Raw genomic sequence first — 72089 nt, 5'->3', positions numbered from 1 at the left:
GGGCGTTCACCTTCTCTTACTCCACCCTGTATAGGCTGCCCAGTACTCTATGCTGTCTATCATCCCCTTCACTGCTGTGCATACCCTGCCCTAAGAACACATAATCTGTCACTTCTGCCTGCCCTGCACCACCCTTTGTCCATGGCCTACTGTCAAGGCGTGCTATCATGTGCAGGCCACAGAGTATATGTTACAATTCTCTTTTACACCTTCCAGTTTTCTCAGACAGAATCATTTTGTGCATGGATTCAAAAAGCTGGGTTTTACCGGAGAGTATTGTGAGATTTTGCTTCTATTGACTCCTTTATGTCCTTTGATGATGGTGCTAGTTGATGCCACCTTGTGGCAAAAACCTGCAGTGCAGCTTGAATGCGCAGAGCAGAAAAGTGGGAGGGAAGAGCTGTAATCCACCTCCATGTCCCTCAGACAGCTTTCTGAAAAGTACATTCCACTCGGGGTACAAGGATGCTGAGGGACCCATACAGAAACTGTAGCCTCCTATGCTGAAGAAAAACAGCTATGTGAATGGAAGTAAAAGATCATTTTCTTGACCCATGAATTGACAAATTAATAAAACAGTAGAAACTGTGACATTAGCCCATTATATTTAAAAGTTTAGAATGTGATTAAAGCAGCATTTCAAATCAGTGGAGATATGATTGGCTGTTTATGAAGTGGTATTCAGATAGATAATGTAAGATTAGAAAGGTAAGACAGGATCCATTTCTCCATTTCACAGCATGATAAATTCCACGCAAGTGTGAATCAAATGTAAAAAAAAAATCCATAGTAAAAAAATATAGGTGATTTCATCTATAATCTCCTATCTCCTCCCCTATCCTCCTTTCCCTCTCATAATCACCATACTGTTCTCTGTGAAGATACCGTATCTTAACTATTAGATTGGCAAAGATTTAAAGGTTGTTAACACAATCAGAAGATGAGGTGTGCAAAAACATGTCTTTTTACACTTTGCCACAAGAGTGCAAAATGATATTACTATAATAGGCTTAATAGTGGTCTCCAAAGATATGTGTCCTAATCTCTGGAACATGTAAATATTACCTTATATGGGAAAGGGTCATTGCAAAAAGGATTAAATTAAGGCTCCTATGAGGAGATTATCCTGGATTATCCAGATGGGCCCTAAATGCAAACCTAAGTGTCCTTATAAAAGAAACACAGAGTGTGAGTTGACAAAGACAGAAGAGAAGAAGACAGTGTGACCAAAGAGGCAGAGGCTGGAGTGACAGAGCCAGAAGCCAAGGAATGTCAGCAGTCACCAAAAATTTGAAGAGATAAAGAGGTTGGACTAACGATGTTCAGCATCTTTTTATGTGCTTATTTGATATATATATATATATATATATATATATATATATATATACATACACATACATACACTTTCTTTGGTCTTCTCTTCCTTCTTTCCCTCCTTCCCTCCCTCCCTCCCTTCCTCTTCCTCCTTCCTTCTTTCTTTCTTTCTTTCTTTCTTTCTTTCTTTCTTTCTTTCTTTCTTTCTCTCTTCTTCTTCTTCTTCCTCTTCCCCTTCCCCTTCCCCTTCCCCTTCCCCTTCTCCTTCTTCTTTCAGGAAAGCAGTAGTTGCTTATCGTATGTGCCTTGACCGGGCAAGCCCAGGGTTTAGAACCAGTCACCTCAACATAACAGTTCAATGCTCTCTATCCACTGAGACACCACACATGTCAGGCATTGGTGAATTGTCTATTCAAATCTTTTGCCCACTTATTTATTGAAATATTTTCTTCTTATTGGGTTTTGTGAGATTTTTTCATTCTGGACACCAAGTCCTTAATCAGAGTTATGATTTATAAATATTTTCTTATACTCAGTGGTTTATCTTTTTATTCTGTCAAAGTGTCTTTGGAAGAGCAGAAATTTAACTTCAAGAAACTCAAATTTATTGATTTGTTCAATTATGGATTGTGCTTGTGGTGTTACATCTATGAAGTCTTTATGTAAGCTAAGATCACAAGGATTTCTCCTGTACTTCTTTTCATATGAGTTTTAGGTTTTATATTTAGGTCTATGATTAATTTTCAGTTGACTTTTGTATATAGTACAATACACAAGTCAAAGTTTATATTTATACACACGGATATTTATTTTTCCCAGTCTATTTGTTGAAAAACTATTTATTCTCTACTGAATTGCCTTTGCAACTCTGTTAATAACCAGTTATCCGTATAGGTGTGGGCCTATTTCTGGACTCTTTTCTGTTCCATTGATCTACTTTTCTACCTTGATGCCAATATCACACTTTCATGATTACTGAAGGTTTGTAATGACTCTAAAATCAGGAGTGTTGATCCTCCAACACAGTTCTTTTTCAGAGTTGTTTTTCATACTCCAGGTCCTTTGTATTTCAACATGAATTTTAGAATCAACCTGTCATTTTCTAAAAACAAATGTCTGCTTGGATTTTTGTTATAATTACAATGAATCTATATATCAGTTTGAGGAGAAGAGACATCTCAACAATACTGTATTCTGATGCATGAAGATGACATGTCCCTCCATTTATTTAGATCTTCTTTTGATATGTCAGAAATATTTTGTAATGTGCAATATACAGACCTTACATATATGTGTAGAGATTAATTCTGAGTATTTCATACTTTTCAGTGTTCTCATGAATGACAGTGTTTTTACATTGAAATTTCCATAGATTATATTTTCTTTTTAAAATTTATTGATTTTTACAAAAAGAAAAAGATAGAAAATAATCAACTTGTTGTTCCACTTATATGCTTTCACTGGTTAATTCTTGTATGCGCCAAGATTGGGGATCAAACTGACAACTTTGGTATATCAGGACAACACTCTAATCAACTGTGTTACACAGCCAGGGCCCACACATTATATTTTCATTAAACTGTCAGCAGCCAAATGTCAAAATATAACCATTCAACATCCCCCTCAAATGAGAGAGGGGGAATGCATTCAGGGAGACACTAGAATCTATGTAAACACAATAAATTAAAATCAATAAAAATTACATATACACACACACACACACACACACACACACACACATATATATATATATATGGCAATTGAGGGAACTTTTTGGATGAAAGGTCAGGCTCTGGGAAAGACACTTGATGTATAACATGCATTTGCTTATATTTCTGTATCAGCTTTTAGAAGTTATTGGCAGCGTATTGGCTGGTGACAAATGTCCCAGAGAAAATTCTACCATTCATCTCCTGAAAAATCCATCATTAAAATAGTTTAGTAGTTTTCAACTTATGTGTTTTTTAAATTGAATCTGTTGAATTGTTGTGTTTCTTTTTCAACACTCCCCCCCCCAGCTATTTCACCACAAGGAATTCCTGGGATCTTAAGTTGGGAGAGGAAGAGAGAAAAAGATCATGGATGTATGTGGGTGTGTATGTATGGAAGCACAGAATTTGCCGGTTCGATCCCCAGTCAGGGCACATACAGGAACAGCTTGATGTTCTTGTCTTTCTTTCTCTTTTTCCCTGCTGCTCTCTAATAAATAAATAAATGTTTAAAAATTCGGTCCCCATTCAGAGTGATAGCTCTGATATTAATATAATAGCATGACAACCAGAGGGAGCACTTGGAAATGTAACAGCAAGCAGAGATCAGCCCACATTTCCATGGTGTGTGAGCTTCGATGTCACTTTGTCTACTCCATTCTAGACCCACCCATGAGGGCAGGGTAAAATGTCTCCATAAGGGCAGCTTGCCCCAAGAGCTGTGATGGGAGAGGACACGGACTGTGCAACCCTTATCCTTTCAGCCTCACTAATCAGGTAAATGACTCTCTAAATAGACGAGGTGCCATATAGAGAGGTTAGATATGTTTGGTTGTGGATGTCCCTCCACTTGGAAGAAAATATGGGGAATGGAGGATCAGAATTCCCCAGAAAAAAAGCAATGTCCAGTTCAATTGACAAAGTTTCCACCCCACTAAAGAAAAAATATTTTAGGATTGTCTCCCTGAAATAATAGAGTTTTTACATTACATTTTTTTGTGTATGTATATAGATTTTCCTGTTACATAATCATAGATGGTCCCTAAGTTTTCTGCCACAGACAACGAACTGCTTAGGATGACGTGTGATTTTATACATTCACCCTCTCAGGCCTGACCAGGCAGTGGGGCAGTGGATAAAGCATTGCCATGGGATGCTGAGGACCCAGGTTCGAAACTCTGAGGTCGCTGGCTTGAGTGCAGGCTCATCCGGCTTGAGCATAGGCTCACCGGCTTGACTGTGGAATCATAGACATGACCCTGTGGTCACTGGCTTGAGCCCAAAGGTCACTGGCTTGAACAAGGGGGTCGCTGGCTTGAGCCCAAGGTCGCTGGCTTGAGCAAGGGGTCACTCACTCTGCTGTAGCCCCCTGGTCAAGGCACATATGAGAAAACAATCAATGAACAACTAAGATGCCGCAACTGTGAGCTGATGCTTTTCATCATTCTCCTTTCCTGTCTGTCTGTGCTTGTCTGTCCTTCTGTCTCTCTCTAAAACAAAAAACAAAAACAAAACACATTCACTCCCCTAGTCTAGACCATCTCTAGGTACCCTAGGTTACATATTTGAGCCTCTGTACTGATGTCTTAATAATATTCAATATGGGGACAATGAGGCCTTTTTAAAGGAGATAGACCTGTTTTGGCCAAAAAACAGGTTTCACCTTTTCGTATCTGGGGCACAGCTGAGGGAATGGGTTTCTGCAGTGGGAGATGAATCGCCCTGGGATGTGGGGAGCAGGGGTCCAGATTCAAATAACGTCTTTCCCGCCTTGGAGTTCGGTGCACCGGTGGTCTTGTAGGTAAAACGATTGTGGTCTTTCAGGCTCCAGTGAGTGTGGTGTCTCACTCCAGGGTGCCCTGGAGCTACTTTTCTGCTAAAGGCAGGAGGAACAGACAGAGGGCAATGGCAGAGCCCTGGATCCAGGCTCAAGCCCACCACACTGTCCATGTGTTGAGAGCATGTCTCCTGAACCAACTCAATTCTGTGTCACACAGAGGCATTTAACATGACTTAGCAGCATTACTAAAGTAAAGGCCATGCTCAAACTCTCCAGTTGTCCCAACAATGTTCACAGCCATTTTTGTTTCCTGTTCAAGATCCAATAAATGGTCATGCTTTGTGTTGAGGGGAGAACTCAGCCTGACACTCCCCACCCTCGTTCCTTCCTGTGGAATCCACAGTAAAGACTCCTTTGAGTCCTGACCCACCTGGTACCTCCCATGTGGCCCCACAGCATGATGTGGTCCCCCCTTTTGGGGACTGTGAGTAAATTGTCATTTAAATGGCAGTCATCTTCTAATCTGTTGGCCTCTCCACACCTGAATAATAGGACAATTTATATTTCAAACCAAATGCAATTAATATGTTTGGTCCCCAGAACCTCACATGCAAAATAAAGCATAGAATGTTCATTCTTTTAAAGCATTTGTGAAACACTAACAAAAACTGACCACCTAGTAGGCCACAAAACAGCCTTGGTAAATTTCAAAGAATCAGTACAATACAGATTGTGCATTCTGACTATAACATAGTAATATTAGAGATTGGTAATAAGTGGATGATTTTCAAAAATAATTTCACATGTCTGTGGGTAGTGGCTCGCAGCAGCATGGTGACTTCAAACTTTCGATTGTTAATATTTTCTTTTGTGTGTGTGGCAGACAGAGAGACAGAGAGAGGGAGAGATAGGAACAAACAGACAGGAACGGAGAGAGATGAGAAGCATCAACCATCAGTTTCTCGTTGCGCGTTGTGACTTCTTAGTTGTTCATTGATTGCTTTCTCACATGTGCCTTGACCGCGGGCCTTCAGCAGACCGAGTAACCCCCTGCTGGAGCCAGCGACCTTGGGTCTAAGCTGGTGAGCTCTTTGCTCAAGCCAAATGAGCCCGTGCTCAAGCTGGCGGCCTCGAGGTCTCGAACCTGGGTCCTTCTGCATCCCAGTCCGACGCTCTATCCATGGTTTGAGCGAGGCTCACGAGCTTGGACCCAAGGTCGCTGGCTCCAGCAAGGGGTTGCTCGTTCTGCTGAAGGCCCACGGTCAAGGCACAACTAAGGTGTTGCAACGCGCAATGAAAAACTAATGATTGATGCTTCTCATCTCTCTCTGTTCCTGTCTGTCCCTGTCTATCCCTCTCTCTGACTCACTCTCTGTCTCTGTAAAAAAATAAATTAATTAATTAAATTAAAAAAAAGAACTTGAACAAGCATATAACTTTGAACCAGTGGGTGTGGAATTTACATATAACAGGTAGTGCTTTCAATGACTCTTCTGCAAATGTGTCCTTTTTCTTTTTAGTAAGAGAGAGCAAGAGAGAGACACACAGGGACAGAGAAGGGAGAGAGATGAAAAGCATCAGCTCATAGCTGCAGCACCTTAGTTGTTCATTGATTGCACTCTCATATGTACCTTGACCAGGGGGGCTACAGCAGAGTAAGTGACCCCTTGCTCAAGCCAGCGACCTTTGAGCTCAAGCCAGCGACCATGGGGTCATGTCTATGATCCCACACTCAAGCCAGGGACCCTGCACTCAGGCCAGATGAGCTCACACTCAAGCTGGCAACCTCAGGGTTTCAAAGCTGGGTCCTCCGTGTCCCAGGCCAACACTCTATCCACTGGACCACTGTATGGTAGTTATGTCTTCATTCTTCATTGTGGTTGTCTTCTCCTCCATCAGCCCCTTGACCTCAGTGGTGCAGAAAGAAGATGCTGGTCAAAGTGTTTGTGCTGAGAGGTTTTCACTGAGCTCCATACACCACTTTGAGTGATGTATGATTGCAGCTTATTGTCAGAATTTTTTAAAATATTTTTTTAGAGAGAGAAAGAAAGAAAGCATGTGCATAAGAGAGAAAGAGAAAGGTGGGGGAGGAGCAGGAAGTATCGACTCAAAGTACAGTGGTACCTTGAGATATAAATGTAATTCATTCTGTAACCAATCTCCTAAGTCAGTCAACTCATATATCAAACTGCCGATACTGGACCCGTGCGCCAACGCGCCAACTAGCGGCAGCTTCCTGAATCACAACTTGTATCTCATAATTTCACTCAGATCTCGAACAAAAAAATATTGACCGAGTACCAATTCGTATCTTAAAAACAAAACAAAACAAAACAAAAAACATATGTTGGTCTGTTCGTATCTCAAGGTACCACTGTAGTTGCTTCTCGTATGTGCCTTGAGCAGGCAAGCCCAAGATTTACAATAGCCACCCTCAGCATTCCAGGTCAGTGTTTTACACACTGCTCCACCACAGGTCAGGCTGTCTCACAGATTTAAGGTATAAAGTCACAAATATTTACTTCTTTATTCTTCTTTGGACCTTAAGTCCTTGGTTCATGATACACTGTGACCATTACCTTTCTTTATTATGTCATGAGCATGGCAACCCTGCCAACCAGCCTTACCCATCCTTTTGCCACCATTGACTCGGATCTTATGTTTACTTCTCCCTTGCTATTTATTTATTTGATTTTATTTATTGATTTTTGGAGAGAAGGGGGGCGAGAAGCAGGAAGTATCTACTCATAGTAGTTGCTTCCTGTATGTGCCTTGACTGGGCAAGCATAGGGATTAGAACCAGGGACCTCAGCATTTCAGGTCAACATTTTATCTACTGCGCCACCACACGTCAGGCTCTCTCTTGCTTTAAAAAAAATGTTATGTGGGCCCTGGCCGGTTGGCTCAGCAGTAGAGCGTCGGCCTAGCGTGCAGAGGACCCGGGTTCAATTCCCGGCCAGCGCACACAGGAGAAGCGCCCATTTGCTTCTCCACCCCTCCGCCGCACTTTCCTCTCTGTCTCTCTCTTCCCCTCCCGCAGCCAAGGCTCCATTGGAGCAAAGATGGCCCGGGCGCTGGGGATGGCTCTGTGGCCTCTGCCTCAGGCGCTAGAGTGGCTCTGGTCGCAACATGGCGATGCCCAGGATGGGCAGAGCATCGCCCCCTGGTGGGCAGAGCATCGCCCCTGGTGGGCGTGCCGGGTGGATCCCGGTCGGGCGCATGCGGGAGTCTGTCTGACTGTCCCTGTTTCCAGATTCAGAAAAATGAAAAAAAAATGTTATGTGTCTGAAAACACACACACAGGGAAAATGTTATTTTTAACTGTCTGAACTTGCATCTGTGGTTTCTAGAACATTATGTCACAGCCTTCTCTGTGCTGTGTTGTGTGACTTGTGGGTTCATGCTCTGTCAGCTGTGCAGTCCGTGGGCGTTTCCCTATCTCCTGTCTTGGTCATGCACTTGTTGTTGCTCTTGAGGGCGCTGTTGTGAAGGAGCGAGTCACAAAAGGAGCATACATGCTGAGTCAAAACGTAATCCTTTGTTTTGTTGTCATCACAAAATGTAGCTTATTTTATTTGTAAAAATTAATTCAAAAAAGAAACAAACTTTCTCAGCAGCTTTTTATCAGCTATTCTGTATTTTCATCATGTTTTAAGGGGAGTTTGACCTGTGATCCATTCAAGGAACTGTTCAATAAATAAAGCCAGTGTTACACAGGTAGATGTTTGTTTTCTCTTTAGATTGAGCCCATGTAAACACAAAGCTTTTTTTAAGCTTTTTTTTGAGGGGTGGCATAATTTTTTTCTGAAATAAAAAGCTATAAAGGGCCAAACTAAGCCTGCCACCAAGGCGAGGTGGGCAGGTGCCTAGGACACCTTTGTAGCAGGGACAAGTCATCTGGCTGAGTATTATGGGGGTTGTGAGGAGTTGTGACTGTGCCTGGAAAATAGGCCTGCCATCAGAGAAGACCTTAGTACAGGGGACTTGTCCTTCTTGTTTATTGTCATGCTCGCAAGAACAAATTCAGCCAAGAGACAAAATGCAGTGTTCAAGCAAAGCAAGCAGTTTATTAGAGGCATATACTTGTCATAAAGCACAAGTGTGAAGCAAAGACTAGCTGGGTTGCCCCGCCTGTGGTGGTTTTAGGGATTATATACTGTTAAGTGCAAGCTTCAAGTCTTCCTTCCCTTCCCTGATATCAGGACTAATAGGGCTTTAAAGGGTCCCCTCTCCGGATATCAGAATCAGCACACAGTCTCAAGGCTGCCCTTTTGTGTCATTGTACTTTTTCTGGTAACTATCGGGACATCTGGTGATTTTGTTCTGGCAAATTTTTAATTAAGACTGCTGACTTCTTCATTCAGTGGGTAAAATAAACCCCATTGTTTTCTCTTCCCCTTCTCTTGCCTTAATAACTGTCTATCTTCCCTAACATTCCCTTCTCAAGTGATACCATCCGAATGCATTTGGGGTGTTGAAGGTCAACAATCAGTCTTCCTATCTACTTCCTGCTGATTAAGGACATAGAGCTGGTTCTGGGATGGTGTCACTTATTCCCTGTCTGGGCAGGTAAGAGGCAGTGTTCTGTATGAAATTTATCAGCAGCCTGTTCTAGGGGTTGAGGGTTATGTTTACATATCCTGGCTGGACGGGACGGCCACTATTTCTAGCCTGAAAGATACAAAACAGACAAGGGTATTATGAATACAGAGTCTAAAAAGGAGCAAGAGAAGCAGGAAAGCCAGGAGACCTAGAAGGGACAGTAGCCAAGGGCTTCATGACCAGACACTGGACCAGAAACTACATCCCTGTTCAGCCTGGGCTTGGAGGTGCCTGGGCTTGTCTAAAAAATGCGGGATATGGTTTTAAACTTGGCCCACTTGATTGACCTCCAAAACTGCACCTTTCTTGAAGCATGGCACAGACACGTCCCTGGGCAGCAGCTAACTGATCTAAATCTCATCTATTGTTGAGGATGACCACTGCCAAGGAGTTGATTTGAGCCTGGAGGGTGGAGAGAGAGGCTACAATCTAGGAGTTAAGCTGAGCCATCTCAGAAGAGAGACTGACATAGATATTGTTTGTTGAGACTACTCCAGTAGTCCTTGTGATGGCTCCTGCTACTCCAACCAATGTGCTGATTCCTATTAGAATGTGAATTAGGGACCCTCCACTTTTAGAGATCCTGCAAGTGGTGCTTAAAGGGATAAGTATAGAAGCTGTAGCTTTGGCAACAGATATATAGCTGTAGCTTTGGCAACCTTAAACATAATTCTAAGGTGCAAAGTCCCATCCAGTTAGTGGGTAGGCATTGATAAGCGGAGTCTCCAAGGTGAAATATAATCCTTTTGGGGGAGGCATCCTGACATATGAAATATACTGAATTCAATTTTATTGAATATGGTGCTGCCATGAGTTCTGCTAGAAGCATATTTACAAAAGTTATTTACTGGCAAAAGCTGCTGCAATTAAAGGCTAAAACAAGCAGTGTTATTGTGGGAAGCATTGCTCATTTTGTCCTCCCAAAACATCACAGTTCAGGTGGTGTTAATAAAAGCGTCTCCAGGAAGTGTTACGAATGAATGAGCAGTTATCTATTCCTGTTTCCCCAATAGGAGTTGGCTTTTACAATAAAGTTATAAGGTGTATTACTCAGAGATTCTACAGGGTGCCTCTCATCAAACCCAGAGGAATGGAGACAGAGGGGGCTTTGAATTTTGAGTTTGACTCTAGTATAGATAGGCCCCACAACAGCGTAAGCGAGACCACTTTTGGCAGTTGATACATATAAACCCTGGTGTTCAGAAGGAGTTGAAAAGTACACAAACCCCATTGTTTGGGCTTAGAGTTGTAGAGGAGCCAGCTGTGCCTCTCCAAACTGGCCTAGAGCTTGTAAACCTATCCAACAAGAGTGGTAGTTTATAGGTAGTTAACTGCAGCCTGTAGGGGCTTAATAGATGGAGACGTATGAATTAGGAGTACAGGTTTGAGACAGCAGTAGGGAAAGTGTAAAGATTTTGATCAGGAGTCTCTAGAACAAGGGCAATTTTAAGGCCTCATTATCAAATTACTTATCTGGTATTTTTAAAGAGTAGTCACAGGTCATCTATGGGTTCATAGGTCCAGTTATTGTCTTCTGGTTTGTATTTATTGTTCAGCTGGATGATAAGACTTCACTCTAGAATGGTGGCTACAACTGGCTATTCCTGGAACTCTAGTTGCCATGGGAATAGAGTATGATTGTGTAAGGTCCCTTCCAACTTGGGGTGAAGTGGGAAGCCAGGGACCCCTCTTCCCAGGTTTTTATTCAAGCCTGAGATCCAGGTTCACATAAAGGGGTTGTGGTGGTTGAAGAAACTGTATTTACTCTAATTTATTGAATGGACTTTTGGAAGTTTGCTAATGAAGTGACCTATCTAATGGCATGATTGAGTGCCTCTTCAAATAGGAGGTTCATGTAAAGAAAAAACCTTCCATATAAAGCTTCAAATGGACTTAAGACCTAAATACAAAGTTAAGCTTACACACATTCTTAGAAGAACAATGGGTAGTATTAGGAACCAGTTCTAATGAGTTTCCTGGCATAATTTAGCCAATGTTCTTCTCAAGGTCTGATATGCCCTATAGACTTCTCTGATGACTGAGGTCTCCAGGCTGAGTGAAGATGCCATATGATGCCTAAGGTTTTTCTTTTGAGTTATTTGTGAACTAAATGCAGGACCATTATCACTTTGTAAAGACCAAGGAAGTCCAAATCATGGGATTAGTTCTTTCAGTAATATTTCTCTTACTTCTGATGCCCATTCTGTCCTAGTAGGAAATGCCTCAATCCATTCTGTAAAAGTGTCTGTTAGAAGCAATACATATTGATGTCCCTGACAAGAGGGCATTTGGGTAAATTCTAACTGCCAGTCCTCCTACAGATAGGGTCCCCTCTTTTCTGTACCAGCTCTACCAATGGAGGGGGTGATATTGAGCCTTGAGGATTATTTAGAGTGCAGAGAGGGCAGTTTTGTCTTGTCTGATAGTCTTTTGCAACCCCTGGCTGGTAGAGGCGTGTACAGATTCAGGTTGAATTATCTTTCCCAAAGTGACAGGAACCGTGTAAGCCCCTGACTCCCTTCCATTGTATATTTTGGGGAAGGTGGATAAGGCCCTCTTTTGATACCATCTTGCTCTATTTTTAGTATATTTGCACTGGTTAACCCATTCACTCTCCTCCCTTATGTACTGAGGTATAAATTCACTTGTTGTGGGTATTAGAGCCCTGACTACTGGTTCTCTTGCTGATCCAGGGTCCTTTAGCCTTCAGAGCAGTCCCTCTTCCAATGGCTGAACTTTTGGAATAAGGAGCAAGGTTTTCAAGGGGGCCTTGTATGGTGAATGGGACCTGGACTCTTACCATTTCCAGTAAGGGAAAGAGCCAAGGGGGTATCGTCTTAAATGGTGGTCTGTATCCTTTTTAGCCTTAGTTATCCCATTTCTTCCATGGTCTACAGACTACATATGGTGGTGTTGACCTGGGGCCAAGGGGGTCACTGGCTCCTGTGGTGCCAAAGATAGGGGCACAAGGTCCATATCCCCAAGGTCAGGTTCCTTTTTACTCATAATCAAGAGGGTGAGATCTACCCTACAGTTTTATAGAACCCAAGGTTATTTCTTAGTGCCATAAAGGCCTGGACATATGGCACCTCTGTCCATTTTCCTTGATCCAGTTGTAAGATAGTGTTATAATTTGAACTACCATTTTTAGGCAAAACCTCATCTCCTAATTTATAGTGAGGGCATGCTGTATTGCAGAATATCAATCTTTTTTTTTTTCTTTAAGGTCTGTGGGTCAAATTTATTCCAATTTTTAAACATGCATTCCAAAGGTGTATCTTGTGGTATTGAGCATTGATTTCCCATCTGAAAGAGAATAGAGGAGATCAGGGGAGAGACTGGGTTTCCCCTGCTTCTCTTCCCATATTTTATATACTGTCTAGAGAGGGCATCGAACATGGTTTTCTAGAATTAGCTAGCCTTACTGGGTAAACCTTAATCCCAGCCCAGCACTTCCTGGGCTTCCCTTATGTCTTTATTCTTACAATAGATATCTACCTCTTTGACCTCCATTTCTTGCTTCCCTATGGAGGGCCTTTAGGAGGAATTTTAACTCCTTCAGGATATACCCCAGTCTTAAGCAAATGACAGCCGCACCATGGTTAACTCTTGTTTCCTGCAAGATTCCTTGTTGAAATAAGAATTGCAATAATTCTATTCCTGCCAATCGTTGCAAGGAGGGGACTGACTGTGTTTCTTGCATTATCTTCATTCCTTCCAGAAAGTTTGCTATCCAATATTGGTGTCCACTAGAATGCCTAAACACCTGCCATCTTCTTTTATATTCCCAGTCCCGTGGGTCTTGGGGCTGCATACACAATAAGTGCCTGAACAGTATTGGTAGTCCTTCCTTTGTCCATACCCATAAAGGCAAGTTCCCAATATTTCCCAAGTTTTGGTAAGGTCTTTCAGGGCAAAGCCAGCACCTGCTAGAGAGGTGATCAGCTTTCTCAAGATACATAACAAATTGTCGATGAGTCTGAAAATTTGGCATCATGGCTCGAAGTAAATACATGAAGAAGGTCCCCTCATCCCATTTGTTCCACAACTGTTGCGGGACCATCTTCCCATTTAATGGGGTGGAATATAGAGTTCTGAATAGCCGGGTAAACAATTTGAGAATTTTTGCTTCGACTTGCCCCACCAGCGTGCCCTTTGGGTGTCGCTGGCCACATAAGATCAGTAGTTGTCGGTTAATGGCCTCTGCCCAATGTTTGTTCTGACAGTGTAGATATAGGCAAGCCAAAGGGGGAATCTCTTCATCCAAACTTGGGTAATATCTTAGAAATATTTGTGGTCCCCTCTGGGGCCTCTTTTTCGCAGCCTCGCAAATGCAACAACATCCTTCCTTACACATCTTACAGGGTGGATATAAATGCAAATAAAGCTGCCAAAAGCCAACCGGGGAGGAGAGGTGCAGCAATTCAGTAGCCGATTTATGGCTCAAACTGATTATGTTGGAGGCCATGCTTACACACAGAAAAACTAAGGTTTTGGTGTAGGATAAGTGAGTGTGCTGCCTGTGAGCTGGGTTCTCAGGGGCTGTTACCCTTCTGGTCACCCCTTGCTCTCTTCTACCTCTTCGTTTCTCTCCTGTATGTTTAAAACATCCAGGAGGGCTCAGAGCACTGGATGATCAGTCTTTATATGTGTCCCGGGATGAGCCAAAGAAGTTAATTACAATTGAAGTGGAAGTCCCTATGAGACCCCTGTACTTCTTGGTATTAATTGCAGACACTTCTAGGTTCTCACTCGGGTGAGAACATCCAGAGCCTGGATCAGAGGGAGGAAATGCCTCTTCAATCTTCAGAGCCCGAGCAAACTCAAGCACTCACTGTGAATTATGATTTTTGTCTGCAAGCATAGTCCTTTATATACACATTATCTAATTGAGTTAATATAACTGTACTACTCCTCTCATTCATAAAAACACAACACACAGAAGCAGAAAATTCCCTGAAAGGGACTAAACTCACTGCAGTTCATTAGCTGGAATCAAAGACGACCAAGCGGCAATCCAAGTCAGGGTACCAGGAAAGATGTCAGCTCATCTGAGTCGCCCTACCTTTTGGGAGTTTTAGGAGTTATATACTCTTAGCTATAAGCTTCAAGACTTCCTTTCTCTGCTTTGGCCAGTGGCTCAGAGCGTTGTCCCAGAGCACCAAGACTCTTGGTTCAATCCTAGGGTTGCCGGCTCAATCCGGAGGTCAACGGCTTGATCCCGGGGTTGCTGGCTGAATCCCAAGGACACTGATTCAATCTTGAGGGTGCTGGGTTGATCCTGAGGTTGCCAGATGGAGCCTTCGTCAGAGCATCTATAAGAAGCAATCAGTGGGGGCACAACTAAGTGGGATGAGTTGGTGCTTCTTTCTCTTCCTCTCTCTCAAAATCAATGGAGGAAAAAGGACTTCCCTTGCCTGATACCCAGACTAACAGACAGGGTTTCCAGGCTCCCTTCTCCATACACTGGAATCAGTACACAGGGTCTCAAGACTTCCCAATTGCGTTATTGTAGTTCTTCCTGTAACTGTTGGGATGTCTGGTTATCTGTTTTGGCTGGCCTCAGGACTGCTGACTTTCTCATTCAGTGTGAGATAAATTCTATTGTTTCCCCTTCTCCTTCTTCTGCCCTAGAAACTGTCTATCCTGCCTAATGGGCCCTTTTAGAAGCTGTTGTCCCAATTGGGGGGGAATATGGTTGTGAAAGTTTTATAACCAGGAAAATGACGAAATGTTCTTATTGTGAGACTGGAACTTGATGTTTTAGGTTAGATCTTTTCAAAGACTTAAGATTATGGCCATTTTTGTCAGCCAGTGTAAGGTGATGTCTATAACGTCTTAGGTGATGCTGCATGTGAAGGTGGGAGAATGAGCTGTCCTGTTTTTGCTCTCAGCCTAACTTTCTTAACTCTGTTCAATAAAGCTCAGAGGGTAACAGAAGAACCACTTCCGGTTGCCGCCTCCTGGTATCACTAGAAGAACTTCCCTGCTGACTGGTTGTTGCTTGGCCTTTGTGGGCCTATTATGGTGTGTTTGTCCTCCCACTGCTCAGCACTGTCTGACGTCTGCCTAACACTGTGCTCCACTTCAAATACAGGAAATTCAAACCCAGCAAGTGAAAGAGAAGGAATTTTTCACTCCACTGTTCAGCGAAAAACAGAAGTTGACCACTAGAAGAATTCTGAGTGGCAACTGCTGCTGCCTCCTGGAACTGGGAAGACAGTGACAATAACAGAGGCTATGTTACAGGGGACAACAGCGACATGGTCAACAGTAAACCTAGCTCTGTGGTATGTTCATCTCTACAGGAATTCTGCGTTTGATTAAATTATACAATCAGAAAGGTGGGAAAAACTTGAAAATTCCAGTTCCTGTTGACAAATGTCAAGTGTTTAGGTCAGGATTGCTCCAAGAGTGGTCCTCAGACTAGTTCATCGAAATTGTCAGGGAGTGCTTGTTAAAATAGCAGATTCATGGGCCCACCTATGGTTTCTGTATCCAAAACAGGGTGGTGGGGTCATAGGTCATACATTTTGAACAGTTTCTTCAGGTGGTTATGGTATTCATCCAAGTGTAAAAAGCATCACTATGGATTTGCAACAAGGTGTTCTTACAATTTTGAACATTTTAATATCTAATATTGGTACCTATTTCTCCTGCATCTTAGCTTTAAATATATGTGTCTGCTCCTACTAGGTCAAACAGGTATCAATTCTTTCTTTTCAGCAGTATTATTCAGTGATTTCTATGTGAGGGACTGCACCCATTTCCCAAGGCTGCCATAACGGAGTATCACAAGCTGGATGGCTTTAAACAATAGAAATTTACTGTTTCATAGTTCTGGAGGCTAGAAGCCCGAAGTCCAGGTGTTGCTAGGGGTGCACACCCTTTGACACCTGTCAGGGACTGTCGCTGTGCTATTTTCAGGCTTCTGGTGGTTTGCTGACAGTCTCTGCATTTCTCACATGCAGCTGTGTAACTCAATCCTCTGCCTTGGCATCACATGGCACTACCCCTGCTTTTCTGTCTTCAGGTGGCTGTCTTCTTGTATGGATACCAGTCATATGAGTTCAGGGTCCCATCCTACTCCTGGATGACCTCAGCATAACTAATTAGATCTGCGACAACTAGAGTTCCAAGTAAAGGTACGTTCTGAAGTTCTGCGGTTATGACATCAATGTATCCTTTCTGAGGAGACACAATTCAACCCATAACAGCTGCTGAACTAGTCAGCCAATATAATCTACATTAAAATAAAAATGGCCTTCAAATCTCAAGTGATCCATTGTAATGTGATATGATTATAAGAATAGTTAATACTTCCTCCTACCTCAATGCCCCACTCATATTTCAGGCTGCAACCTACTCCTAATTTAGAGCTCTCTTTCCCCCTTTTTCCAACTTCTATTATGCATTTACCGTTGCCACTCAGCTTAGTGTATCCCAAGGTTCTCTTTACCAAGCCACAGTCACAGAGCTCCAGGGAAAACAACCTGGTCTCATCTCTCCAGGCAGAGGAGAACAGAAATTTCATGTGCACAGATGCTGTAGATGGCTTTTCCAGTCTACCTGAATCATTACCAGCTAGAAGCAGTGGTCATTGGGACTTGGACACAAGCTGCAAAGTATAAAAATGTGACAACAATTCCAGTGCCATGCAAAATTTTCCTGGATGTGGACTTTTTCTGGAATCCTGTTCCTTGTGACAGCTACTAATGGACTGAACTGGGGTTGGGTTACATTTGAAGGGATTTGGAATGGTGTTGGTACCAACTTGGACTTGGTGAACATGTCAAGGACATTACTCTTTTATGGATTCTTGCTGTATTGGCCAAGAGTTTGCTTAAAGGCCTTAATCACTATAAAAAAATAGAAGACTGTATAAAGAAGATGTGGCACATATACACTATGGAATACTACTAAGCCATAAGAAATGACGACACTGGATCATTTACAACAAAATGGTGGAATCCTGATAACATTATACAGAGTGAAATAAGTAAATCAGAAAAAAACAAGAACTGCATGATTCCATACATTGGTGGAACATAAAAAAAGAGACCAAGAGAGATGGACAAGAGTGTGGTGGTAACGGGGGGGGGGGAGGGAGAGGGGGAGAGGCACAAAGAAAACTAGATAGAAGGTGATGGAGGACAATCTGACTTTGGGAGATGGGTATGCAACATAATTGAATGACAAGATAACCTGGACATGTTTTCTTTGAATATATGTACCCTGATTTATTGATGTCACCCCATTAAAATTAATAAAAATTAAAAAAAGAATAGTTAATATTTGTTGCTCACTTCCCCAGGGTCTGATATTGTTGTGCATACCAAACTTATACTTGATGACGTAACCCTCACCACAGCCTAGTAGGAGGAGCTATAGCTGCCTGACTTTATCCATCAGAAAACAGAAGCACAGTGAAGGAAGGGCTAGCCCTGTCACAAGCCTAAGATGTGAGCAGATTCTGTGTGGCCACTAAGCTTCCATATATAGCCAGTGTACACTACTGTTTCTCATCCAATAGGATCATCAGCCTTCCTGTCCATAGGGTACATCAGAATAAAACTAAGGTCCCATGTTTTTTTCTCACTTCACTATGCAAAAATTTAAACTTCTGATCTTCTGAGTGTAGTTTGAAATGTGGGGACCTGTGTCCTGTTAGGCTGTAACAGTACTCTGCCATCACCGTGTCTCCTTCCCTGGGCCTCAGGGAGGTTCCCATTCCAAAGTGAATAACTTTCCTGTGGTCAGAACAGAAAATACTTCTATGTCATAGTCATTTAAATATTTTGTGTAATTGCAAGAGCAATAGGTGTCTATTACAGTTAAAAATACTCGCTGTAATAAGGAAAACAATACCTCCTAGCCCACCAGCCAAAGGAAAGCTCTCTTAATGTTTTTATCTGCATTATTCTTTCAGAAGTATTCTTATGCAAGCATTTATGTATTTATGCATGTACAGATACATTTATTTATATGTTTATATACAAATGTAAAGTCTCATCTGACATTAAATTTTGTAACTTGCTTGTCTTACTGTAGTGGATTAAATTTTGTATGTACCCTAACCAAAATATTTCCAAATACTAAAGCCCTATTTCTTATTTGGAAATATGGTCTCTGCTCATATAATTAAATTAAAGTCTCGAGAAGAGATCATCTCGGATGATTCCTAAATTGAGGATGTAGGATGGTCCCTAAATGCAAGCACTGCTGTCCTCAGACCAGAAAGGAGAGGGAGACCGCACACACAGGGAAGAAGGCCATGTGAAGACAGGCAGAAACTAGAGTTGAGCTGCCACAAAGCAGGGAAGTCAGTAGCTAGCTGAAGCAGGAAGAAATAAGGAAGCTATTGGTAAGGCAGCATGGGCCTGCCGATACTTGGATTTCAGATTTCTGATGTCTACAATGATGAGAAAAAACATATATATTGTTCTAAGCCACAGAGCTCCCGGTAATTAGGTATGACAGTCCTAGGAAACTCATAAACACACTAGCACATACCCCACGTCACTGATTGTAAGTAGACATCAGTCTGCATCCTATTTTTTCATGCCTGTGCAGATAGTAATGCCAATGAATATATATAAGTAAAATAAATATATTGTTGTTCAAATAAGTTTGTAAATATGATGTATATGTTTGCTAGCTTGTGGTTTGCATTGGGGGCTGGGCAATGCCAGATATAGTGGTCTGTGAGGTTGCAGGTCGCCTTCTTGCTTGGGAGGGGCCATTGTCTTGCTAATGTTTACTGGAAGAGAGTTTCTTCCCCACCACCGAGAGGTGCAGGACGATTTCTTTTTCTTTCTTCCCTGATCCCTTGCCCTCCATGGGAAAAACAGGTTTCTGCTTTTCCCTTGGCTTTTCTTGTGACTTGCCTGTCTTGGTGAAACACCAATAACAGAATGGCCCACCATCCTCCGACTCCTCTGTTTCTTCACCGTCTGCCCAAATTCAATGGGAACCTGCCTGAGAATGGCCACAATGGTGGCCCCTGGTTATACATATACCTAGTATTTTTTTTACATGGCAATGATATTTTGGTATTGATTCCTTTCAAGCTTATAGCTCTTGTAAGATACATACTGTTGCTAATCCCCCCCTTTTTTTTTACAGAGACAGAGAGTAAGTCAGAGAGAGGGACAGACAGACAAGAACGGAGAGAGATGAGAAGCATCAATCATTAGTTTTTCATTGCGTGTTGCAACACCCTAGTTGTTCATTGATTGCTTTCTCATATGTGCCTTGACCATGGACCTTCAGCAGACTGAGTAACCCCTTGCTGGAGCCAGCGCCCTTGGGTTCAAACTGGTGGGATTTTGCTCGAACCAGATGAGCCCGCGCTCAAGCTGGCGACCTCGGGGTCTCGAACCTGGGTCCTCTGCATCCCAGTCCGACGCTCTATCCACTGCGCCACCGCCTGGTCAGGCCTAATCCCCATTTTAAAGAAGAAAAGCTAAGAGACAGGGAGAAGAAGGTCTTGGGCCAAGACTGAACAGTGAGAGGGCAGGATAGCTTGGGTTTGTACCCAGCACCTCATGCTCCAAAGGCTATGAACCTGTCAGAGATTTGTTGTTAATTGTCAGAAGCAGTCTGCACAACAAGCATGCATATTTTACAAGGTCATTAGAAGTAATATTTATATATAATATGTTTTATGAATAGCCGGACCTAGTGACAAAAGAGGTGACTGACATTGGGACACTAGGCTGATTGCAATCAATGGGACAGAATTGACAGTGCACTAAGATAAGGAGTCAGTGGGAGGTGAAGAATGTTAAGAATGTAGAAAACTCTTCAACTTTGATGCGGGAACAGAGGAGGTATTTAAAAAAACTTTAAATGCTTGAAACGTGAGCCAGTTTTAACCTTCATGTGAAGGAGTATTCTCATCTAGGATTTAACACCTGAATTTCCCTTATTGTTTTCCTTCTGACCCTTGTAGAGGATGCAAAATGATTTCTCTTCTACGCTTGAAAGTTCTTCTGGCTGATCTAATAATCAAATTGACATGAAAGAAATTAACAGGAAAAAATTACCACATTTATTGTGCCTATTCATATGGGGCTTCTGGAGCAATATGGGGCCTGAAAAAATATGGGGCAGTTGAGACTTATATGCCATCTTGAGCTTAAAGAAAGGGGGTAAGGCAATTTACAGGTGGATTAGGAGCAACCATTAGGTAAACAAAATGTTGTCATCAGTCATCCAGAATCAAGGGATCATACAGGGGAATGTAACTGACACACCTGGCAGGCTCCTCTCAGTCTGCCGCAATTAGTTCATATTAAAACAGTTATGTATGAAGACAGCTCTCTCCCTGAAGCATGCTTTTCTACCTGAATTCCTTTTGGAAGTAAAAGGCTCTTCTTGAATCTTTTGTTTCTTCAAAATAATCGGTTTAAAATACTCATTATCCCCAAAAGGTAGATTTTGGGGTGGCAAACTCTGTTCATCTTCACCCTCTTGTTTCCACTGCAGAGTTAACAAGATTCCCCAAATGAACTATCATGGGTTTAAGCTCAATATATATTTACTTATTAGTGAATGAAAGAATGGATATAAGTGTGCGAAAGAAATGCTAATGATTTTAGACTTTTGCCTCTCAAGGAAGCAGCATATTGCTGCCAGCCTGGTGATATGGCTGGATAATACATGAACCGAGTGAGCATGTATTATCTTCTAACTATTTTAATATAGAGCAGTCCAAATGCATTGTTGGGCAAACACTGTGCCTTGTTTCCCTGGTGTGATCTCTCCTAGAGCTCACCAAGTGAGTCAGAGACAAGCCGGTGTTCCTAGCCTGGGGACTGGATAACTGTCTGCTTAGAGGCACGATGTGGAGCAACTCTTACATGCTTCTGAAATGCCTAAAAGTAGAGACTCTTGTGTCTTCAAAAATTTGAACTCATGACATACCAGCAAGATGTTTGTTTCCTCAGAATAGATATCTATCTTCTCGTTAGGAAAAACAGCAAGAAATGAGTTTTCACAATGTCTACCTAGTCCCCAAGGCTCAGACAGCCCCCGCTGCTGTGTCCCAACACTTGAAGGCCACTGAAGTCCCACCACATGCCATATACTTAAATAGGTTTTCTCATTTTCTGCTCGGGATAGCTCTGTGACGAAGTTAGGCCAAGTCCCACTTCACAGATGACCGGAGTTGGGCTGACACAGTAGTGACAGGATGGGAAAGGGTTCCATTCCCCGCCCTCCCTAGAGGACACAGAGAAGCCTCTCTTTTGAAGATAGGCTTCCAGGGCTGGAAAAATAGATCACACTCCCTGCTATTGTGGTCCCAAGGGGATGGTCCTCTACCACCCTTCTGTGTGATGAAGATGAAAACAGTTAGGTGAAATCCTGCCCTTGTACCAAGAGACTTGAGTATTGGCCACAATCATGGCCGATCCCTGAAGGGAGGACGGGCCTCGGGCTTGGGCAGAAGCTCAGATGTTGCCCTTGGGACAAGTGAGCTACACGGAGGGGAAGTGATATGTACGGACCTGCTTTAAGTGATTGTTTTATATTTTATCTCTTTTAATCCTAACAGCTATTTAACTTACCTATTATTATGAACAATACTCATAGCAGGGTACTGACATTAGAAAAAATATGTGTAACTCAAAGAAACGCTTTTGTTGTCTCACTCTGCAATTGTTCTAATTTTCTTTTTATTTTGTCTTCATGATTCCAGGCCTCTGAATGCCCTAATCTCCTTATCAGGTGCCAACAGAAAGACCCCTTTAAATCAGGGGGTAAAAGTAGCACTAGTGAGAGATGCAGGGGCAATTTCAGTTTATAAATATACCTTTATATGTTGTATGCAATGTTGTCATCAGGAAGAATGGAATTTTGATAGAACTGAAAAAATATATTTGTGAACAGTTCAAGAAAGATAATGAGCACATATTTTCATTACTATGTAAAAGTAGTCATTTTGTTCAATTTCATGGAAAAATGAAGTAGATTTAGAGAAACCGAATTGACTCTGTGTTTCTATGTTTAGCTCTAGCACCTGAAACGTACGCTCACAGTTGCAATTTTACCTCACTTCAGACCAGAGCTGGGCTGGGATGAGGGAGGAGAGAAATCAAAGAATGATTTCTCAAGATCAGCCATCCCAGAAAATGCTTTTATATCCTAGAAAACTGAGGGATATAGAAGGACTGCTCCAGTTAACGCTGGCTTTACCCACAAAGTCAGCTCCCAACCTCCATTCCCCCCTCCCCCCTTGCTGAGCCCCCTGGTCTGAGACTCTCAGAGCTGCAATCACGGACTTGGTCACAAGGTGGCATCACATATATCTCCAATTCGGTGTTTTTTTGTTTGTTTTTACGGAAAAGGAGTACATTTTGTGAAGAATAAAAATATCATGAAATGGTTTGTTTACTAAGATGCCAATTTCGTTTGAAAAATTCATAGGTATATGGAAGGAGATCTCTCTGCTATTGACCCTAAATCTATGTATATCTCATTCTTTGATTTCTCTCCTCCCTCATCCGTGTCTGTTGATGTACAGTGTGGACTGTGCAGTCCTTACCAGAGAGCAGGACTTTCTCCTTCCATTATTACCCCACCCTCATACAGGTTCTCAAGTCTTTCTTGCATACACTCTTTCTGTCATCTCGGTCCAGAATACTATGGACACAGCTACCCAGACCCCATCAGGGACTGCCGGTGCCCATTACTGCTACCTGGTGTTGAATCATGTGTGCAAGTACTAGGTAGAGTACGTGTTTTTACTCTTCTTTTACAATTACCTTTTAAAAACCCAGAATTTGAATCACTCCTTACATAGGTTCATATGCTAGATTTTAAGGAAGGTTATTATATTTTTTGTTCTTTGAATAAACGTATTTGTAGAGTAATTTGAAAATGGTGGTGCGTTGGTGCCATCTCCTGACAGAAGCCTGAACTGCAGCTTGAACATCCTGGACACTGAAAGTGGGAGGGAGGGCAGGCTGTGGCCCAAATCCACCAGACAAAGCTTTCTGGAAGACTAGGTGGAAAGGAAGAATTCCTTGGGTATAGGTATACTGATGGTCCATTTCCAGACACGTCATATAAATGAAATCATATAATACATAGTCTTCTGCATATTCAGCTTCTTTCACTAGCATAGTATTGTAGCATGTACCCTGTTGTAGCACGTAGCTGTATTTGATTCCTTTTTATTAGCAAATGATGTCATATTTTTTATCCATCCATTAGTTCAAGGACATTTGATTGGTAACACATTTGGTTATTATGAATGTGGATGCTATATGCAGTGGTATACTAGTTTTTATGTAGAAACGTGTTCTCATTTTTCTTGGCTGTGTACTTATGAGTGGAATTGCTGGGTACTATGTTTACTCTCTAACCTGAAAGCAACTGTCAAATTGTTTTCATGACCCTGACAGTCTTGAGGGAATCAGGAAGTTTGTTATATTTCTCATGGTTAGATATGGTTATGGGTTTTGAGAAAGAATACCACAGAGTTAAAATGCCTATCTTGTTACATCATATCTGGGAGGATAAGATAGACATGTGACTTCACGTGGCTCACTGACCATGTTGAATTTCATCACTAGGTAAAGGTGGTGCTGCAGCACACCAGTTCAAAACTGCTCACTTACACAAATCCCAGTCAACCAAGCAGTACTTTGATGATTTCTTCTGGAAACAACACTTTTAAAACAAGAAAAGGTAGCAAGCTTTACTGAAAAGCTTCCAGTTCTGAATGTGCTTTGAAACAAAAAGCCATTTATTTGTCTCTTTGTAAGTACAAAAAATAATCCTATGAAGTGAGCAATGATTTCATTTTCAATAATTTAATGTGAGGCATTAAATCTTTCTTTGCTTCATCAAAAAGGATTTTGCGCCTGAGCAGGCGGTGGCGCAGTGGATAGAGCATCGGACTGGGATGTGGAAGGACCCAGGTTTGAGACCCCGAGATGGCCAGCTTGAGCGCAGGCTCATCTGGCTTGAGCAAAAAACAAAAAAAAGCCCTGGCCGGTTGGCTCAGCGGTAGAGCGTCGGCCTGGCATGCGGGTGACCCGGATTCAATTCCCGGACAGGGCACATAGAAGAAGCGCCCATTTGCTTTTCCACCCCCCCCCTTCCTCTCTGTCTCTCTCTTCCCCTCCCGCAGCCAAGGCTTCATTGGAGCAAAGATGGCCCGGGCGCTGGGGATGGCACCCCGGACTCTGCCCCAGGCGCTAGAGTGGCTCTGGTCGTGGCAGAGAGACACCCCGGAGGGGCAGAGCATCGCCCCCTGGTGGACAAAGCATCGCCCCTGGTGGGCGTGTGGGGTGGATCCCGGTCGGCCGCACGCGGGAGTCTGTCTGACTGTCTCTCCCCGTTTCCAGCTTCAGAAAAATACAAAAAAAAAAAAAAAAAAAAAAAGCTCAACAGCTTGGACCCAAGGTCGCTGGCTCGAGGTTACTTGGTCTGCTGAAGGCCCACGGTCAAGGCACACATGAGAAAGCAATCAATGAACTAAGGTGTCGCAACGAAAAACTGATGATTGATGCTTCTCATCTCTCATCGTTCCTGTCTGTCTGTCCCTATCTATCCTTATCTCTGACTCTCTCTCTGTCTCTGTAAAAAATAAATAAATAAATGTTAAAAAAAAGATTTTGCAAATATGTTTAGTGCATGTTAAAAATTAATTTTGTGTTCACTTTGATAACTTCTGTCTTATCTGTTTTTCATCTCATCTAAAGGATTTACCAAGTGTGGAATAAGGTCTTCTGAAATTATATCATTCTAAACTCTCCCATTGTTAAATATGTCATATAAAAGTATTGTCTAATGTACCATATTACATAGTATGATGGTGGTGATAGGAAACACTTTTGCATTTCCCTGTCAAAGTTGTGGGGTCTGAGAAAGAAGATACCCACTAAGATAGGCTCCTGGCATTTAACTGGTCTCACATTTAAAAGCAAGTCTAGCAGCTACTTCTACACAGGTGCCTCTCAGGCAAACTGCACTACAGGGAAAAGCTTTCACTTAACTGTGTAGGCCTGCACTATGCGCCTGTCATCTGAGCCAGTACTTTAAAAACTGTTCTGGGGATTGTATTTCAACCAATAAGACTGAGGTTTTCTGCAATCTGAGCTGCACATCTCTATCCTCATCAGCATCTTCACCAACCAATCATAGTGGTTCTATTCTCACCAATCAGAACAGTGCTTTTTAGGCTTTGGAGTCTGCATTTGCATGAGAACAGACCAATCAGGCATCAGGGGCAGGGACTTCTCTTCCTAAAAATAAGGTCTCCTATGGCTTAAGGAGCACACATTCCCTTTCCACTTAAGACTGTTCCCACTGCTGGAGCTGAAACACTGAAGACAGCGCAGGAATAGATGGGACCAGAGCAGAACAGAGTGCAGCTGTCTAGGTGGAGAGGGTGAACTTAATGCAAGGCCATCACGCTTTGAGGTCACCTAACAGCCATTGCTGCTTCATATTTAAGCTGGATCACATTGAGCTATTATTTCACAGCCATGCTGTTCTCACAGGTATGCTGTGTCACAATTGAGCTTTCTGTACTGAATAGAGTTTCCTTCTTCACTGCCCTCCACAAATTCGGGATTGAATTGCTGCCAACAACCATTTATTGACAAGTCAAAATTATTTTATTGCACATTAGTAATCTTTATGTTGGACTTTCCATTAAATAAAAAAGATAGCAACTGCCTGACCAGGCGGTGGCACAGCAGATAGAGCGTTGGACTGGGATGCTGAGGACCCAGGTTTGAGACCCCGAGGTCGCCAGCTGGAGCATGGGCTCATCTGGTTTGAGCAAAAGCTCACCAGCCTGGACCCAAGGTCATTGGCTCAAGCAAGGGCTTACTCAGTCTGCTGAAGGCCTGCGGTCAAGGCACATATGAGAAAGCAATCAATGAACAACTAAGGTGTCGCAATGCGCAATGAAAAACTAATGATTGATGCTTCTCATCTCTCCGTTCCTGTCTGTCTGTCCCTGTCTATCCCTCTGTCTGACTCTCTGTCTCTGTTAAAAAAAAAAAAGACAGCAACCTACAAAGGTAGTATACATGAAACCATACTCAATAAGTGTTTGAATAAATGTCAACTGATGGTCACTGGCACTAATTCACTGCCAACAGCAATCCCGTCTGGGGTGAATGGAGACTTTATTCAGAGCAAACAATTGTGATAAGAATGGCTGTGAGGCAGTTCCAGCTTGGGCCCTATGTGGCTAGACAACTGTGCTCTGCTCAGCACTGCTGTAGTCCACTATGCTTTTTCCAAGATGGCTCTGCTCCACTTGGTTCTGGGGAGTGTCTTTGGTGTTTCAGCTTGAGTAATCGGAACATAGTCTTAGGTGGGAAGGGAAGTGGGCTCTCCTAGCCAGAGAAAAGCTGACTATAGAGGTCTCTGCCCCTCATCCCTGACTGGTCTGTTCTCATGCAAATAAGGACTCCAAATCTTTGCAATTTCATTGGTCCAAAAAACATTGTCTTAACTGGTTGGAATGGAGCTGCTCCAATTGGTCAGTGAAGATGCTAATGAGGCTATACCTTCACAACTCTGATTGGATAGGGAATGTCTTAGTCCTACTGATTGAAATACAATTTCAGGAACTCTTTTATGAGTTGCCTTAGCTGGCTGTAACACAGTGCAGGCTAGCATTTTAGTGCTGGAGGCAGCCCATTTATTGTAGGCTTCAACCTGAAGCATGGCTTTCATGAGAGGTTCCTGTTTAGTAATGGCTGTTAGGCTCTGGGTTTTTTTAAATTAATTTTTAAGTTCAATTAGCCACCAAGGACCTTTATTGGTAAGTATGTTCTTTCTCGGTGTCAACATGAAGAGATGATGACTAGAGATAAACTGTCTTTAGGAAATAATAATTCCAAATAATAAATGTAGGTACTCTGCCATCATGTGGTGAACCTTAATTCTACCTCTGGCCCTCGAGGGCAGGGCCCATTTAAGACTCACTTCTAAAGGATAATGTTAATGAATGGAAAACAGTTACTGTACATTGAAGAAAGTTGGAAAACACCATCTTAAATCAATGACTCAGTGATGTCATGTTGGCATCATATCCTCCCAGATACAATGTGACAAGAATGATATTTCAACAATGGGGTATTTTTTTCTCAAAACCCATAATGTCTCTCCAATCACAAGAAAAGTTACTAACTGCCTGACTTCCTCAAGACTGCGAAGGACATGCCTGACCGATAGTGGCACAGTAGATAAAGCATTGATCTGAAATGTTGAGGTTGGCAGTTGGAAGCCCCAAGGTTGCTAGCTGTGAGCATGGGTTCATCAGCGCAAGATTGCCAGCTTGAGCGGGGGATCATCCACATGATCCCAAAGCTTGCCTACTTGAGCCCAAAGATCACTGGCACGAAAAGCCCAAGGTCACTGGCTTAAGTAAGAGGACACTAATTTGGCTCAGGTCAAGGCATGTATGAGAAGCAATCAATGCACAACTAAAGTGAAAGCAACTACAAGTTGATACTTTTCACCCTCTCTGTCTCTTCCTGTCTCTCCTTCTCACTCTTGTTCTCAGGAAAAAAACTGTCAAGGTAATGAAAACAATCTGACAGCTATTCAAAGTTAAACAGAAAGTAAACAAACGTCCCCGTAATTCCCCTCCTAGGTACAAGACCAAGAGAACTGAGAACAAAGGTCTACATAAAAACTAGTATACAAATGTATGTATCATCATTCCTAATAACCAAATATGATACCACTGAAATGTCTACCAATTAATGAGTTGATAAGTAAAATGTGGTATATGGTTTGGCAATACAAAGGAATGATGTACTACTACTTGCAACAACATGGCAGAACCTTGAAACCATGCCAATAGAAGAAGCTAAATGTGCAAAAGACCACACATGGTATGATTTTGTATCTATTAAATGTCCAGGCAGAGGACAGCAGTATGGCTGTACCCAAGGAATTCCCCGTTTTTCACTCAGACTTTCAAAAACCACTAGTTGTTAGGTTTGGGCCACCGTCCATCCCATTCTGCTCTCCAATGTTCAAATTGCAGTTCAAACCTACAGCACAAGGTGGCACCAATGAACCTCCATTTACAAGTTTTTCTACAAAGATTATCAAAATGCAAAAAAGAAAAAGAAAAAAAAAAGCTTGACCAGGCGGTGGCGCAGTGGATAGAGCATCGAACTGGGATGCAGAGGACCCAGGTTTTAGACCCCGAGGTCACCAGCTTGAGAGTGGGCTCATCCGGTTTGAGCAAAAAGCTCACCAGCTTGGACCCAAGTTCCCTGGCTCAAGCAAGGGGTTACTCGGTCTGCTGAAGGCCCGTGGTCAAGGCACATATGAGAAAGCAATCAATGAACAACTAAAGTGCTGCAATGAAGAACTGATGCTTCTCATCTCTCCCTTCTTGTCTGTCTATCCCTATCTGTCCCTCTCTCTCTCGCTCTGATCCTGTAAAAAATATATACAATACCCTTTCTTAAAATCTAGCCTACGAACCTACATATAGAATGATTCTAATTCTATCTGAAAAAAACACACATAATGTAAGAAATGCGTTGGCCCTGTCCTGGGTTTGATTCCCAGTCAGGGCACACAGGAGAAGCGCCCATCTGCTTCCCCACCCTTCCCCCTCTCCTTTCTCTCTATCTCTCTCTTCCCCTCCCTCAGCGGAGGCAAAAGTGGCCCAGGCGCTGAGGACAGCTCAATGGCCTCCGCCTCAGGCACTAGAATGGCTCCGATTACATGCCGGGTGCATTGGGAGTCTGCGTCTCTGCCTCCCTGCTTCTTACTTCAGAAAAAAAGAAGAGAAAAGACAGAACTTAGAATAATACAGTCTGTAAACTGTCTCCTGTGCAGACTTGACTGAACACAGTGGAAAAGGTCTGAGAGTGTGGACAAAAACAAAATGCACAGTTAAACCAAGCATAAGGGGGTGTTTGATCACTAAATGCATTTCTGTTTATTGGAGGGTGGTCATAGTTTCAGATTAACCCTATAGAAATGAAAAGTGCACAAGCAATGTGTAAAAAGTAGTGAAGGTGAATGTTAAATTTTGCCTAAACCTGTCAGAGCCCCGGGGTGCTCTGCTGCACCTCACTGAGCTGATGAAAGGAATGGAGAGAACAAAGGAGGCGACAAGCCTGAGTGACCTCTGGGAAGGTGCAGAGATGAAACCGCTTATAAACGGAGCGCGTGTTCTGCATAAGAATGTGAGCGCAGGAGGCCAGCAGAAACGTGCTGGCAAGTGGGAGTCCCAGGGACCCAGGGTCAGTGAGAACTAAGGAGGGTGTACGATTTCCAGACAGCGTGGGGATCCATTACTGAAAATCCTTCCCTTTGACGGCTGCTTCCTGGCTAGTGAACATGTAGAGAGCTGGGCATCAGCTCAGTGTCACTCCTGGCGGTGCTCCTGCTTCTTCCCTGCCCCCGGGGACCAGTGACAGCCTGCCAGGGCACTTTCCTTCCTACCAACGCTGCTGTCATTTCAGCATGTAAACGGGCTGGGTAACATCCCATGGAAGCAAATGTGTCTTTCCTCCACATTTCCTCAACCTGGACGGGCTCAGAGCCCTGGGGTGTCCAATCAGTCACCTCTGAGCCCCGTCTGCTCACCTGGGAGCCCACTGCTGACTGCAGTCAGGCCGGACTCCCTGACCCCTCCCTCCCATCCCGCCCCCGTTAGTCTTGCCCACCGTACCAGGCCCACCTCCTCTCTGAGGCGTCTCAGACACCTCCCATGAAGCTCTTTTCCTCTTTATAAACTAGGCAGGTTCTACGGTGGCCACCCTAACTTCACAGGGACCTGGACCAGGTGAAACCATTACTGCGAACTCTGTAGTCCCTGGATCACTACAGGTGTGAAGAGTGACAGCTGCCCAGTGAACACCTGTGTGAAGACGCAGGTCATGCAGGAGCAGGAACTCACCTTAGGATCGCTCACGCACTGGGACCCGGAAGAGCTCCTAAATGCCACTGCGGTATCCCACCCTGCAGATCCAGTCACCGCCTCCAGCAGCTTCCAGTGGGGTCAGATTCCAGGTTCCATGAGTTCCTGATGTGAGCACAGCGGGCGTTAACAGAGGAGAGGAAAAGCATAATTATTCCATGGGAAGGATGAGGACTTTTCCCTAGCCCAACTGCATTACACTGCATGTCACAGAGATGGCACCAAATTTCCTGTCATTTAGATGAGTGAGGTTAGTTTCCTCTTATATTTCCCCGATACTTAAGAAACAACATACAAGTTAAAGATCAGAAGTGGGGTGGGAGGAAGTAAACATCAGTGCTGTGGGTGACGCACCAAACGCTGTGCTGGGACCTTGGTCAAGTTTTCCCCCTGGACCTGTCACAGTGCTCCCTTGAGTGCAGGGACCAGGATCTATACATATATATTATATATAACTTATTTAATATTTCCTACATATAGTTAGACCCTATATATAATATTCACAATATTTTATATTTAATTAAAATAAATATATACCACAATATATAAAAATACATCAGCAAGCTGAAGAATAACAGTGTGTGTATATAGTGAAAACATGCAAAACTATCATATTTTGTTCAGGAAAGCTAAGAGAGTAGATCTTAAAAGTTCTCATCACAAAATACTTTGTAGCTATGCATGGTGATGGATGTTAACTAGAGTCACAGTGATCATTTTGTAATATATACAAATATTTAATCATTATGTTGTACACCTGAAACTAACATAGTATGTCAATTTTATGTCATTAAAAAGAGAGAATGCCCATAAAAAGCTATATAAGTCCCTAACAAGTGCTTGGAAACACATCAAAACAAATAAATAAAATGAAAAGAATATTTATTCAACCAGGCAAGTAACAAATTATAATGTCTCATTATACACAAGAATATATATATCAACATGGGCTTGTAGAAGTACGATTAAATATAAGTTACTCTATTAAATATACAGAGGAAAAACTCTGGAGAATAGGTAACAATAAATTAACAAAAGTTACCATCGTATTATGTAGGGGGGAAAAGGAGAGAGAATAATTTTAACTTCTAATACACATTTTGATATTGTTTGATACTCCTTAAACAAAGAAAGAATTAACTGGCAATGTGACAAATAGAGGTGAGGGGAGGCCTGGCCTGAGAGCAATTGTCACACACTGTTGAGCAAAACAAAGGCGTGCTCATTGAGTCTGACAGAGAAAGATATTCCCACACAAGGCAACAAGCCTGACACAGGCTGTGTGGGCCCTTCATCTCTTGGTAAGGATGTGTCCCAGGGCCAAGGTACGTTCTTATGTGGCTCAGTGGGGGTAGAGACACTGAGCCCCTGAGACTTCCTTGCCCAAAGGCAGGAATACAGCAGGACCACCACAAGTGTGTAGGAAATTTCAGGAAGCTTTGGCCTATAGGGTGCAATCCATACACCTCCCACTGTCCCCCCCCTCACCTCATCCTTCGCCAGGATCCCTAGGACAGACTTTTACACCTGCAATTCTGACTCTGATCAACAGGTGGCATCTTTCTCCACTTTCTACAGGTTGGTACTTTTATGCCAATGAAAAGGCCTAATTTTTATAGAGATACAAAATGTTTTCCTCAAAACAGATTATGAAATAATATGTACTGAGTGATCACAACTCCCTTTGAGAGATAGATTCACGTTTATAAAAAATATTGAGAGAACAAACTTATTCTGCTTATTCTTGCATCTACGCCTCATTAATTGATTAACATGTACTGGGTATTTACTGTGTGCCAGGCACTGTAGTGCAGTCCTGTATCTTCATCCCACATCGTCCTTCTTGATTTCTAGACCTGAAATTTGAAATGGCCACAGGGAGCCTGATGGATATTAGTGGACTACCCCATGGTATACGACCTCAAATGGACTCCATTCCAAGCAAGTTTAGTCCTAAGTCCTGGAAATTCAGTATCTAAGCAGAAAACCATGTTGTTGAAAAGGGGAAACTTGAAACTTGAGAAGCTGTTGAACCTTATAACCCATCCTACCCTCCTCTTCCACAGTACTAACAGGCTCCCACCTTCTTCTTACAGGACCTAACTCACATAGGACCTCACTCACATAGACATGAAGAACAAGGTATTCCTTGACAGGTTTCAGCAATGTTTCTTTTGATAGCAAAAGCTGTCTATAGGTTTTATGTGTTTACTTTAGCCCACAGAGATAGATTTCCGAACTGGTTTTGTGCCTGCATTATCTCTAGAGGGAAGTCACCCCCACTTAGTATTCTGAGATGGCACGGAATTTCTGCTTCACGTGGTAATCTCCTCTCTCACTTGGAGGGGCCTGGACCCAGATCCAGAGGAGACAGAAAGGAGTAGAGCCAGAGTTTTCAAAGACAAGCACAGAACTACGAGCCTTGTCCAAACATCTAATTCTCTTGATTATTAAAATGGTTTGCACAGATATCTCATATCATATTCACCTCCCCTCAGGGCTCCTCTTAGGTAGTCTGTGAGGAAAGAGACATTCTCGTGCCTTTCTGGAGGTCACGTACAATCCCTCAGGAGGGGATCTGATATTATCTACTATAATTACAGGTATTCTTGGAACCAGAAATCACCCTTCTGACAATCTCTCCCAAGGAAAAATGCAAAAAGACAAAAGGGCATAAGCATAAATCCAGTCCTGGCAGAACAATTAATAACAGCGTAAGACTAGAAACACCACAGCTGCCTACCAATAAGAGACTTGTTGAACAATTTAAGGTAGATCTACATCCTAGAGAACTATGCAACTTGAAAGCAGTAAGGACTATCTCTCGAGACTGCTGTGGAGTGATCTCCAGGATACAACGGTTCAGTGAAAAATTAGGTAGAGAAAAGCATGTAGAATTTCTCCTGCCCAGTGCAGCAGCCACTCACCATAAGGGATATTTATATTACATATATCAAATTTAAATAAAATTATAACTACGTTCCACACTAGCACTCACCAGGTTTTATATTGGGTAGTGCAGATATAGAACGTTTTCATTTCCACAGAAATTTCTGTTGGACTGCAGTGGTGTTAAATATACAACTTTCTACCTATGAACAGAAAGTAAAACTAATATATAGCCCTGGCGGATAGCTCGGTGGGTTAGAGCATTGTTTCAAAGCACAGAGTTTCAGTTCTATCCCCAGTCAGGGCACATACAAGAACAGCTCGATGTGTTCCTGTCTCTCTGTCTCTCTCCTTTTCTCTCTCTAAAATCAATGAAATGAACATAAAAAACTAATATATGGCCTGACCTGTGGTGGCGCAGTGGATAAAGCATTGACCTAGAAATGCTGAGGTCGCCGGTTCGAAACCCTGGGCTTGCCTGGTCAAGGCACATATGGGAGTTGATACTTCCAGCTCCTCCCCACTTCTCTCTCTCTGTCTCTCCTCTCTCTCTCTCTCTCTCTCTCTCTCTCTCTGTCTTTCCCTCTCCTTTCTAAAAATGAATAAAAAGAATTTAAAAAAAAACTAATATATGTGTTATATTTGCTTATATTTTCGAAAGCTGAAAGTATAAACAAAAACTAATAAAAATGATTACCTATAAAGGGACAGAGGAACAGCCTATGATAAAAGTCAATGACATATATATTAACACTATTAAAAACACAGAATATAACTTCTGGTTTCTAGTTCTGCTATGTAAAATGTTTGGAAGTAGGTAATCCATTCTAACACGTTAAAAAGCTGAATCAACTGAAAAAGAAATCAACAACTCTTCTTAGATCCATAAGAGAATATCCTAATTACCAACTTAGAATCCTATACCGTGTAAAATTATTTTTCAAAAGACAAATAAAAAATTTCTCAGAAGAACAAAAATTGAGGCATTCTGCTGTCAGTAGACATGCCTTGTAAGACATCTTTGAAGTTCTTTAAAGATAAGGAAAATTAAGTAGGTAGGAAATTCAGATGTACACAAAAAAGAGGAAAATTAGAGAAACAATAAGTAAAGGTAAACTAAAAACCTTTTTTTAATTCTTAATTGATCTAAAAAGGAGAAATTTGCTCAAAACAATGATAGCCACCCTGTATTTGACTATGCCTATGTATATACTTATGTTTTATGTATGCTTATGTGTAGGAAATGAATGACAGCAATGATACAAGGGATAGGTGGAGGAATTATAATTATTTGGTTATTGTAAAGTACTTGCATGACTCATGAAGCTGTATGTTACTTTAATGTGGATTTGGATTACCTCTAAGTGTATACTGCAACTTCTAAGGCAACTACTGAAAAAAGCTTTTAAAAAGTATAATTGATATGCTAAGAAAGGAGAAAAAGAAATATAAAATATTCAATTAAAAAGCATAAAATGCAGGCCCTGGCTGTTTGGCTCAGCGGTAGAGCATCGGCCTGGCGTGCAGGGGACCCGGGTTCGATTCCCGGCCAGGGCACATAGGAGAAGCGCCCATTTGCTTCTCCACCCCCTCTCCTTCCTCTCTGTCTCTCTCTTCCCCTCCCGCAGCCAAGGCTCCATTGGAGCAAAGATGGCCCGGGTGCTGGGGATGGCTCCTTGGCCTCTGCCCCAGGCGCTAGAATGGCTCTGGTCGCGGCAGAGCGACGCCCCAGAGGGGCAGTTCATCGCCCCCTGGTGGGCAGAGCGTTGCCCCTGGTGGGCGTGCCGGGTGGATCCCGGTTGGGCACATGCGGGAGTCTGTCTGACTGTCTCTCTCCGTTTCCAGCTTCAGAAAAATAAATAAATAAATAAAAGCATAAAATGCAGGAAAAGGGTAATAGGAAAAACAGAAATAGAGCAAGGGCAATAAATAGATAATAACAAATTAGTAATCACTTTGAATGTCAAAAGTCAAAATGTACCAGTTACAAGACATAAGTTATCAGAGTGGACCAAAAAGCAAGATCCAACAGTATGTTATCTATAAGAAACCCACTTTAAGTACAATGACACATATAGATGAAAAGTAAATGGATGGATAAGGATATACAATGCTAACACTACTCAAAAGAAAGCAGGAGTGGCTATACTAATTTTATTTATTTGTTTATTTTTTTGGTGAGAGAGACGGAGACAGGAACAGATAGGAACAGACACACAGGAAGGAAGAGAGATGAGAAGCATCAATTCTTTATTGTGGCATCTCAGTTGTTCATTGATTGCCTTCTCATATGTTTCTTGACCAGGGGGGCTACAGCAGACCGAGTGACCCCTTGCTCAAGCCAGCGACCTTTGGGCTTAAGCCAGAGACCATGGGATCATGTCGAAGATTCCACGCTGAAGGCCAGCAACTTTGTGCTCAAGCTGGGGAGACCAGATTTAAGCCAGTAAGCCTGCATTAAAGCTGGTGAGCCTGCATTCAAGCTGGATGAGCCCGTACTCAAGCGGGCAACATCAGGGTTTTGAACCTGGGTCCCTTGCATCCCAGTCCAATGCTTTATGCACTGAGCCACCACCTGGTCAGTTTCAGAGTAAGAAAATTTATGACATAAATGGATATTACATAATGATAAAGGGATCAGATCTCCAGGAAGACATAATGATTCTTAATGTGTAAGTGTCTATATAACAAGAGTGTCAATGTACAGAAAGCAAAAACTGATAAAACTGCAAGGAGAAAAAGATGAATCCAATATTATAGTTGGACACATCAACAATCCCCTATCAGGAACTGAGAGATCTAGCAGGTAGAAAATTCATAAAGCTATACAGTATTTGAACTCAACAGCACCATCAATCAACTGGATATAATAAACATCTACAGCCCTGGCCGGTTGGCTCAGCAGTAGAATGTCCACCCAGTGTGTGGAAGTCCCAGGTTCAATTCCTGGTCAGTGCACACAGGAGAAGCACCATCTTCTTCTCCACCCCTCCCCTCCTTCTTCTTTTCTCTCTCTCTCTCTCTCTCTCTCTTTTTCTCTCTTCCCCTTTTGCAGCCATAACTACAATGGTTTGAGCAAGTTGGCCCCAGGCACTGAGGATGGCTCCATGGCCTTGTGTCAGTCACTAAAATAGCTCAGTTGCTGAGCAACAGAGCAGTGGCTCCAGATGAGCAGAGCATGCTCCAGTAGGGGGTTTGCTGGGTGGATCCCAGTCAGGGCACACACGGGAGTCTATTTTTCTGCCTCCCCACCTCTTACTTAATAATAAAAAAATATTTTGAACTAAGTGAAATAACAACCTATCAAAATTTGTGGGATACAGTGAAATCAATGCTTAGAGAGAAATTTATATGTATTTATATTGAATGCATGTATTAGAAAAGAAGAAAAATCTCAAATCAATAATCTAAGCTTCTATCTTTAAAAAAAACTATAAAAAGAACAAATTAAATTCTAAACAGAAGAAAAAATAATAAAATTTAGAGCACAAATCAATTAAATTGAAAACAAGAAATCAATAGAGAAAATCAACAAAAACGAAAACCTGGTTCTTTGAAAAGATCAGTAATATCTATAAGTCCCTAGTCTGGCTCACAAAGAAATAAAAAGAAAACACAAAGTACTACTACCAGAAATGAAAAAGGAGCCTGACCAGGCGGTGGTACAGTGGATAGAGCGTCAGACTGGGATGCAGAGGACCCAGGTTCGAGACCCCGAGGTCGCCAGCTTGAGCACAGGCTCATCTGGTTTGAGCAAAATCCCACCAGCTTGAACCCAAGGTCTCTGGCTCCAGCAAGGGGCTACTCGGTCTGCTGAAGGCCCGTGGTCAAGGCACATATGAGAAAGCAATCAATGAACAACTAAGGTGTTGCAATGTGCAGTGAAAAACTAATGATTGATGCTTCTCATCTCTCTCCGTTCCTGTCTGTCTGTCCCTGTCTATCCCTCTCTCTGACTTACTCTGTCTCTGTAAAAAAAAAAAAAAAGAAAAAGGAGACAACTCTTCAGATCCCATGGACATTAAAAGAATAATAAAGAAATGCTATGAACAATTACCCACAAATTTGATAACTTAAGTGAAATGGACCAATTACTTGAAAGACACAGTCTGCCAAAAGTCACAAAAGAAATAAATAGTCTGAGTAGGCCTATATCTGTTAAAGAAATTGAATTAATAGCCTTCTAAAATATTTATATAAAGCACCAGACTCAGATAGCTTTTCTGGTAAATACTACAAAATATGCAAGGAATAAATTATACTAATTATCTACAAACTCTTTCAAAGTAGAAAAGCAGAAGTAATACTTTCTAATTCATTCTATGAGGGAAGAACTATCTCAATACCAAAACCACACAGAGACATACAAGAAAGAAAATTATAATCAATACCTCTTGTGAACTTAGATACAAAAATCCTCATTTAAATGTTAGCAAATCAAATCTAACAATGTATAAAAAGAATTAACACCATGATCAACTGTGATTTATCTTAAATTTTAAATGTAATCTAATATCAATAAGCTACAAAAGAAAAATCACATGATCATATAAAGACATACAAAAAATGCATTTGACAAAACCTAACACCGATTCATGATAAAAACTCTCAGTAAACTAGAAATAAGAGTGGGGAACTGCTTCAACTTGATTATGAATACAAAAATCTTAGAGATAACTTCATGCTTAATGGTGAGAAAACTAAAACTTTCCCACTAAGATATATTTTTTCAGTGTATGAGAGAGAGAGAAGCATCAACTCATTGTTGCATCACTTTAGTTTTTCATCATGTGCCTTGACCGGGGGCTCCACCTTAACCAATGGCCACTTGCTCAAGCCAGCAACCTTGAGCTCAAGCCAGTGACCTTGGGCTCCAAACCAGCAACCTTTGGGGTCATATCAATGATCCCATGCTCAAGCCGGCAAACCTCTGCTCAACCGGGTGAGCCTGTGCTCAAGCTGGGTGAGTCCATGGGGTTTTGAACCTAGGCCCTCAGCATCCCAGGTCAATGCTCTATCCACTGTCACATCACTGAGTTAGGTACAAAGCACAGTTTTTCAACATCATACCGAAACTCCTAGCTAATGCAAAGACAAAAAAAGGAAATAAAAGCTATACAGATTGGGAAGGAAGAAATAACACTGTCTTTCTTCATAAGACAACATAATCATCTAAGTAAAAACTCCAAAATAAGCAATAAAAATTCCTGGAACTAATAAGCTATTATAGTAAAGTTGCAGATACAATGTAAATATACAAAAGTCAACAGCTTACCTATACACCATCAATAACAAGTAGAATTTGAAATTAAAACACAGTAACATTTATATTAGCCCCACCTAAAATGAAATACTAAGTTATAAATCTAATGAAATATGTATAAGATCTGTATGAGGAAAACTACAAAACTCTGATGAGTGAAACCAAAGAGAACTAAATAAATGAAGAGATATCCCACATTCATGGATAGGAAGGCTCAATGTTGTCAAGATGTCAGTTCTTCCAAAACTGATCTATAGACTTAAAGAAATCCCAATCAAAACCCTGGGAAGTAATTTTATGGATACCAACAAATTGATTCTAAAGTTTATATGAAGGGGCAAACGACCGAGAATAGCCAACACCATATTTAAGGAGAACAAAGTTGTAGGACTGTTTGCCAGACTTCAAGACTTACTATAAGGCTAGAGTAGTCAAGATGGTGTGTATTAATGAAAGTATAGTCAGATAGATCAATGGAACAGAATAGGGATCCCAGAAATGAATCCACAAAATACAATCAACTGTTGTTTGAAAAAGGAGCAAAGGCATTACAAAGGAGCAAAGAGAGTCCCTTCAAGAAATAGTGCTGGAATAACTGAACATCCATATGCAAGAGAATGAATCTAAGCACAGAATTTACTTCTTTCACAAAAATTAAATTAAAAATGGATCATAAACCTAAATACAAAGAAAATAACAGTGGAAAAACTCAAGACAATCTTGGGTATGGCAAAGACTTTTTAGAGACAATACCAAAAACATGATCCATGAAAAAAATGTGGTAAGATAAATTTAATTAAAATGAAAAAATTCTGGCCTGACCTGTGGTGGCGCAGTGGATAAAGCGTCGACCTGGAAATGCTGAGGTCGCCGGTTTGAAACCCTGGGCTTACCTGGTCAAGGCACATATGGGAGTTGATGCTTCCAGCTCCTTCCCCCTTCTCTCTCTGTCTCTCCTCTCTCTCTCTCTCTCTCTCTCTCTCTCTCTCTCTGTCTCTCCCTCTCCTCTCTAAAATGAATAAATAAATTAATAAGTAAAATGAAAAAATTCTACTCTGAAAAAGACAATGCCAAGAGAATGAGAAGACAAACCACAGACTGGGAAAAACTATTTGTAGAAGACACATCTGATAGAAGACTGTTATCCAAAATACACAAAGAACATTTAAAGTTCAAAAATAAAAAAACAAAACAACCCAATTAAGAAATGGACTGCCTGACCTGTGGTGGCGCAGTGGATAAAAGCATTGACCTGGAACGCTGAGGTTGCCGGTTCGAAACCCTGGGCTTACCTGGTCAAGGCACATATGGGAGTTGGTGCTTCCTGCTCTTCTCTCCTTCTCTGTCTCTCTCTGTCTCTCTATCTCCTTTCTAAGAAATGAATAATATATATATATTTGTATTTTTCTGAAGCTGGAAACGGGGAGAGTCAGACAGACTCCCGCATGCGCCCGACCGGGATCCACCCGGCATGCCCACCAGCGGCACGTTCTGCCCCTCCGGGGCGTCGCTCTGACGCGACCAGAGCCACTCTAGCGCCTGGGGCAGAGGCCAAGGAACCATCCCTAGCGCCCGGGCCATCTTTGCTCCAATGGAGCCTTGGCTGCGGGAGGGGAAGAGAGAGACAGAGAGGAAGGAGAGGGGGAGGAGGGTGGAGAAGTAAATGGGCGCTTCTCCTGTGTGCCCTGGACGGCAATCGAACCCGGGTCCCCCGCACGCCAGGCCGACGCTCTACTGCTGAGCCAACCGGCCAGGGCTAATAAAAATATTTTAAAATGGAAAAAAGAAATGGACCAAAGTCTGACCAGGTGGTGGCATAGTGGATAGAGCATCAAACTGGGATACAGAGGATGCAGGTTTGAAACCCTGAGGTTGCTAGCTTGAGTGCGGGCCCATCCAGCTTCAGCACGGGATCACCAATTTGAGCACGGGGTCACTGGCTTGAGCGTGGGATTATAGATATGACCCCATTGCCACTGGCTTGAGCCCAAAGATCACTGGCTTGAAGCCCAAGGGTGCTGGCTTGAACCCAACATCGCTGGCTTGAGCAAAGGGTCACTTGCTCTGCTGTAGCCCCGCAGTCAAGGCACAAATGAGAAAGCAATTAGTGAACAATTAAGGAAACTAAGGAGCCACAACAAAGAATTGATGCTTCTCATGTCTCTCCCTTCCTGTCTGTCTGTCCCTATCTGTCCCTCTCTCTGACTCTTCCTCTGTCAAAAAGAAAGAAAGAAAGAAAGAAAGAAAGAAAGAAAGAAAGAAAGAAAGAAAGAAAGAAAGAAAGAAAGAAAGAAAGAAAGAAAGAAAGAAAGAAATGGACCAAAGACCTTAAAAGACACTTCACCAATGATGACATACAGATAGGAAGTAAGCATAGGACAAGATGCACCACAGCGTATGTCATCATGAAAATGCTAATTAAAACAAGATGAACAAAATCCAGAATACTGAAAACACACAAAGCTAGCAAGGATGTGGAGCAACAGAAGCAAATATTGGAACAATCACTTTGAAAAACTGCTTGGCAGTACCTACTGCACTCAACATACACATGCTCTATGACTAAGAAATTCCACTCTTTACTATATGTCCAAGAGAAATAAAAGTAAATGTCCACCAAAGCGATGTGTAAAGGAATGTTCACAGTCCTATTATTCATAATATCTCCTAAATTTAAAAATAGCCTTGGCTGGGTGGTTCAGCGAGTAAAGCACTGTCCCACACCGCTGAGGTCGCAGGTTCAATATCTGGTCAGGGCATGTACAAGAGCAATCAATGAATACAAATACAAATGGAACAACTAAGTGGAACAACAAGTTGATGTTTCTCTCTCTCCTTCTCCCTTAATCAATAGAAAAATTTTTAAATGTTTTCATTAAAAATATGTAAATTCTCAGAACAGACGCACATATTGTGAAATATCTACATAATGTAATATTATACACCAGTGAGAATAAACGATCCACAACTGTAGACAACAATGTAAATCACACATATACATTTTGTTCATTGAAAGGAGCCAGACACAAAAGAATACATGCTGTTTGATTCCAGGAATTTGTCATTTTTTAATTTTATTTTATTTTTCTAGCAAGAGACAAAGACAGAGAGAGAGAGAGAGAGAGACAAAGGGACAGACAGGCAGGAAGGGAGATGAGAAGCATCAATTCCTTAGTTGTTCTTTGATTGCTTTCTCAATGTGTGCTTTGACTGGGGGGCTCCAGCTGAGCCAGAGTCCCCTTAGTGAAGCCAGCAACCTTGGGATTAAGCCAGTGACCATGGGTCATATCTATGATCCCACACTCAAGCCAACGACCCCATGCTCAAGCTGATGAGCCTGCACACAAGCCAGGTGAGCCTGCACTCAAGCTGGCTACCTTGGGGTTTTGAAACGAGGTCCTCTGTATCTCATGCCAATGCTCTGTCCACTGCACCATGCCTGGTCAGGCTTCAGGAATATTGCTGATAATCTGCCCATTGAGTCCAGGGAAGGACAGGATTATCAATACCCTATTTCTTTTTATTTGAAGACATTTAGTGTCCTCTTATATTACTCACAGGTTAACTTCAGAAAACCATATATTCTCTAAGTCCTTGAAACGTGATTCACCGCACATAGAAAAAAGGCTAATGCTGTCTGGTGGACAGAAAACTGAATGCAAGTCAGGACACACACCTGGCCCCAGGACCAGATATAATCCATTAACCTTGCATAAGTTACCAAACCTCTTCTGGCCTCGGTTGTCAAAGGAAGTCAGAAAAGCTCTGCCACCCAAACAACAAAGCCTAGAGCACAGAGCTGTAATTCTCATCTGGAAAGCACTTTGAGTTGATAAAAGGGAAGTAATTCATCATGGAAGTCCAAGGAATTATTTTATTTTTATTTATTTATTTTTTTTAATTTTATTTATTCATTTTAGAAAGAGGGACAGAGAGAGAGACAGAGAGAGAGAAGGGGGGAGGAGCAGGAAGCATCAACTCCCTTATGTGCCTTGACCAGGCAAACCCAGGGTTTCGAACCGGCGACCTCAGCATTTCCAGGTCGACGCTTTATCCACTGCGCCACCACAGGTCAGGCTATTTATTCCTTTATTTGTGTGACAGAGACAGAGAGAGGGACAGATAGGGACAGACAGACAGAAAAGGAGATGAGAAGCATCCATTCTTCATTGCAGCACCTTAGTTGTTCATTGACTGCTTTCTCATATGTGCCTTGACCGGAGGGCTACAGCAGAGCAAGTGACACTTAGCTCAAGCCAGTGACCTTGGGCTTCAGGTCAGTGACCTTTGGGCTCAAGCCAGCAACCAAGGGACCATATCTATGATCCCACGCTCAAGCCAGCAACCCTGCGCTGAAGCTGGTGAGCCCTTGCTCAAGCTGGCGACCTCGGAGTTTCGAACCTGGGTCCTCTCCTCCAAGTCTGACGTTTTATCTACTGTGCCACTGCCTGGTTATGCCCAAGGAATTATTTTAATAGCCAAGTTGTCTAATTCTTAGTAACTATGATGATTAGTCCTTTTTTTCTTTACAATTATTACCCTTGACAAAAATTCTTTTTTTTTTTTTTAAAGAGGGAGATGGAGAGAAAGAGAGAGAAAGGGGAAGGGAGAAAGATAAGCATCAACACATAATTTCGGCACATTTAGTTGTTGATTGATTGCTTCTTATATGTGTCTTGACTGGGAAGTTCCAGCTGAGCCAGTGATCCCTTACTGAAGCAGGAACCTTGGGTTCAAACTGGAGATCTTGGGTTCAAGCCAGAAACTGTTGGGCTCAAGCCAGTGACCATGGGATCATGTTAATGATCCCATGCTAAAGCCAGTGACCATGTTCAAGCTGGTGAGCCTGCACTGAAGCTGGCGACCTTGGGGTTTCGATTATTGGTCCTCAGCATCCCAGGCTGACACTCTATCCACTGCACCACTGCCAGGAAAGGTCCCTTCTTGCTTTTTGTAATTTTTCACCTCCCTGGTGAAATGGGGCTCAGAAAACTGAGCCCCATTCAGCCCCCTCATTTCCTCATTCTCCCTTTAAATGTCCCTGTCACCTCTGTACAAAATGAAGCTGACATCAGATCACACTGGACTCATTCGGTGTCATGTTAGTGTACAACTGAAATCTACCCTTACCACTAAGGTTTGGCTTTGTTCATCTTTGTTACCCTTTTGTTTCCATAATTTTCACCTTTTGGTTTTTCTTAAATAAATACCATTTGGTACATGACAAAATGCCCACTAAAGTACAGTTTCCACTGAGAGATATGGATGGCCCTGATCCATCATGGAATGACATAGTTGAACACACATTTATTTTCTTTTTCCTAAGTGTACTGGGTAGGAGGGTGGGCTCTGGAGACAGACCAGGTTCAAACCCTAGTTCTGTCACTATAAACTGTATGAGTTTGAATACTTTTACCTCACCTTACAGTCATGCAACTGCCTCATGTATAAAATTGGGATTATGCAGTACTTACTGTAGAAGACATAACATTTTTTAAACAAATACTGTTTTGTGTTTCTGTATTTACAAGGATAAATAGTCAGAATCCAATGATTTTTTTAAAATTCTACTGCAGAGACATTGGAATCTGCTCTTAGAAGTTTGGAAGAACCCCTCTGTGCTTCAGTTTCCTCTTTTGTAACATGGGGAAAACAATTGTCACTACTTCATGGATTGTGGTGTTGAGAATTAATTGTGCTAATACATGAAAACACTTAGAGCACAGCTAGACACACAGCAACAGCTCAAAATGCTAGCTGTTTGAAAAAATAGAATGTGAGGTTTTTATAATTCTATAGCTTGCATGTGTATTTAAAGTTTAAATCTTACAATTGAAAACTTTTCATCAACTGATGCATGTTTTAAATCACTAGTTTTCATAGCCACTCTTGGATACCTAACTAATTATCATGAGACTATCTCTAAAACACTTGGACCAACTGATCTCAGGAAACAACCATTTCTGCACATCGCTGGACAAAAAAGTGAGGGCTCATCCAGGACCTTGGTTTCTCCTCATGTGCCATCTACGCACAGCCACTGCAGTACCCTACCTCCAACACACCCTGGTCAGGGCCACCCCTGTTCTCTGCACACTGCGGCAGCACTGGGCCAATCCACCCTCGCCCCTCACCTGGACACTGCAAGGTTCTTGTAATGGTTGAACCCACAGCTATCTTGACTCTGTTCAGTACTTTCTCCACACAGCAGCAGAGTCACCATCTGAGAACATGAATCAGATCACTCAACTCCCACCCTCAGAATATCCTCCACAGTCCTTATATGATCCAAATGATGTGGCTTCCATCTGCCCTTTGACCTTCTCTCTTACCGGGCACTTTGCCAGGCTCCAGCCACTCAAGTTGTTGTCTTGTCCTGGAACCACTGGGGCCACTCACGTCGCAGGTCCTCTGACCAAAGACCTGCCCAGGCCTATTTTCTTCTTGTCATAAAGGACTCAGCTCAACTGTCACTTCCTGACAAAGACCCTCACTGACAACTTCATCTTTAATAATCCCTGCCCCATTATTTTCTTTTTTTTTAAAATAATTTTATTTTTTTAATGGGGCAACATCAATAAATCAGGATACATATATTCAAAGATAACAAGTCCAGGTTATCTTGTCGTTCAATTATGTTGCATACCCATCACCCAAAGTCAGATTGTCCTCTGTCACCTTCTATCTAGTTTTCTTTGTGCCTCTCCCCCACCCCTCCCCCTCTCCCTATCCCCCCTCCCCCCGTAACCTCCACACTCTTATCAATGTCTCTTAGTTTCACTTTTATGTCCCACCTACGTATGGAATAATGCAGTTCCTGGTTTTTTCTGATTTACTTATTTCACTTCGTATAATGTTATAAAGATCCCACCATTTTGCTGTAAATGATACGATGTCATCATTTCTTATGGCTGAGTAGTATTCCACAGTGTATATGTGCCACATCTTCTTTATCCAGTCATCTATTGACGGGGTTTTTGGTGTCCCATTATTTTCTATTCTATTTATGTTTACTTTCTTACAGTTGATTTATTTTTTTTCTTCTATTAAAAAAATTTAATTTATTCTGCTAACATGGATTCAAGTGTCCCACTCAATATAACACCCTCACCCCCAACAACATGACCCCATTATATTCCCTTTACCCTCTCACTCACTCTCCCCTTCTCTCTGGGATTTGCTGTCCTATTATCTGTATCTCTGTGTTATGTATATATAGTTTCACTAATCCCTTTACCTTCTCTGATCCCATCCCCTCATCCCCTTCCCTCTGACAGCTGTCCCTCTGCTCCCTGTGACCCCGCCTCTGCCTTTATTCCATTCCTCAGTTCACCTTGTTCATTAGATTCCACAAATAAGTGAGATCACATGGTATTTTTCTTTCCCTGACTGGCTTATTTCACTTAGCACAATAATCCCCATGTCTATCCAAACCGTTGTAAAAGGTAAGATTTCCTTCTTTTTTATAGCCATGTAGTATTCCCTTGTGACAATAATCCCCAAGTCTATCCATACCACTGTAAAAGGTAAGATTTCCTTTCTTTTTTACAGCCATGTAGTACTCCATTGTGTATATGTATCACAGCTTTTTAATCCACTTGTCCACTGATGGACACTTGGGCTGTTTCCAGGTTTTGGTATGTTTATACTCTTCAAAGCACTCATCCCCATATGGAATTGCCATGCTTATTATGTGTTTACTAGCTTATTGTCTGTTTTCCCAAACTAGAGTGGAACTTGAGGGCCCCTGCTGGTCTTGTTCTCTGTGCTGCATCCACAGTGCCTAATTTAGTGCCTCACATACAAATCTCTGAGTAAATATTACTTATGTGAAGGAATTGTTATCTACTTGGTGACAAGAGCAGACACAGATATTTAAGTGTGAGTTGTAGGAGAAGTTGATAAGGAAATTAGACATCAAAAGGATTAAAAATTTTAAGTGTTCGCCTGACCTGTGGTGGCGCAGTAGATAAAGCGTCGACCTGGAAATACTGAGGTCGCCGGTTCGAAACCCTGGGCTTGCCTGGTCAAGGCACATATGGGAGTTGATGCTTCCAGCTCCTCCTCCCCCCTCTCTCTCTCTCTGTCTTTCTCTCCTCTCTCTCCTTCTCTGTCTCTCTCTCTCCCCTCTCTAAAAATGAATAAATAAAATAAAAATTAAAAAATTTAAAAAAAAAAAATTTTAAGTGTTCACTGCAAATTTACAGCAATGCTTTCTAAACCCAGATGAGTACCAGAAACAACAGGAGATATTACTCAAAATGCAGACATCTGTACCTCACCTTCCTGGTTCTAATTCAGCAGGCCCAGGGCAGGCCCAGATAGCCACAATTTTATCAAGCACCCATGATGATTGTGATGAAATAGGCTATGGACCACACTTGGAGTAATCCTGACCTAAACAGATGACCAGTGTGTAGCATCAATTTAATGTCTATCGTGCAGAGTTCTATGGTCTCTAGGGGATCTTTGTTACTGTAATGACTGGAAAGTGCACAGATCCTTCCCTCCCACTGAGGCATTGAGGACAAAATAAAAAACCTACAATGCATGGCACCTAGTAAGTTCTCACCAGATTTTATTTCTTCATTCCCACTTTATGTCCTTTATTCTGTCAATGTGACACCTACAACCACAGCTTGCTTTCCTACCTGGGTCACACCTAAACTCCACAATGTTCCTGGGTGGGCGGCAGCAGTATGTACTGTCACTTTGTTTGTAGGAGACACTGGAGGAAATAAATGGTAGTGACATACCTGAAGGGTCCTCATGATGAGACTGCTCACTCTTGCTCCAGGAACCCGTCTAGTACAGCAGATATCACACTGGGCTTCTCTCTCTCAGCTCCTGTTTCTGGAACTCGGAGTTCACACCGTTCTCTGATGCTCCACTAGAATGGAGAGATGGGATAAGACAGCGCATGGAACAGAGAGGGACATGAGAGGATGGGAAAGCACAGGAAATGCAGGAAAAAGGGTGAGGATGTGCTTCCTGTCCCCACTCAGTTCACTGGAAGCTCTGCAATGCCACTTTGTCTCTTCCCCAGCTCATCAGACAGCTGCTCCCCTCATAGCAGTGACCATCATGGTTATGTGGGCTTATCCCTGCTTGTTGTTACCTGTCCACGTGTAGTCATGCTATGATCTTAATTCCAGAGGTATCACATTGACAGAATAAAGGATGTAAAGTGGGAATGAAGAAATAGAATCTGGTGAGAGCTTACTAGGCGCCATGCATTGTATGTTGTTATTTTGTCCTCAATGCCTCAGTGATGCTGAGGAGAGTGTAGATTTGGAGACAACCTCAGAGAGCAAAGTACATGTTCAAAGCATTCTAAGGACGTGTCAAATGGACACAGCAGCCAACTTAAAGGTGCTTTCCTTGGCCAATTCTGTGACAATCAGAACATCAAAATAAATAATTACTGTGTCAGATGATAACCCTTAGTGCAAAATAGAAATCTATGATATAAATAAGTACATACATACATACATACCTAGGGAGAAGAGAAATCTCTATATCTGGTCCAATTTCAATTAATAAATCTGGAAAAAAATGAGAAAATTAGAAAAACAGTATATGACAACAATCATAGTAATAGGTGATTCAGCCTAGAATTATAAAATGATGCTTGATCTGCGCCAAATCCCACTGCAGTGAGGAGTCACCATGGTAACCATGCTGGGCAAGTGAAGATGGAAAAACACCCCACTTCTGATTTTCGGTTTCTATGATGTGGTTGGAAGGGAACAGGACTGATGTGATCATAATAATTCAACTCAAGTTTCCTCACAATAATGATTCCTGGCAGCTTCAGCAATCTGCACACGTACAAACACACTTACTCATATACATACATGCTGTCTCCTTCTGTCTGTGTCACCATCCAAGAACCCAGGAATTCATTGAGGTGGATTTGCTAGGAAACAAAGAAGAAAACACCCACAATTTAACTGGCACAATTCTAACCACACATAGAAAGTTGAAAGCTCCCATAAGTATTTTCTTTTAATGAGTGATTTTCTTGGAGATGGCCGGTAGAATTTTCTCTGACATTCTTCTCCTAGTATCAGTACATTGCCATATGCCTAGGTGTTGATAGAGAAACACAGTCAAATTTATGCTGTGCATCAAGTAGCTTTTCCATCCTAAGACAGCCTGTTCTTTAGACCAGAAATATCATTCAATGGCTATTATCAATCATTTGGCTTTTAATAATTTAGTGAAAATATAATAATTGGGAACTGTATTTATAAAATAATGTCTTTTACAATAGCATCAAAAAGTATGAAATACTTATGGATAATCTCTCTACAGATAGGCAAAGCTTGTTTATTGAACATTACAAAGTACTGTTCAGAAAAATTAAAGAAAATCTAAATCAATGGAGAGAAAACTATCTTCGTGGTTCAGAAGATTCTGTATTGTTAAGATGTCACTTTCCCTCAAGTTGATCCATATAGTCAATGCAATGCCAATACAACCTTAGGAAGTATTTTTAAAAAGAAATCAACAGGCCAATTCTGAAATTCATGTAGAAATGAAGAGGACATAGAATATGAAAGATAACTGAAAAAGAAAAATAAAGTTTGAGGGCGAATACTCCTAGATTAGAAGACTCATTATAAACCTATAGTAATCAAGACAATGTGGTATTATAAATTAAAACAAAATTTTGATATCATTACACCCCCATGAGAATTGCTAAATATAAAAAGACTGAGGATACCAAGCATTGTCAAGGTTGTGGAGGATGGAATTCACACACACTGCTGGTGGCTATGAAAAATGGAAAAACCAGTTTAGCAGTTTCTGAACAAAGGTAACCTTACATCTACCATACAATTCAACCATCGCACTCTTAAGTATTTACCCTTGGGAAAGAAAGCATATGGCCATGCTAAAACTTATATGCCAATGTTCATTGGAGCATTTCTTTAAAAGAAAAAGAACAAATTCCGAACAAATTGAACAGAGGGGTACCCTGGGGCTCAGAGTCGTTGCCGTTCTGTTCTTACCTCCTGCACCTCTGCGTTTTTCAGGAAAGTAGTTCCAGGGCACCCTGGGGCGGGACACCACACTCACTGGAGCCTGCAAGGACCACAATCCCTTTACCTAGGAGCCCGCCGGCGCACTGAACCCCAAAGCGCGAAAGAGGCGATTTGGGTCTGGAACCCTGTCTCCCCACACCCCAGGGCAGTTCAGCCCCCGCCTATGCCCTCAGCTGAGTCCCAAATACCTGAAGGCAGAAACCAAATACCTTTAGGTCAAGACAGGTCTGTCTCTTTTAAAAAGTCGTCACAATCGCCATGTGACGTCATGTTTCTATGGCAACCAGATGCGAAGCCTGGTCCTTTCAAAAGAAATGCCTTCGTACATCCTACCCACTGGCGCTTAGCTCAAAGCAAACCGCCTTTACTTTTCAAGCCGCTACGTGAGAAAGCATACTAATTAGGGGCACTAGACTGGGAGCCAGGCAACTCAACAGAACTTTGAAACAGGTTTCTGTTTCAGTAATTGTTTTTTATTAAAAAAAAAATAGTAGGGCAGTATTATTAGTAAATAGAGACCCAGGGAGAAACCTAGGGTTCTTAGAGACGAGCTAGCCTCAGAGGGTGACCATACCAAGCATCCGCAAAAGGTCGCTGTCACTAATCCAATTCCAACAGGAGTCCCCAATCTAGGATGTAGTTAAAAAAAAAAAAGTAAAAATTCAAGTAAATAGTTTGCATACCGAGAAACAGCCTCAGGAGGAAATTGAAAGTGCACTCCCCTGAGAAAAAAGGGAGGCCCACTTACAGAAAGTGCCCACTCTGGTCTCTGATTGGTTCATATTATGCAAATAAGGAATCCAAAGCTGTACAATTTGATTGGTCTAAAAAGCACTGTCCTGATTGGTCTAAAAAGCACTGTCCTGATTGGTCAGAATCCTGTGTCCTGATTGGTCATTATGGAGATGCTCTGATTGGCTGGTAAAGATGCAAATGAAGATATAACTGTGAAGCTGTGATTGGACAAGGCAGGTCTCAACCCATTGGTTGAAATATAATTCCAGGAATTTATTTTACAAGGGCTGGTTCAGCTGGCAGGAACCCAATGCAGGACCTTGGCAGTCCAGTCTGAGACTTTTCCTGATATTCAGTCATTGCTAGACTGATTATGAATTTGGGCCTTATTCACCTCATGGAGTCCTTTTGGTAGTTATATTTGTTCCTGGAGTCAATATAAATCATACACAATAATAAACAGCCATCTGTGGTAGAGAACAAACAGCTGTCTATAATCATGTGACTTAACGATATAGAAACACACAAGCAAAATTTCATTTGAGCAATTTGGGAATTATTTCAAGGAAGCAGGCCTAGAATATTGAAGTTAATTAGTTTAGGCAGAAACTGAATCAAATGAACAATACATTAATTTAATTTGTCCTGGGGAATTCTAATCACCCATTCCTGATAATTATTGATACTTTTCATGTGAAGGGGCATCCATCTCCAAAACACATCTAGTCTACACACTTTTCTTTTTTAATGCGAGATAGAGAAACAGACAAGGACAGACAGGAAGGGAAAGAGATGAGAAGCATCAACTCACAGTTGCAGCACCTTAGTTGTTCATTGATTGCTTTCTCATATGTACCTTGACCAAAAGGCTCCAGCTGAGCCAGTGACACCCTTGCTCAAACCAGTGACCTTTGGGTTCAAGTCAGTGACCATTGGGTCATGTCTATTATCCCACGCTCAGGCTGGCTACCCTGCACTCAAGCTGTTGCGCCCACGCTCAAGCGGGTGATCTCAGGGTTTTGAACCTGTCTTCAGCATCCTCCGCCCATGCGCTATCCACTATGCCACAGCTTGGTCAGGCTTCACTCACTTCTTTATCACAGGAATGACTTACCTGAGTAGTGAGCCTGAAAAGAGAAAGGGATTGCACAGCCCAAACCCTCTCTCTTTAAAGCTCTTGGTGGTAAGTTACCCTTATGAAGCAAATCTTCTTCTCTGGGCCCTGGCCGGTTGGCTCAGCGGTAGAGCGTCGGCCTAGCGTGCGGAGGACCCGGGTTCGATTCCCGGCCAGGGCACACAGGAGAAGCGCCCATTTGCTTCTCCACCCCTCCGCCGCGCTTTCCTCTCTGTCTCTCTCTTCTCCTCCCGCAGCCAAGGCTCCATTGGAGCAAAAATGGCCCGGGCGCTGGGGATGGCTCTGTGGCCTCTGCCTCAGGCGCTAGAGTGGCTCTGGTCGCAACATGGCGACGCCCAGGATGGGCAGAACATCGCCCCCTGGTGGGCAGAGCGTCGCCCCCTGGTGGGCGTGCCGGGTGGATCCCGGTCAGGCGCATGCGGGAGTCTGTCAGACTGTCTCTCCCTGTTTCCAGCTTCAGAAAAATGCAAAAAAAAAAAAAAAAAATCTTCTTCTCTGCCCTCAGGGGAGAACCTTACAACTGCTCACAGTTCTCCCTTTTCTGTGCCTTGCTGGCTCCCACCTATTATATGGTCTTGTTCCAAAATGCTTGGGCTTTTAAGCTCCCACCTGCATACCTCCCTGCTCTTTGTCTAAGCTCTAAACCAACTAAGAATATGAAAAAAGATTAAAGAGAAAAATATATAGACTTTATTCCTTATAAAAGTAATATTATTGAAAATGGTTTAGATCTGCAGGCAAGTCATTTCCTATTAATAAACCCCAGAACCGGACAGACTTATTCACCTAGCAGTGCTGCACTGAGACAGTTACAAAGGGCGAGGACTGAAATGCACATCTCTCTGCTGTCTGGTGAAGGAACCCTGCCTGTGAGTGCCCAAGGAAAGAAGTTCCCTTGTAAAGCTGTCCCTGTAGCAAAAAAAATTTTTTTTCAGAAAACTTGCATTGAGGAATACTTCTCAAGTGAATAAATACCCTATGTTCTCTTTAAATACTCAACAAGCAAAGGTCTGAGAATGTGACTTTCTTTGTGACTCATTGAACAGCCTCTTACTTAACACATATGATTGGCATTGGGGCTCATCTTCTGAAAAGGTAGTGGAATTAGAGTCTAAATTCCAAGAGTGGGGGGGGGGGAATCACATATTGTGACATTTAACAAACACTCCAAACTATTAGCCATGTATTGTTCTTCAGGGTTCTGTGGGTCTGTTGGACTCAGCTGGGTGGGACTTCTGCTCCATGTGGGACCTGTCACCAGGGGCTTCAGTCATATGGAGGCTCCACTTGGCTGGAGCATCCAGGAGAACCCACACACATAGATGGTTGGTGTTGGCGTCTGCTGCAGGCTCAGCTGGGGTTATTGACCGGAACACTTCTGTTCTCCTGCAGATCCCTTCACGTGAAAGCATGCCAGATTAAATGTAATACAGTTAAACTTGAGCTTAAATGACCAATAAGTACATTTTAGCATAAATGTCTCATGCAAAATTATTTCATTTTTCTGACATTCAAATTCAACCAGGTGTTCTGTATTTACTAACTCTGTCAACTCTCAGGGAGGGATGAGACTATGAATCCGTGAGCTAAATGACCATCTGAGAAGATGCTTCCAGTGGGAAAGGTCTGCAGAAAATGAGAAGATAAAGACACCAGATGGTAATACCTAGTAGTGGTGAAATGAAAGGGCAACTGACATTTACATACACTGTTGGTGCTAAATGCACGTATCTGTTTTCTGAGGCCTATATTATTTGAATGGCCTTTGATACAGAAGCCTTATTTCTACTTAATAAGGGGAGGGTTTAGAAAAGGATTCCAAAGTTGATCCTGACCTGCATTCAGCTTGATGTGCCCTAGCTGAGGGAGCAGTTCAAGGAGACACATGAGTTTCCTGCTCGGGGGAGGAGATACAACTAGAATTTATGGGCCATATGGTTGAGCTAAGCTCTCGTTTTTCCTACTCCTCCCTTAGACAACTCTACAACAAAGAAGTGGCAACAACTTTTATACACAATGTGGGTCTGCGTAAATTTGTTTTCCTCTCTATTGTCAGATTTTCAGAAGCTCTTTAGAACACAGTTATACTGTTTGTTTAGGGCAGGGATCGGGAACCTATGGCTCGCGAGCCAGATGTGGCTCTTTTGATGGCTGCATCTGGCTTGCAGACAAATATTTAATTAAAAAATAATAACGCTAAAAATATAAACATTCTCATGTATTACAATCTATTCATTTCCTACCACTTATGTTCATGGTTGCGGGTGGCTGAAGCCAATCACAGCTGTCGTCCGGGACAACACCAAATTTTTATTGGATAATGCGTAATGTACACAGATCGTTGTATGGCTCTCACGGAATTACATTTTAAAATATGTGGCATTCATGGCTCTCTCAGCCAAAAAAGGTTCCCGACCCCTGGTTTTGGGTTATGAACTTTAAGTTAAAGTCATCTCAGAAGCAGAAGTCAGCAAGTGGGATGGGAAGAAAACGACCATGTCAAGGGCTTACTAGAGGTCAGACACTGCAGTAGTAACTTTACATATTGTTTCTTTAACTTGCTACAACTAGTTTGTAAATTAAGTATCAATAATCCTGATCTAGGATGCTGATACTTCATTCTTCCTCCAGACATGGTCTACTAAGGCTCATAGAGGTTAAATACATTTTCTAAGGAAACACACCTTGTAAGGGAGTATTCTAATCCAGGGTTGTTGGACTCCAAAGATGGGTAGGGAAGGCTGGTAATAGCATTTACTTTGATCTAGAGCAGGTTTTCTCAACCACAGCACTATTGACATTTTGGGCCAGAGAGTACTTTCTTGTGAGGACTGTTCTATGCATTCTGGGATGTTTAGCCTCCAACCACAAGATTTTAGTGGCACCATCAGTTGTGACTATTAAAAATGTCTCCAGACATTTCCACATGTCTTCTGGAGATGGGGAGCACAATCACTCCCATTTGAAAACCACAGCTTTAGATATATATTTCTGATAGGCAGTTGAATACCTGAGTCTAGGACCCTGGTTGGCAGACTGTGGCTCGCGAGCCATATGCGGCTCTTTGGCCCCTTGAGTGTGGCTCTTCCACAAAATACCACATGCGGGCACTGTCTCGATAAGGAATGTACCTACCTATATAGTTTAAGTTTAAAAAATTTGGCCCTCATAAGAAATTTCAATTGTTGTACCGTCAATATTTGGCTCTGTTGACTAATGAGTTTGCCAAGCACTGGTCTAAGAGAAAGTTCTGAGATAAAGACATGGCATGTGAGCTTGTGGGACCTGGCAAGACATCCCATAAATAATTGTTAAATAAATGCAAATGATTTCTAGAAATCAGAGTCATCAGTCTTCTTCCATCCTTATATCAATTCTACAAACTAAAGTAGAATTATTCTTCCAAACTATTAAAATTTGTATTTTCTGGATCAAAGATCTAAATATAAAATCTGAAACAATAAGTTACATAGAAGAAAACATAGGTACTAATCTTATAGAACTAGGCCTTAGAGAACACTTTATGAAATTGACTATAAGGACAAGGGAACTAAAGGCAAAAATAAATAAATGGGACTATATTCAAACTAAGACGCTTCTCCAAAACATAAGAAACCAACAACAAAAAGATAGTCAACTAAGAGGGAGATGATATTCACGAACAACAACTCTGATAAGGGGTTAATATCCAAAATATATACAAAACTCACAAAGCTCAGCAATTATCATGCAAATAATCCAATCTAAAAACTGGGGACTGCCTGACCAGGCAGTGGCGCAGTAGATAGAGCATCAGCCTGGGAAGCTGAGGACCCAAATTCGAAACCCTGAGATTATTGGCTTGAGTGCAGGGTCATCAGCTTGAGCGTGGGATCATAGACATGACCCATGGTATCTGGCTTGAGTCCAAAGGTCGCTGGCTTGAAGCCCAAACTCACTGGCTTGAGCAAGGGGTCACTGGCTCTGCTGAAGCCTCCCCACCCCAATGAAGGCACATCTATGAGAGAGCAATCAATGAATAACTAAGGTGCCATAACTATGAGTTGATGCTTTTCATCTCTCTCCCTTCCTGTCTGTCTAACCCTTTCTATCCCCTCCATCTATCTCTTTCTCTCTCACTAAAAACAAAAACATTTGAACTGGTTCCATATGAGATTGCAACTGTATTACATGCCATCTTCTTGAAAATTTAAAAATGGGATCATTCATAGCAAAATCAGTATGTTTATTACATTATGTGAAGTTATATTATACATTATTACAAAAAAAGAAGATAGAAAATACATACGGGATTTTGTCCATTTCAGTCATGTAATCCAGTCTTTTTTTTTATGTTAGGCACAGAAAAGTTGCAAAATAATTAGTATTCTCTTGTTCTGTAAGTAATTGTATTCACTAATTGTTTCCAAAATTTGGCAATTGAGAGGGGACCCACTAAAATGTAATGACTGTTATTTTCAGTTTTGAAAACCAGGAGCTAATTGAAAGTTGGTCAGATGTGATCCAATTAGCTTTGATGACTGAAGAGGAGAGCGAGACAATAAAATAAACATAAGCTAAATGTGTTTCATTGGCAGGGGCTTTGTAAGATGCTGTATTACGCTAAAGAGGTTCTAAGCCTGGCTTTAACTTGACTAAATATAGGAAGATGGTAAACTTATAAGTGTTTTCTTTAGATGATTGGATTATCGTATTGTTTATATTCTTTATATTCTCCGAAAAAGTCAAATATGTATAATAACCTTGTTTTACATAATTATAAAACTGATATATTTTTAAATGCTCCTCATAGAACCTTTCAAAACATAAGCATAAAAAATTAATAGTCCTTAAAGACTCGTTATTTTAAAATGTTTAATATGAATAAATTGATAAAAGAATAATTAAACAGCCCTGGCATGATAGCTCAGTTGGTTAGAACGTCATCCTGAAGCGCAGAAGTTGTCAGCTTGATCCTCGATCAGGGCACATATAAGAACAACTCAATGTTCCTGTCTCTCTCTCTTTTCCCCTTCCTCTCTCACTGAAATAAATAAATAAAAATAAAGAATAATTAAATGCATTATATTAGTAAGTATCTACTCTATCAAGTACTGGGCTAGAAACTGAGCTTCATGGTGATTAAGACAAAAATCATTGCTGTAAAAGGGCACAGACTTGCATAGAAATGATAATGCTTGCCTGACCAGGCAGTAGCACAGTAGATAGAGCATTGGACTGGGACCCAGAGGACCCAGGTTTGAAACCTCAAGGTCGCTGACTTGAGCAGGGGCTCACCAGCTTGAGCAAGGAGTCGCTGGCTTGAGCATGGTATTATAGACATGACCCCATGGTCGCTGGCTTGAAACCCAAGGTCCTCGCTTGAACTCAAGATCACTGGCTTGAGCAAGCGGTCACTCACTCTGCTGTAGCCCCCTGGTCAAGGCACATATGAGAAAGCAATCAATGAATAACTATGGTGCTGCATCAAAGACTTGATGCTTCTTATCTCTCTCCTTTTCTGTCTGTCTGTCTCTCTTTGTAGCAAAAAAAATAATAATGAAGCTTAACTTTGTTTAATAATTTAATAATTAAACTTATTAATACTAGGTTCATGATTAATAATATTAATAATATTCATGCATTAATAAGGATATCTGGAAAAATAAAAACAATACTGGTTTAAATATGTACATTGATTAATGCAATCCAAGTTTAGAAACATTTTTTTTCTCAGAGAGAGACACACACACAGGTAGAGAAATGAGGTCCAACCAAGGCAGTGAAGCCTTGATCACGTCAGCAAGGTTGAGTTCAAGCCAGTGTCCTTGGGATCCTGTTGATGATCCCGCACTCAAGCTGATGAAGAGCCTACACTCAAGCTGGTGACCTCAGGGTTTGAAACCTGGAACCTCAGCATTCCAGGTCAACACTTTATCCACTGTGCCACCACCAGTCAGGCCAATTTTAGAAATATATTTTGAGGAAATATTTTCATTGTGGAATCAAATAATGGAATTTACATCACAATGTTTGTGAAGTGGTATAATCACTGATAGTGTTTCCCTTTGATTATGTTGTCAGAACTCAGATGCATCAAAATCATCTGTTTCAATTTGAGGAATTATCAAAACAGTAGTTCCTGATCAGGTGTTACAGGGGTGACAACAGGAGTTGAGAGCAAAGAAGAGTCATCATTTCTAACATTTTCTCTAGATGAGTACCATGTAAGTAAGTAGACTGTGTTTACGTAAATACTGACACATACAGGTTTTTAAAAAAATGAGGACCTGGCAGGTTTGCTCAGTGGTGGAGTAATGGCCCTGCATGTGGGTGTCCCAGGTTTGATTCCTGATCAGGGCACACAGGAGAAGCTACCATCTGCTTCTCTACTCTCTCTCTCTCTCTCTCTCTTTCTCTCTCCCCTTTCTCCGGCAGCCACGGGTAGATTGGATTGGTTCAGCAAATTGGCCCCCAGGGGCTGAAGATGGCTCCATGGCTTTGCCTCTGGAACTAAATGTAATGCATTTAATTATTCTTTATTTTTACTTATTTACTTCAGTGAGAGAGGAAGGGGAAAAGAGAGAGAGACAGGAACATTGAGCTGTTCTTCTTATGTCCCCTGATCCGGGATCAAGCTGACAACTTCTGCACTTCAGGATGACGTTCTAACCAACTGAGCTATCATGCCAGGGCCGTTTAATTATTCTTTTATCAATTTATTCGTATTAGTTGCTGAGCAACAGAGCAGTGGTCTCAAATGGGCAGAGCATCGCCCTGTAGGGGGCTTACCGTGTGGATCCCAGTCAGGGCGTATGCGGGAATCTGTGTCTGCCTCCCCACCTCTCACTTAATAATAATAATAAAAAGTTTAAAAAAAATTGTGGATTGTGCCTGACCTGTGGTGGTGCAGTTGATAAAGCATTGACCTGGAATGCTGTCGCCAGTTCAAAACCCTGCACTTGTCTGGTCAAGGCACATATGGGAGTTGATGCTTCCTGCTCACCCCGCCCCTGCCCGTTCTCACTCTCTCACTCTCTAAAACGAATAAATAAATTTTTTAAAAATTATGGATTTAGGGTTATAGAATTTTCATACAAAGTTGCTTTGGAAATGAAAAGTAATACTTTCCAGGTAAGTAGTTACTTTCCTTAGGCCACTTAATTATAAAGGACAGTTAAAAACAATACTAAGCTGGGTCCTGAACTCCATTATACTTATTTATCAATCAAAATAATTAAATATCTACTATGTCAGGCAGTACACTAGAAACTGAGCTCCAGGATGATTAAGACAAAAATCATTCTTAAGGGCACACACTTAAACAAAAATAATGCCTAATGGTTAATATTGTTTTTAAGAACTTACAAAGTGGCCCTGGCCGGTTGGCTCAGTGGTAGAGCGTTTGCCTGGTGTGCAGAAGTCCCGGGTTCGATTTCCGGCCAGGGCACACAGGAGAAGCGCCTATCTGCTTCTCCACCCCTCCCCCTCTCCTTCCTCACTGTCTCTCTCTTCCCCTTCCGCAGTGAGGCTCCATTGGAGCAAAGATGGCCCCGGCGCTGGGGATGGCTCCTTGGCCTCTGCCCCAGGCGCTAGGTGGCTCTGGTTGCAACAGAGCGATGCCCTGGAGGGGCAGAGCGTGGCCCCCTGGTGGGCGTGCCAGGTGGATCCCCGTGGGATGCATGCGGGAGTCTGTCTGACTGCCTCTCCCCGTTTCCAGCTTCAGAAAAATACAAAAAAAAAAAAAAAAACCCTTACAAAGCAGTTCTCACGTTTCTGGTGTGGTAGTGATAAAAAATGGGAGTGTTTCAGCTTTAAAATGTGCTCTCCTAATGTAGTTTACAATTCTCCCAGGTAAGTCTGTAAAACTGGTTGGGCAGGCCTACCCAGGGGTTCTTTTGGGACCCCCCCCCCAAAGGTAGAAATACAGGCAAAACAAATCTTATTATGCTTGTTTTGATGTTTTGAAGTCAAGCAATTCTTGACACATTGGGGTGAGACAAGTAGATTTGTCTCCTGAGCTAGGCCCCTAGTGCCTTTACGTCTGAGTTCTTTAAAGAGGAGGGGCATAGAAATAAAACCAAGAACCACAGATTAAGGCATTCTCCCCATTTCTATAGAGGCCAAAGAGGGATTTAGCTCACCAAGGAATTCAGAGAAATCAGTGGGGTTTCACCACCTGGACTGCTCTGGCACATGAACAGGACCCAGCAGAAGGGAAAATATGCCCAACTGACAACGCAGTAAATCAGAAGTATGTACTGCAAATATCAGAGGCATGACAAGGTGGAACTCACCTATTTTTGCCCTCTAGACCTGAGCATGGATGAAAACTCCCTTTAGGCCTCCCGTGTACCTGATGGGGACCAGGGTTCTGCTAAATGCTGGGCAACTGCATAGGAGGTAGCTCAGCACATTCCTCTTAGCAGCCTGTAAGGTGATGCCCCATTTTACAGAAGGCTGACTCTTCCAAATTCAGTTTGTTGAACCAGTGATTATGTACCTGTACTACATTCATGGATTCATTGAAAAATTGTTTTACTCTAAAATTCCAGATAATAAAAGGGGGGAAATCCTGTATTACCCACCACAGAGAAATGTACTTTAACACCTTGGGGATTTAAGATTTTTGAGGGGAATTAATATATACAGCGTGGGACCAAAGTAGGTTTACAGTTGTGAGTATATGTTTTTTTTTTTAATGAGACAACAGTAGATAGCTTGCTTTTTAATTGCTTTATTAACTTCACATGTTTCCATGCAAAAGGGTGAAACTACTGTTGACAGAAACTTTAAGACTGTGCCAAGGCAATCTGCAGTTAGAAGCTGGTAACACAGAACCCACTAGACACACGGAACTCACAAGAGGTTCCCAGCAAATAAATCCATAAAGGCATATCAGGAAATGCAAAGAAAAAAGAAAACAGTGGGAATCACAGTATTAATCTCACGAAAAATGGCAGGAATCAAGGCATAAGGCAAAATTCATCATGATGGTCATGGTGATTAGAGAGCTCCCCCATAAGGATACGCAGACAATTCCTCAGCTGCAGCTCCCTAAGTTTTCTCCTGATTTCTCTCATCTCCTCCATGAACATTTCCATATCATCTCCTTCTATACCCATCCCATCATTAACCTGCCTATTGGGTATGGCCCATCGGAAGTTCGGGGCCAGGCGGCGAGCCTGTCCCCGTCTATTATTTCCGGCTGGCTGCTGGCCGTTGCCCCCTCCCAAAGGGCGGTCTTCCTCTCCATTCTGCATGGGCTGGTCCATTTCTTCGTTTTCATGGTGAATATCTGCCATGATGAAATTTCTTTCGGGTTGTTTTTCTTTGAACACAAGAAAGACAAAGGCATGGAGAGATTGAATGTTTGGTGCACTGACCAGCAGAATTCAGAACCCTGATATTAAAGGGTTTTTTCTATTTCATTTTTTCTCACCTTGGGAGTTTCTTGCGCCCTCTAGGGGGCCTCCAATTCGAGCCCCTCCCTCCAGCTCTCTCCTTTTCCCTCCCTCCCCGAAAGCCCACCATTTTTCCCTTCCCAGGATTCTTTCCTAGAGCTCAGCAGACAGCAAAATGGAGGACTGGGGAGGGGGAGCGGGTGGGGGGGTACTTGAGGGCGGTGTTTCAGACAAGGCTCCGCAGCCGCTCGCCCAGTGCTTTTCCCCGCACCTACCTGGGCCTATCCTTGCTGTCTCCTCCGCCGGCTTCTCAGCGAGCGAGCCTTCGCGACACTTGGATCCGCAGACCTGCAGATGGCCGGGGTGGGGGAGCGGGTGCCGCTGCAGCCCGGCGCTCGGTGCGCCCCCCCTCCCCCCGACCGCGTCTTCCGCCCTCTCTCCCCCCACCGACTCCCCATTTCCCTACAGGAATTCGGGGTGAGCTCCCATGCGGAGCGGTTCTGCTGCCCTCCCTGGAACCTTGCCGCCCCAGCACCCTCACCCTGGGGGGATCACTGTTTTAAGTTCCCGAGAAAACGGGCAGGGACGCTGCACTGATTCCCTGCGCCCGCCTCCGGGCTGGCGGGCGGCTGCCGCCCTGGCCTCCGCGCGGGCCCCGGACCCTTACCTGCTCCGCTTTCCCGGGCCCGATGCCAGCCCGCCGTGCGCAGGGCAGCGGGAAGCTGGTACCCAAGCCGAAGTGACGACTGCACCGAAGGCTGCGTCGCCCTGCAGCTCTCGGTCACGTGAGGGTCTCGCGTCACCAACAAGCTCGCCCCCCAACTCCAGCGGCCAGTGCGGCAGGAGCGCGCGCCCCCTCCCCTGCCTCGTGCACACGCACAGACAACCCCCACACGGGATGGTGCTCCGTAGCCCAGCGTGCACCGCCCTGTCACTCACCTTGGTCCGCTCTGATCTGAGGGCCCACAAGTGCCATCACCTTCCTGGGGTTGGGGTTGCCTTTCTCTGTTTACCTACTAGGTTCTGCGATATCCACACCCACCCCCCACCCCTGCTGATCGCCCGGGGCCATGGTTTCGGCGTTTTCTGCTTTCTCTCTTCTCGCTGGCCATCTCAACCCCACACATGCACACACCCTGCACAAGCACAGCCACCATTTCTCACCTTGTCCCCTGAATTCACACCCTAGAAGGAAATTTAGAATGAGGACTAGGGTGGGGCGGAACAGGGGCTTGTCAGAAAGAGAGGCAAGGAGTTAGAGTGGGTTGTATATATACTTCCCAATAATTTCTCTTATTTTCTGTTTTTAAAATGATTAACATGCCTCAAAAAAAAACATCATGAGCTTCCATTTTTGAAAGAAATACTTCATTCTGCGGAATGAAAAAGCCTCATTTTTATTTTCACCTGTACCACACAGAATATTTCTCTGGCTCCACACAAACTCAAATTACTTTTGAAACATACGAACATGTTTCAGATTTTCATTTTGCAAGGAGGAAGGCATTTCCCTGAACACAGTGTTTTCAAAATGATCCATAAGGTAAATCTTCAGGGAGAAATCCAGTTGTCAGATCTTGACCATTTCATGTAAATTTATGTGATGTTTTTAATACCAGAATCTTTAAAGAAAAGAGGCCTTTTCATTTCCTGCGTCTCATTTATTTATCTTTCTTTCTTTCTTTCTTTCTTTCTTTCCTTCTTTCTTTCTTTCTATTTTTTTCTTTTTTTTTTTAGACAGAGAGAGGGACAGACAGACAAGAAGGGAGAGAGATGAAAATCATCAATTCTTTATTGTAGCTCCTTAGTCTCCTTAGTTGTTAATTGATTGCTTTCTCACATGTGCCTTGACCAGGGGGCTCCATCCAATCCAGTGACCCCTTGCTTAAGCGAGTGACTTTGGGCTTCAAGCCAATGACCTTTGGGCTCAAGCCAGCAACCGTAGGGTTGTATCTATGATCCCACATTCAAGCCAGTGACCCTGCGCTTAAGCCCGCAACCTCGGGATTTCAAACCTGAGTCCTCTGAATCCCAGTCCAACACTCTATCCACTGCACTACAGACTGGTCAGGCTTCCTGCTTTTCTTTCCAAACCCTCCCACCCACCCCTACAAATATCTCCTTAGGATGATCTCATGGCCCTAGCTGGCTGGCTGAGTAGATATAGATAGAGCACTGGCCCAGTGTCGGATGTCCCGGGTTCAATTCCCAGTCAAGCACACAGGAGAAGCGACCATCTGCTTCTTCCCCCCTCCATCTTCCTCTGCTCTCCTTCTCTTCCTACCACAGCCAGTGGTTTCATTGGTTCCAACATCAGCCTGGTGCTGAGGATAGCTGGGTGGGTCCCAACACCTGGCCTCAGGAGCTAAAAATAGCTTGGTTGATCGAAGCATCGATGGGTTGCTGGGTGGATCCTAATCAGGGTACATGCTGGACTCTGTTTCACTATCTTCCCTCCTCTCACTTAAAAAAAAAAGAGGAATGATCTCAAAGGTCTAGTACATAATATACAGAAGTGACTTCTAAAGCTATATGCCTTTTGATGTGAATGTTTCAAAAATATTAAAAATAAGCAGGGGGGAAGTAAAGCAACTAAACTTGAGACTGAAACTCACCCTGAGTACAAATGTTCTTTTCTCTAACTTGAAATAACTAAAAATATATATAATATCACAACTAGAAAATAGAGATGTCTTTAGGAAAATGGTGCTATTATAAAAAAATAATTAGTAGGTGTAGTTTATGATAAAGGAACAAAAATGAATTGTTTGTATTGAGGGAAGACAGGCCAGACAAATGCTTATTGCATCTAAGTTTGGCTCCAAACTCCTATATAATCTCCTGTCCTGCTGAACAGTGACATTGAATAAAGGAAGAGTATAAGCCTAGTGTGTATATATTTTGGAGATATATAAAGTTATTATATATATAAATATTTATATAAAGTTATATATAACTTTATATATCTCCAAAGTTATCCATATATATATATATATGCTTTTAGAGATATATGATGTCAACAAAAGGTCACTGCCACTAATCCAATGCCAACATGAGTTCCTAGTCTGGCCTGTGTTAAATGGAGAGATTTTTATTCAGGTGAACAGTTTGCAAGAATGCAGTCTTAGGTGAAAACTCAAAGCATGCTCCCCCAAGACAAATGGGAGGTCTGCTTATATATAAATAGCGAATGCCCTGATCCCTAATTGGCTGAGTATGCAAATAAGGAACCAAATTTGCGCAAAAATTTTTGGTTCAAATAGCACTGTCCTGATTGGTCACTATGAAGCTGCTCTGATTGGCTGGCAGAGATGCAAATGAAGATATAGCTACTTAACTTCAATTTGGCAAGGCAGATCTCAGCCCATTGGTCAAAATATGATTTCAAGAACTCCTTTATAAACTAGTGGGAATATGCTAGCAGGTTTGACAGCTCAGTCTGCAACTTTCCCAGATGTCTTTTAAAGGGAAGCTAGTAATTCCTGGGTTCTGTCTTACAATGAACTTCATACAGATAGCTCTATTAGTGACATTGGCTGAAAAGACATTGAATAGGAATATGAGTTGTGTTAGATGCATCTCGGTAAAAATCCTGTGTCTGTTATTAAATTGACGTGTGACTTTGGGTCAATTACTTATCAAGGTTTTCGTGCTTCCTTTGTGAATACTTATCACAAAGCCTAATAAATTGACAATAAAAGTTTACTCATTTTTACTAGTATTAGGTGGTTTCTAACAAAATTTGAAGAGTAGGCAAAGTTGAATTCTTTCCTTAACTAGATCAACTTGTCTTCAAAATCCATGAGGACCCAACATATCTGCTTTTTTCTACTTTGCACATCTAGTGACTGAGTTCCTTATACCAAGTAAGTGATTAGTGAATATTTGTTGAGTGAATGTGTCCACAACTGAATTGTTCTTTATTCAGGGGACTGTATTTAAAGCAATACAGAAAAGTTTTTATGAAAATTAAGAATTACCTAGAATCTTCTTAAAGTAGAGAAGCCACTGTGACATAACCATTGACTATGAAGTTTAGCAAATGGAGTTTTATTTCTTTCAGTGGTTTAATATTTTGCTGTTGTCCTTTTGACTCATATGGAATACGTTTTGTTTGAAACCACCAAACTCTCTTGGATGAAAGTATACATTAGTATATTGTTCCATATCAGATGTTATGCTATATAGGAAGTTGGTTGTAATGAAGTGATGTTTTAAATATAGGTAAAAATTGTCCTGGAAACGATGTTATCTTTACTAAAATGTTATAAGGTGTTGATTAACAGCTGTTCTTGTACCTTAGAGTTTTCTGGGGAGTTGGAGATAGATAGCAACCTATTGAAAATTTTATTGAAATAATAGAAAGGTAGTGTAGTACGGGGAAGGAGGAGACTGGATTCACATCTGAGAAAGTACAGTGCTTGTAAAAAGAACTTATCTCCTCCTTATCTCTTGTTATTATGATAAATAGTGGTGCTTGATTGGTTCCCTTCCTCAAAACCTAGGGAGTGGGATCCTAAAAGAATTGTACATAAAATTTAGAAATATCTACAAGCTGGGAAGATTCACTTTTCATTCCTCTGTTAGATGTCTGTTTTGTCACTAGAATTTTGAATTACCTAAATACTATAGGAGCCTGAAAAGAACATTTTTGCAGAGATGATGTGTTGATGTGGCTGAGTGGAGAAAGTGCTAGAATTAACTTCTTACCAGTTTCGGGGGGGGTGGTGAAAAAGAAATCTTACCAGGCCTACAGGCTCTGGAATTGTTGCCGGGGAGAGGGTAGGTGTATGGCCAGTGGTTACAGCCATCTTCACAGCCGCCTGGCTCTTGCAGGTTTGCATTTGATTCAGACAGACGGTAAGGAATCAACAGAGCCAAGAACTGGTGGTTCATTCTCCTTTATTCTAGACTTGCACTCAGCAAGTGAGTAAATATACACAGCGGGAAACACTTCCCTTTCCATTCAGGGCTCCCAGAGCCACTGACTCATCTGAGTTTTCCTAGAATCAAAGGCTTCCACCTCACCAGTCTTATTCACCTCTGTTCCCATCTCCTTTTCTTCTATGAACTCGCTTCTCCTTCCCCCATTCCACCATTTTGGCTGCCTCCTTCCCTCCACGTGGCCTTTCTCTCTCCTGCTACAGCATGGGCTCCTCCTCTCTACAAGAACGTGGCCACCGTCTCCAAAATGACCTCCTAGCTCCTCCTTTTAAAACCTTTTGGGCACGAAAGCCCTCACCCAACATACACAGTATAACCAAGCCCCTTCCCAAGAAGAAGGGCATTTAGCTGTATCACATGAGAGCATCACCACGTGAGAGCAGCGTCCATCTTTAACAGAGTGAGCAAAATATAATTTATCTGCCTGACAGTAGGTTTTGAGATACAAGATGACCAGAAACTGTTGCAGAGTAGCACAAAGAGATCTATGAGTCACAGGAATGCTATGTGAGGTTCATCAACTAGAAGTCACATGCAAGATATGGCGTCACATGCAAGATATGGCTCAATCTTCCAACATGTCACTAAAATCTAAGGGAACTACTTGGGTGTGAGTTCTTTTTGCTTTTCTTTCCCGCTTTCAGGGTGGTATGGCCTAAGATTGGGTGTGAGTGCTTAGCAGCAGACTATGAAAATAAAACATGAACCACAGTGATGATTAATGACATTGGGATAACAATCTTACCCTAAGTAATCAGGTACAGAGTGTCTTTTTATTGTCCTCTTCCAAACTCTCAAACCATCTGAGTAAACAGGGAAAGAGGAAGTGATGGTTAATTTCATGTGTCTGCCAGGCCATGGGACGCCCACATATCTGGATAAACATTTCTGGGTGTGTCTGCAATGGTATTTCTGGAAGAGCTTAGCATCTGAATTGGTGAACTGAGTAAATCAGATGGCCATCCCCAATGTGGGTGGGTATCACCAGTGGTGGGATTCAGCCAGTTTACACCGGTTTGGTTTGCAGAACTGATACCTATTTTTTTTGTTGAGTTTGGCGAACTGGTGGTTAAAATGGCACTTGTCATCAGGGTTCTCTCTAAGGGGGGCACCTGGGCAGCCACCCAATGTAGAAATCACAAATCTTTCTGAATGTTCGTCTGCACAACAGCATATTCTCAATGCCCGTAGTGATGTTCATTCCATCCATAGGTGAAAAAAAATTGCAAGTGAGGATGCCAATCAAAAAGCAATATAAATATCTTAAATAATAGTTTTATTGTTTTTGTCAGGTATTATTTAATATTTTTCATTAATATTTTAAAACTGTTATAATCTAGTTTTGTGTGCCTCTTACTGTTCTTATTTAACTATTAAATGCATGAAATAATAAACTACCTTTCAGTATATTGTTTCTTTATACTTAAAACAGTCATTAAGGTATAGATCAGGTTGTTAAATTATTTGAATACCACCACTGGCGTTATCCAATGCATTGAAGGCCTGAATAGAACAGAAAGGCAGAGAAACATTGAATTCACTCTCTGCCTGACCATTTGAGCTGGAACTTTGATCTTGTCCTGCCCTTGGCATTCCTGGTTTTCAGGACTTCTAATTTCAGACTGGCATTTACACATCAGCTCTCCAAGTCTCAAACCTCTGAACTATACCACTGACCTTCCTGGCTTTCCAGCTTGCAGACAGCACACTGCGAAACTTCCTAGCCTCCATAATTGTGTGAATCAAAAACTTATCGAACTATCAATCTATCTCTCCATCCATCCATCCATCCATCCATCCATCCATCTATACTTATCTTGTAGGTTTACACAGATTATATGTAAAATCAAAGTAAATATACTAATATTTTATTTATAATTGCTTTTGGCTCTTGTGGTGTTGGGTGATATGCCAAATTATAAATCTGCTGATTTATAATTTTCTACATTTTTCAAATATTTTAAAAATTAGGTAGATATGAGAATAAGCAAAAACTGATCATTTTTATGTGTTGGTAGTACAGATAATTTTTATCTATCTCTATTAAGTGTAAATCCTCTCTCTCTCTCTCTCTCTCTCTCTCACACACACACACACACACACACACACACACCTCTTCCCTTCTTCTTTCCTTCCTCCTGCCAACCTTATACTCCTACCTCAGCTCCTGAATCAAGGGTTACATTTCCTCTCACAAATCTGAGACTCAGGCATTAGCAGTATGACACTATCTTGCACCACATTTTAGACTTAGAGACCTATATCTAGTGACTCAGTGTCCCTGTTTTTTCCTCATTCACTCCTGTTTTAATTATCTTCATCTTTGAGATTAAAGATGCATTTCTGATGCTGCTTATCAGATAGTGATTACTTCTATCTTCTAAATTGTCTAAGGAAAATGTATTCTTTTTGCAAGTAGAAGGAAAACAAAAAATTATTTTAAATTCAGGTTATGAACTAGCGTGTGAAGACTTATTCTAGTTTTCTTAAACATGCATAGCGATGAAAATAAAATAAAACAACACATATATTTAAATGCTGATATGTGACAGACATTGTTGTATATGTATATTCACTACTGCATTTTATCCTCCCCAAAATGTTTTGAGGTAGATGTTAAGATTATCCCTCATTTTACACAGAAGAGAATTTTAAGACAATGAAGCTAAACAACTAATAGGAGTTATAGAGCTGGAATTCAAACAGTTTCATTTCTTAATAAGTCCCAAAATCTATATTTTATTCACTTTTTTATCCATTTATTGTTTGAGCCATTTTTTAGGCCTTGCTTCTCTTTTCTACTTCTCAATCTCAATACCATATTTAGAAATTCTGATTCCCCAGACATAGCTCTTTACACGTAATAAAAGTATAATATATTTTCAGTTTAACCATAATTTATTGAGCATCTTCTATGTGCAAAACAAGGCCCTGGAGATATAAAAAAGAACAAGGCAGATATATATATAAAAGACCTTCATATTCTTATGGAGCTCATAGTTGAATGGGAGGAAACCAGAAGGTGTGTGTGGTAAATACTGAAGGGTCATTTGGAGCTCTGAATAAGAGGACTTAACTCAGTTGCCAATGAAGTCTTCCAGGAAGAAAGAATGTCTAGGAGGCTTGACCAGGCGGTGGCGCAGTAGATAGAGCATCGGACTGGGATGCGGAGGACCCAGGTTCGAGACCCCGAGGTCGCCAGCTTGAGTGTGGGCTCATCTGGTTTGCGCAGGCTCACCAGCTTGGACCCAAGGTCGCTGGCTCGAGCAAGGGGTTACTCGGTCTGCTGAAGGCCCACGGTCAAGGCACATATGAGAAAGCAATCAATAAACAACTAAGGTGTCACAACGAAAAACTAATGATTGATGCTTCTCATCTCTCTCCATTCCTGTCTGTCCCTATCTATCCCTCTCTCTGACTCTCTCTGTGTCTCTGAAAAAAAATCTGCAAAAAAAAGGAGGAAAGAGATAAAAAAAATTTAAAAAAAAGGATGTCTAGGAGGCCAGTTTCTGGCATGACAGAGTGAGGACTTTTGTGGATCTAATATCCAGTGAAACTGGTGAAAATTCTATAAAAAAAAAAAAAAAAGAAGAAGAAGCAATTTAAAGCTCTGGAAATGGTCCAAAGAGCATATATGAAGTGGAGAAATATCTGTTCGAGCAAATGCTGTAAAATTCCATAAGAAAGGGAAGAGTCTGTAATATTTGAACCTAGCCCACTCTCTCCTTCCTCATTCCCAGGTCAGGGAGTGATAAACTGTACTCTGTCAGCCAAAAATGCAAGGCATCCTCTTTTTGAAACTCCCAACCATGAACTCCTGCAGCACAGAAGTCGCCAGTTCCATCCCTGGTCAGGGTACATACAGGGGGAGATCGATGTTCCTGTCTCTTTCACTAAGATCAATAAATAAAAATAAAATAACATAAAAAGTAAACATTAAGCACATTAAAAAATAAAATAAAATAAAAAGAAGTAACATCTATTATTGGATAAGTGAGTTGGAGTTACCAAGGCTAAGTGTGTGAGGAGTAGTTGAGAGAATGTTTCAGGCAGGGAACATCGTGGGAACCAAGACCAGGAATTGAAAGGGCATGAGCTTGAAGAGATGATAGAAATTCATTCAGCACAATGGTGTTGTTATTATTATTTATTAAATAACAACTGTTGCAGAGCAGAGATTAGGAGCAAGGGCTTTGACCTTAGGCATTCCATTTTAATAGATGGCTGACCTTAGCCAAGACAATCTTCTATGCTTCACTTTCCTTTTCTCTTAAATAATAGGTTAGTGATATAAGACCTGAAAAAGAACTCAAGAGTTCATGAAGGAAAGAAAGACTCTATGTCGGTCCAAGGAACTATTTTGACAGTTATAATGCAAGGATAATAAAATTATTCATTAAGATAAAGTATTTTAAAATTTATTTCTTAAACAACCAGGTAGCAGGAGGCCAGGTGAGATCTCAAAATGCCACTTAAAAAGACATGATCCTTTTCTTTCGTGAGCTAAATAGCTTCATTTTGTTATTTGTCAGTGTGTGTGTGTGTGTGTGTTGTATAATACCCCTTCATTTTTCCTTTACTAGCGCATGGTGAACATCTGAATCTACCTCATTTTTTTACATTATTTACCCACACTATACTAAAAATATTAAGGGGGATTCAGGCAAAATATCTGAGTAGACATTTTTCAAAGTAAGATGTAACAATGGCCAATATGTACACAAAAAGATGCTGCATACCCAACCAAATTATCCACCAAATGATGCAACTGTTTATACTAAGGCTCTTGCAAAGTCCTGTTGTCAGAATATCAAATGACTGCTTTTGGATACTGTTATGTGTGAGTGACCCCCCTCAAACCTGACCTACCTTGAAATTTTCTTGTAGAGGGAACAGACCAGTTTTTCCCTTAGCTTTTGCCTTCCCTTTTATAGAGGCAGCAGTGATATACGGGATCTGGGGCTGACTTTCAAACACATGCACTTTCTTGTCAGTTTCACAGTGCAAAGTTTGCATAAGATCACACCTATCATTAGCATCCTGATAAGCTCATTTGTATTGCTCTTCTACTTCTTTGATTTTGTGTGTCATGGTAGCTCTGTGTTTCTGTAATTTTAAAGTTCCTCATAGGCTATTTACATTTAGTTTCTTAGTTGATGTTTTCATTCAGTTATTTAGTAGTCACTTAAAATCCTATGTACTTAAGTAAAAACTAGAGAGAGTTACAATTGTCCTGTTTACACTCTACAGTATAACACATTATTTGTGCTTTATTGAACTTGGAATTAAAAATCAATGTTTGTGATGTTAGGAAAAGCTTGCCATTCACATTAGGATTTATTGCACGGAGAAAACTGTTATTGGGAGGCAGTGTGCTTTGGATCCTGAGCATTCTTGCACTTTCTAATTGGGTATACCAAGAGGTACAGCCTTGAGCACTCTTTACCCAGACAAGCCATTTCTCAGAGTTGTGTATGCCACAGGCAACTCTGAGGGATGAGGTAATGTCTTTCACTGGAGAGAGAACAGGCTTGCTTCTTCTTACTAAGAAAGCGGTGAATTCTCCAAAGTCAGGATTCCTTTCCTGCAACAATGCACTACATGTGCAAGTATCGGTAAGGGGCCCTTGTTACCCTATGGGACTTGAGAATCTTGGATAACTGATACTAACCAGTCTGAAATTCTGGCTACTACTACTGCCGTGAGTAATGTCTTTTGTCTCTGACCTGAGATTCTAGTGTCTTTTGACAGTATCCTTAACCAGTGGCAGGTTAAACTGTTTACTTCTAAGTAGGGTAAAATCTTAGACTGCACAATTCTTGGTAGATGTTTCCAGATATTATCCCTATATCAATTATGTTAAGGCAATATTTTCCGGCAGAATGATTTTTTTTTTGCTGTATTGATATAACACCTATGCTTTTAATATTGCTCTACTTCATTATCTTCAAATTGACTCACTCATTAATTTGAATATTTTGTGAAAAGGAAAATGTACAATACCACCTTAAATCTAAACTATCATTATTTGCCTTAGAGAATGTTCATTAATACACATTTAAAGAAGTACAAGGATATTATAATTTACAATATTGGTGTACTATCTAAAATCATCTCCACCTACCACAGGGCCCAAGTTAGCTGATTACATCAGAGTAGTCACGGCTGGGACAAAGACAATCAAAACCAATGTTTTTAGTTAGGGAATTTTGAGGTCTCCTCTCCTGCCCTATAAAAAATTCTCATCAAGCCATCCTGTGAAGGAGAAAAGGGGGAAAGGAAGTCTAGTACTCTGACCTGTAATGGAGACAGTTGTTATCCTCCAGGTAAGTACATGCAGGACTGCCTGGCCATC

The 72089-nt window shown here is 41.9% G+C and overlaps 1 protein-coding gene and 1 long non-coding RNA gene across 3 annotated transcripts; both read right to left on the bottom strand.

Moving 5' to 3' along the window:
- Positions 1-14536: 14536 nt before the first annotated feature.
- Positions 14537-49627, bottom strand: LOC136317499 (uncharacterized). 2 transcript variants are annotated; one of them, XR_010727884.1, is made up of 6 exons: positions 49505-49627; positions 48332-48405; positions 47983-48031; positions 47243-47376; positions 30314-30439; positions 14537-14720 (listed from the first exon to the last, which is right to left on the bottom strand). It is a non-coding gene; the product is annotated as an uncharacterized lncRNA (long non-coding RNA). The 2 variants fall into 2 exon arrangements; XR_010727885.1 differs by lacking the exon at positions 14537-14720 and adding an exon at positions 18005-18155.
- Positions 49628-60103: 10476 nt separating this feature from the next.
- On the bottom strand, positions 60104-61553 carry BEX3 (brain expressed X-linked 3). The gene is made up of 3 exons (XM_066249136.1): positions 61458-61553; positions 61066-61138; positions 60104-60717 (listed from the first exon to the last, which is right to left on the bottom strand). Exon 3 carries the CDS (start codon positions 60689-60691, stop codon positions 60353-60355), a length of 339 nt encoding a protein of 112 aa, XP_066105233.1. The 5' UTR covers positions 60692-60717; positions 61066-61138; positions 61458-61553; the 3' UTR covers positions 60104-60352.
- Between the last annotated feature and the right edge of the window lie 10536 nt (positions 61554-72089).

This window comes from Saccopteryx bilineata, chromosome X, assembly GCF_036850765.1.
Source record: "Saccopteryx bilineata isolate mSacBil1 chromosome X, mSacBil1_pri_phased_curated, whole genome shotgun sequence".
Taxonomy (NCBI): Eukaryota; Metazoa; Chordata; class Mammalia; order Chiroptera; family Emballonuridae; genus Saccopteryx; species Saccopteryx bilineata.
This window is presented reverse-complemented; position numbering and strand designations above follow the sequence as displayed.

Bases quoted from the DNA above. Each gene is read 5' to 3' on its own strand.
- BEX3 (XM_066249136.1), bottom strand. From the start codon at position 60,691: ATGGCAGATATTCACCATGAAAACGAAGAAATGGACCAGCCCATGCAG.